Below are 72,089 nucleotides of genomic sequence, written 5' to 3' on the forward strand. Positions count from 1 at the left end.
ATTAAATGGCCAGAATATTGTGACGGCACCCCTTACGAAAGCTCAGAATAAATTACTAGACTGTTTCTTTCCCAGTACTAATCAACAGCAGATGGAAAGAAAAGATATCCCAGAACTATTACTAATACAATTTGACCCTCTTGAGGCGGGACTAATATGGTTTACAGATGGAGCTCAGAGGGATCAACGAGAGCATTTGCTGCGGTGCAAGTGACACCGGACTTAAGTATCATTTCTAAATTACAATATCATACACAAAACGGAGTCACAGCACAAGAAGCTGAACTATTGGCTGTGATAGCAGCCCTCAAAGCCGCAGGTAATGATAGAGATTGTACGATTTACACTGACAGTTCTTATGTAGTTAGTTCCTTACAATATCATTTGTTAAAATGGAAAAGAAGGGGCATGATAACTGCTGCGGGGCAACTCTTACAACACATTCATAATTGGCAACAAATACTTACTTTGTTATCACAAAGGGAAGGTGTTGGTTCTCGAACTGCTATAGTATGGACGCCAGCACATACAGGGAACACGAGTTTTGAGGTGAAGGGCAATGACTTAGCAGATAAAGCTGCTACAGAAATCCTTACCGTGCACTTAATGGCCATGCAAACACGGTTTAATCCAGAAATGAGTCATACTCCATATCCAATGCCATTGGATATATTCCATGAACAATCCAGTGGTGAGGAATTACAGAAATGGATAACAATTGGATGTTACCAAAAAGGTAAAAAATGGCTGCACCCTAATGGAAAAAAATGTTTAACTACATCAGAAGTGTTGCGGTATTTCTGTGCATGGCATGCAACCATGCATCTGTCTGCCACTGCGTTATTAGCTGGTATACAAAGTAATCACTGGAACCAAAATTTATATGCTTTAGCTGTACAGGTAATTCATAACTGTCTAGTTTGTTCTACTCATATAGCTCGTCGAGGCCCAGCTGTGAGTCCTGGAAGTTTGCCTATTCCCCAGGGACCAGGTTTGGAATGGCACATTGATTACACTGATATGCTTGAAGCAATCAAAGGAAAACGGTATGTATTGGTATGGGTAGATAGCTTTTCACATTGGATCGAAGCTTTTCCATGTACAAAAGAAACAGCTCATGTTGTCATTGATACCTTCTTGCATGGAATTTTGCCTACTCATGGTTGCCCAATCAAAATTGTATCCGATAATGGTACACACTTTAATAACCAAATTATGAGAGAGTTACAAGAAGTCTGTGATATTATCCACCGACGTGTATCTATTTATAAGCCAACATCAAATGGTTTGGTAGAACGCTATAATGGGATATTGAAAACAAAACTAAGAGTATTGCTCACAGCACTGAATAAAAATAAGACAAGAAAATTATATACCTGGTTAGATGTACTACCACTAGCCTTGATGATTATACGTAACACGCCAGGTACCATTCATAAAATTACTCCATTCCAATTACAGACAGGACGGATTATGAATCCGATGATAGTAAAACGAACTGATACCCAAGTGGAATATTGGAAAAAGGTGCAACCCCTAATGGCAATGGCAACAGACCTGGTACAGGCTGAATCATTGAAAGCCCCTAAAAAGACGTTTTGTGCTTCTTTTTCTGTAGGTGATCAAGTGCTGAGAAAGAATTATACACACAAGACTTGGAAGGATCCGATCTACGTTGGTCCATTCACTATCACAGGGTTGAGCCACACTGCTGCTCGTTTAACAGAACATTCCACCTGGGTACACTTGTCAGATATTCGCTCCTACAGACCCAGTCCATAACGTCATGCCCAACTTGACTACATTTGTTTGGACTGTTATCCTTTGTCTGGGACTATGGGGGGAATTGAACTCTTCAGCATCCAGTATTTTTGATATAGAATCTGATTCACTTCCTACACGTTTTCAACACAATCTGTGGCTGCGTTTAGCCAATATTACAAATGTCACTTCCTTTTGTTTGACGTATAGTTTAGATTTACATACAATGTTGGGATCTTGTCTTATTCCAGTGTGTAAGGTCCCGAATGATATTGCAAATGATACCCAGTTGCCGCTTATCACTACTGCTTGGCAATACACCTCTCTCCCATTCTGGGGTCGAATAACAAAACGCTTGCCTGTAGATGCCTTAGAATTCCATACCCCGTATGTAGCAAAACCCCTTAATAGTACCTGTGCTCGTGTTGTAAATTGTACTGAACGGGGTGCCGGTAAATGCCGTAATCTCCCTGAGGGAAACTGGAATTGCAGCTATTATACTAATGTCAGCTTTAATTATGCTCACATTATATTACCCATAGGGTGGTTCTTTACCTGTGGGGCTACTACATTTAACTATATTCCAGCTAATATCAGTGAGTGTATCTGTTGTCTCAGTAGACTTGTTCCTGTGTTGCCCCAGAAACCACAACTACTAGATTCCAAGCATCGGCAGACACGTGATTTGTCCTCCTTGGCACCCACGTGTGATGGAAATGTTTCATTATATAGTAAGCAAGAATCACTAGCATTAGCCTTAACTTTGATTAGTGTACCTGCTTTGGCTATGCATGCCAACATTGAAGTCACAAAACTGGCTTGTACATTAGCAAAATCTATTAATACTACTTCCAAAGCTTTAGCTTTATTGAATCAAGAGCAAGCTACCCTCCGCAATGCTATTCTAAGTAATCGTGGTGCTATTGATTTTTTATTATTGCAGCATCGATTTGGTTGTGAGATTATGCCTGACATGTGTTGTTTTAATATTACTGATAACTCATGGGCCATTGAAAATCAAATTGTCCACTTACATAAGTATGCACAAGATATTAAAATTCATTCTTGGTCCAATATGTGGGACAATATATGGTCCATATTCCCGATTGGGTGGATTAGAACAGCTTGTCAATATATTTTAACTATTCTGATCATTTTGGTTAGCGTCGGCTGTTTTGTACAATGTATACCTAGTTTGATTTTTCTGTACAGAGATGGTTTCAACCTAGATTTATCAAGAACAATTTGATAGCTTATAGCAACATTGACCTGGATTCTGTTCGCATAGTACATACCACAAATCATGTAAGAGATAGAAGGGCCATGGAACAGTGAGAATAGTTAAAAGGGAGGTGTCAGGGAAAGTTTCTCCTCGGATTGTGAAGAACGGCCCCCACCTCGTTGCTAAATCCCCTGTGTGAAGAAACGAATGCCAGTGAGAGCCAGTCCCCTGTGTGAAGAAACGAATGCCAGTGTGAGCCAGCAGCCTTTCTGGCTCACAAGGGAGGATTTGATGATTATGCCCCGGGTTCAATTCCCGGTTTTATCCACCATTGATGAATATACTGATGTTATTTCTGCTAAATACCAGAAACCTTGAATGCCAGACTTGCAAGAGGAATGCCAGGCTCTGCAGGAAGAGTCATAAACAACTAGATAACAGAAGAACTAGTGAGACACAGGATGATGGAGGTGACTTGTGGAGGGTACGCAACAGGCAATCTGTATTAAGGAATGCAAGGGAAAAGATAAGGGAGAGACTAAGCAAGAGAAGGCAATAAGATTTGTGGTATGTAAACATGCAAGCAGAAACCAGCTGGTTTGCTGTGTTTGCCTTTTAACCTATATAAAGTAGAACAGAAATGAAGTAAGTTAGATAGAGACATTTTTTTGTTCCTGCGCGAGAGCTTTGCTAGCTATAACCATTATGTAAGTATTTATACTCATTTTTGTCACTTAACTATATATCCAGTTTCATTTTTTGTTCATATGTTGTGTATGCTGTGAATGAGATAATATAATGATATAAAATAATCCTGTGAATGATATCCAATAAAGAGTAGTAGAGTAAATTAGTTTCTGAGTTGTTCTTGTAAACACCCAAAGGTCGAGCACACAATTTAAAACAATATATGTCAGGAGTGCTCAGTATCCCATCTTCTGTCAACGTGGTAATTGAAGTGCTAGCAGAAAGAGTTAGGGAATATCAGACAATATCTGGAATTTGTGCATATGGTAAAAAGCATGTTATTGTTGCATGTGCCGGCTGCGGCAGGCCCACGGCCAGGTCCTCTTACCCTCTTTTGCCTGCTGCACTGTCTGGCTCTACTTCTCTCGCAGCCATGGGCCGCCGCCTATGACCTCGGGCCAACCCCGGTGCTCCTACCTCTGCGATGAATGTCCATGCTGTGCAGCAGGCCTCCCTGCACGGTCCACGAGGAGACACCGCTGTCCCGTGTCCCTCCCTAGGCGCGTGTGCATCTCCTCTTCTTTTAAAGGGGCCGTGGCGGGAAACAAACCTGTGGCCCCAGATGATGACGTCACTGGGTCCCAGTATATAAGACTGGGCCCAGCCTCAGTTAGTTGCTTCTGCAACAGGTCTCCACGCTGATCGTGTACTTCGTTGCTTCCCCTAGTGATTCCTTTGTGTTCCTGGTTCCTGTCTTGTTTGTGTTCCTCATCCTAGTTCCAGTATTCTCCTTTGTTCCTGTGTTCCTGTGTTCCTCTACTTGTTCTACGGATTGACTCCTGGACCCGACCTCTACTTTGCCTGACCATGCTACTGACCATCTCCTGGACCCAACCTCTGCTTTGCCTGATCATGCTACTAATTATCTCCTGGACCTGACCTTTGCTTTGTCTGACCACGCTACTGATCATCTCCTGGATCCGACCTCTGCCTTGCTTGACCATGCTATTGATCTTCTCCTGGACCTGACCTCTGCTTTGTCTGACTATGCCATTGATTATCTCCTGGGCTTGACCATTGCCTTGCCTCATCGCTTTACCTTGCCAGCCGCCAGCCCTGACTCCAGCTTGTTCAACGATACCTCTGCTATACTCATTCTGGACTTGGCTTCTCAGGCTTCGACCTGTTCTTACTCAGGAGCCCCCTGTCTGCCTCTCGTTCCATTTGGCGCCCGGGCCTCTGGGAATCCTCCTCGTCCAGATCAGACCTGCTACTCTTACCACTGCTGGTCCCTGGCTGACCTCCTCCTCATCCATCAGAAGACCTCGGACGGAGGCCCACCTAACTCCAGCTGGCCCCAGTACCCAAGGGCTCAACCTGCGGGGAACAGGGGCTGGTATTGGCGAAGATACAGCTGGCCTCCATCAGTCATCCAGCTCCACCTACTGATGGTGGGGACCCATAGGGCTTGCCCTGTGGGTAGAGCCAACCCCATCTTGGCTCAAGGGTCTACCTCCTGAGCAACGGGGCGCAACAGTTATCTCACTGTATGCGGATGACATTTTGCTTTTTCTGATGAACCCACAACGGTCAGGTCCCAGGTTACTAAGCTTGCTAGAGAGTATGGTATGCACTCTGGCTATAAAATAAATATTAGTAAATTAGAAATATTCCTTATAGGGATGGCCACATTAGAGGAACTGGCGCAGAATGGAATATGTTATTTGGGGATCTTTGTGGCCAAGGATTGGGTCATTCATTATGGTGTTAATTTTGTACCAATGGTCAGCAAAATACAAAAGGATCTGATAGAATGGAATGACCATTTTGTTACATGGGCTGGATATATTAGTATCCTAAAGATGAACGCATTACCGAAGCTTATGTTCATCTTTCAGCATGTGCCTTGTTATTTGCCGGATGGCTTTTTCTCTCTTCTTAACAGCGTATTCTCTAAGTTTAGATGGCATCAGTGTAGGCCATGGATTAAAATGAGAACCCTATGGAGGCCCAGGGAGGAAGGTGGAATGGACCTCCCTAATATACAAGTCTACTTCTAGGCGACATGTTTGCAGGGAGCTTTAGTGTGGCTTCATAGAGATGGTTTGCAACCTTGGTACTCCTTACAATCATACTAAGCAGGTGACTTGGATTTGGCATCTTTGCTGTTGCCTCCACCAGAATATCCACAAATGAGGAAAGTGAATGGGATGGGTATAATGGTACAGCATACTTTAAAAATGTGGGGTATGGTACACTTAGGCTGCAGTTGGGTACTCCCTCCTCTATTTCTCCCATGAGGAATAACCCTTCCCTCTCGATGCACACTTTTAGCAGTGATGCGGTGGAATGGTGGAGGGCGGGTTTGAAATTTGTGGGACAGATATGGGAAGATGATAGCGTGGAGACGCAGCATTTTCAGTCTTGAGATTGCTGTATGAGATAGGAGAAGATTCTAGGGCCTTAATGATCATCTGGTGGAGGCCTTAGTGCATCATAGGGAAAGGGGTTGGGAACCTAACCTGCCATCACAATTCGAGAAGATATTTTAATCTGAAGCTCTCCCGTGCTGCATCATTTCGTGTTTTATAAAGCTAATTTGGGGAGAATGTTAGCGGGTGACCCATCACTCAGGTGTATTGCTCAGTGGCACAGATCTTGGCCTGAATTTGATGGAGGGAGATTGGAAATATATATGGAGAGATGCACATAGAATTTCTTATGCAGGTGTAGGGTTGAGATTTATTTATTTATTTATTTATTTATTTATTAACTTTTATTTACCGACATTCGTGCAGCACATCATGCCGGTTTACAAAGAACTCAGGTGGGCGATACAATAAAACAATAAAACAATGTACAAAGAATAAAATAAAGTAACAAAAACATAACAATATAACCTTAGAACAAAATACTATTTCTTACGAAAAAGGACACATGATGGTTAAATTGCTTCATCATACCTATCGTTACCCCCTGTTCTATACATTCTCTCCTGGAGGGTGTAGGTTATGTTGGCAGGGCTGCAGGCTCAATGGCTCCTTCCTTCATATGTGGTGGATGTGCTCAAAGGTTGAGGAGTTCTGGAAAGATCTAAGACGGGTGCTTGTTAGAATATTGAATAGCAATCTCAAGCTTACCCCTGAGCTGTGTCTTTTGGGGAGATGAGGAAGTTTAAAAAAAAAAGTACATCTATTAGAGATCCGATAATGTACTTTTTTAGTCACTGCACCAGATTTGTGGAATGGTCTGCCATATACACTGAGGTCCTTTCCCTGTTAAAAAACTTTCAAGACCCAATTAAAAATCTTGTTCTTCAAGGAAGCTTATTTTAACAAATAGATGCTTTTTAACAGTTTTAACTGCTATTTTAGTTGTTTTTATATCTTATTTTATAATGTCTCAGAGTATTATTTAGGATTTGATGCACTTATGGAACCTGTTTTGATATTATTGATTTAATATGAATGTTTTGTAGGTATCGTAATTTTATTGCGATGAAAGCTGCTTAGGTCATTTTGCATAAGCAGAATATAAATAAAGTAACCTAAACCTAACCATCACTGTTTCCAATATGAATATCTCTCCAACATCCTCCTCTATAAACAGTAAATGTTGTGATCCTGCCCGCGAGGAGCGTGGGCAGGCTCTTACCTTCTCACAGCCAGTCGGGCTGCTGACGCTGCTGCTTGCTTTCTCCCTGAATCAGCTGGGGCTGTCCCCGCAGCTGTTCCCATGCGGTCGGCTCCTCTGTTCCTGCCTTCTCCCGACGTGCTGCTGCGATCCCGGGCCCTTCAGTCAGCAGGCCATCTCTGCTGGTGCCTGCTATAGCCCGGGTCCTTGCCTGGCTGGGAAGCTGTCCCTGCCAGTGCCTGCATCCTGCTACAGCTCTCTACTCTGCCTGCAGTTTTACCTCTCCTCCTGGGGCTGTCTTCACGGCATGGAGCCGTTCCTGCAGTCAGCCCTTCTCCTGCTTCAGTCCTTGCAGCTGGGAGCTGCTCCACTGATCTGCCTTCACCTAGCTCCAGCCCAGGGCTGCTCCACTGCTTCCCTGGCTCTCCACGTGGCTGAGGACGCCACCAGCTTCCAGCACTCATCTCTCCAGCTTCCTAGGGCGCGAGCGCGCCTCTCTCGTCTGTTCTTCAAGGGCCAGCCAGGTGTGGCCCCTGCTGGCTCCTCCCTGGGCGTTGTCCACCTCAGCTCTACAAAGGGATTCTACGTTCAGTCTGTCTTTGCCTTCGCAAGGAGTTGGTCACTCCTGAGACCCTCGTTCCAGGAGCTGCCTTGAGTTCCAGCCTTCTGCAAGGTCTAAGTGTTCCATGTTTCCTGATGTTCCAGTCCTGATGTTCCAGTTGTTCCAGTCCTGATGTTTGCTTGTTCCTGTTTCTGCCTTGAGGTCTGATTCCTAATCAGGTATCCATGATCCAGTCCAGATATTACAAGCCTTGCACCTTGTTCCTGAAACTCGCCTGAAAGCTAAGTACCTAGCCCTTGAACCTCTTGAAAGCTAGCATCTTGATCCTGTGTCCTTCAATGTCCTGGTACCTTGCGGCAAGCCACGCCGTGGTCCGTGACCAGCCCTCGGGGCGGGCTGATTAGGGCCATCTGTGATGCAAGCCATGTACCTCGTTTCTAAGTCTCTGAATAGCCCTTCACCTTGATCCTGTGTCTTCCAATGTCCTGGTACCTCACGGCAAGCCACGCCGTGGTCCACGACCAACCCTCGGGGCGGGCTGGTTAGGGCCATCTGTGATGCAAGCCATGTACCTCATTTCTAAGTCTCTGAGAAGTCCTTGTTCCTGACCCTGTCTCCTGCCTTGGCTGCCGGTGTGCAGCAATCCAGCTTCTTCCCTGTTGCCTTGATGTCGGTGCCAGATCCAGTTCCTGATCCAGTCCCATATGTTCTGCCCTTCGTCTTGTCTGGCTCCTGAGCCTGCTGGCCTGTTGGGCCCTGGAGTGGCCAACAGGTGGGATTCGTCCCTGCGCTTTGGAGCTTCCCTTCCTGCCAGCCGACGGGGCTTCGGATGTCAGTATCCCAGCATCGGAGTTCGCTTCGCCTGGTTCTCTCCTGCATTTTTCCGTTCTCTGCGTGGTCCGTGACCTGCCCTCCAAGGCAGTGTTGGGGATGCGTGGGACAGGGTGGCCCGTGTCTCAGTCCCAGGAGTGGTCTGAGCAGGGTACCCTGAGGGACTGTGCTCAAGTCTCCCTTCAGTCCTTGTTCCTGAGTCTACATCTGCTCCTTCAGTACCTCGCTTCTGAACCTACCTCAGCATCTTACTGTCTCCTTCTCAAAACAAGCAGCCCTCAACCATGCTTTTGTATATAGTATTTAATCTGTATATTGTCTAATCGTTACCAATCTTTCCTTTCTCTTCTTCCTTCTCCAAGTTCTGCTGCACTTGTTAAATGTAACTGCTCTTTCGGTCACCACAGTTCCAGTTTGATGTATCTACAGCACTCCTGTTTTATGTAAACCAGCAAGATATGTTGTCATCATTGCCGGTATATAAAAACCTTAAATAAATAAATAAATAAATAAATAAATAAATAAATACATACATAAAATAAAAAAAATCTTCAATACCTCGCCTTTGAATCGACCTCTACACCTTCAGTACCTTGCTCCTAAGTCTACGTCAGCACGCCCAGAATCTTGTCTTTGAGTCTTCATCTGCACTTCCAGTATCTTGCTTCTGAGTCTACGTCAGCACGTCCAGTACCTTCTTCTGAGTCTACGTCTGCACTCCCAGTACCTTGCTTCTGAGTCTACGTCTGCACTTCCAGTACCCTGTTCCTGAGTCTCGTCAGAATCTATGTTCCAGTCTTCACTGTCCTGGCCTCTGTCCGGCCTGCCGCTTCGTGCCGTACCCTGCGGCAGGTCCGAAAGGGCTGGGAACGGTCGGAGGACTGTTCACAAGACCAACATTGCGTTGTTGGGTCTTCCGAAGCGTGCAGGTCCGGAGGAGGGCCTGTCGCCTGGTCATCTCTCCAGTCTTGCTTCCGTCCTACCCATGCTCGGGCATGCCACGCCTCCCGCGGCCCTCTTCGGAATCCTCTGGGGTCGAGCCGCGGCCCAAGGACACACCTCTCAGGAAGTGGGATTGCTCTCCGAGCACTCCACAACAGTAAAGCAAATAATTAATTTAGTCTTTCTACTATGGCCTTGTCTTCCTTAACTGCTCCTTTAATCCCTCAATCATCTAAACCAGAGGTTCCCAAATCTGTCCTGGGGATCCCCAGCCAATCAGGTTTTCAGGATATCCACAATGAATATGCATGAGATAGATTTGCATTCATTGATTTTCATGTATGTTTTAACTGTAAACCATTTTGAACAATTGGTATTGTAAAGGTGGTATGCAAACAATTGTAAATAAAATAATAAATAAATAAATAAATAATGTCAGAGTTGCGCATTATGCTCACTATTGCCAAAGTAGCCCTACTACCATTATCTCGCAAACCAAATCCTGCATTTTAGACAGTCTGGTAGGTATACTTGGATAGAAATTTGTTTACAATGGACCAGAGACAGTCAAGTAGTCCAAATTTAACTCACTTTACTACCTAGTAGAGGAAAGGGATCATCGTGGCTTGCTGTTGCTTTGAGGTCAGATAGAAGGGAGTCAACATCCTTCTTTAGGAGAGGGTAGAAGGTGATGAATTTGTGGGAGGATGCATCCTGATTCAGTTCCCATGGGCCTTCTTCAGTAATGTCAGAGTCTAGCTCTTTCTGTTAAAGCAATCTTGTTAAAGAAGTTCAATAACAACGAATCCAACTGCCTAAATACATTATTCCAAAAGCATCATCCTCAACGAAACACAAGATCAGCTAACAAAGCCCTACTAGCAATTCCACCAATCTCCACTGCAAACCTCATAACAGTCAGAGAAAGTGCGACCTCAATAGCCGGACCATACTTATGGAACTCGCTACCAGAAAACCTAAGGCTTCAAAATGACACAAAACTCTTCAAAAAGCTACTCAAAACATGGCTATTTCAACAAGCCTACAAAGATGGCATTGGTTAAGCTGCCATTACCATAAAACACTCATTGCAACATTATACATCCCATACCTCCACACCACCTACCCTCCTGTCTCTCAAGATGTAAATTAGAATAATGTTATCAATGTCATCAGTGTAATCTATGTTAGCCAATACAAAACGTTACTGCTCTATTATATTTATATTTATATGTTAACAATGTCCCGCATTCTATTATATTTATTTTGTTACCAATGTTCAAAACCACCTGTTATAGTTTACCACATCACGCTGTTTCCAACGTTCAAGATGCCTGTGATAGCTACTGTTTGTTATAGTTACTGTTTTACGTTGTTTCCAATGTTCAATATGCCTGTTATAGTTTACTGTATTATGTTGTTATAACTGTAAACCAGAGTGAAGGACTGCTCCAAACTTTGGTATATAAAAATACACAAATAAATAAATAAAATAAAAAAACTAGGTCATCAGAGTGCGATTTTGTAGTTCAAGTGAGAGATGACAAGGGCATTGTTCACAGAAGCTTGTTTAAGGTTTGGAACAGCTTTCTGAATGAATATTTAGCTTGATATATTGTTTGAGAAGTATGGCTCTTGGCTTCAGTGATAGCTCTGTAGTAGCATGTCTGGTGTGTTAACGTTCAAGGATAGTGTTAGTCAAAAGGTGGGCCGGGCTGCCAGGGGTGACAGATTGGCAGACCGGGAGGCGGAGTCAGATGCCTGGGAAGACTTCACCCGGAGCCCGGGATCCCCCCGGGAGGAGCCCATAGGGACCCAGACCCTTGGGACTTAGGCTGAGCAGGGGAAGTTCAGAAGCTGGATCAGAGGAAGTCAGTCAGGTAGCCGGAAGAGAGCAGACCCCTGGATCGGGTCAAGGCGGGGGAGGAGCAACAGAGTCCAGAGCGATCCGAGGCAGAGCCAATGCCCCATGGGCCAGGTTAGGGCAACAGAAGAATGGCAGGAGTTCTGTAGCAAGGCGGAGTCTGGGATGGCAGCAGGTAGGCAGGTGAAGTACAGAAGTAACCCGGGATTGTGGCAGGTGGCAACCAGGCAGGCAGAGTACTGAAGCAGGCCGAGGTCGAGGCAGGCGGCAGACAAGTAGGCTGAGTACTGAAGCAAACCGGGGTCGAGGCAGGCGGCAGGCAGGCAGGCAGGCAGTGTACTGAAGCAAACCCGGAGTCGAGGCGGGCGGCAGGCAGGCAGGCAGTGTACTGAAGCAAACCGGAGTCGAAGCGGGCGGCAGGCAGGCAGGCAGTGTACTGAAGCAAACCGGAGTCGAGGCGGGCAGCAGACAGGCAGACTGTGTACTGAAGCAAGCCGGAGTCAAGGATCAGGAAGCCAAACAAGAACGTCACTGAAGCAGGTACAGAAACGGATGGCAACTAGTATTCAGAGAACCTCGTTGCAAGGCGTCTAGCAGGAGACTGGGCGCCGGTTAAATGCGGTCCGGGGCGTGACGTCAGCAAAGGGGGCCGTCCAGAACTTCCGGGTGCTGGGTGCACATAAAGCACTTCCTTGCGTGCGCGCGAGGCCAAACGGGAGGGGCGGAGCTTCTGGCGGCCTGGACAGCGTTCTCCACGTGGCAAGGCAGTGGCCTGGTGGCCTACGGAACCGGGAACCCGGCGCGGTCCTCCGTGGACCGGAACGGAGGTAAGCGGACCCGACCCCGAACATGGGAGAGGCAGTCGGGGCCGCAACAGTACCCCCCCCCCCTTTACGCCCCCTATTCAATGGCCCAGGTTTCCCTGGGTGGTCAAGATGGAACTGTCGGAGGAGAGTCTTGTCCAAAATGTTGCGGACAGGTTCCCAGGTATTGTCCTCATCTCCGCAACCCTCCCAGGCCAAGAGGTACTGTTGGCTTCGTGGACCCTTGGGCCAATTGGAACCGATGGATGAGCTGCAGTGAGGGTTCGCAGCAGTGGTCCCGACCGGGAGGCGGCAGATGCAGGCTCAAGGATGGCTGGCGGAAGGTACCACGAAGAGCCCTATGCGACCAAGGGCTCAAGAGGGGAATGAAGAGGAGGTGAGACTGGTCTGGAAGTAGAAGAACTTCGCCCTGGAAGCCGGTACTCCCCCAAGAGAAGCTCGTAAGAGTCCGGCCGCTGGGACTTAGGAGATTCACCCTGGAAGCCGGTGTCCCCCCAGGAGGAGCCTGTAGGGACCCGGCCGCTGAGACTTAGGAGATTCCTCAGAGACGAAGTCTTGATGGGGTCCTAGCGAGTCGTAGTTCACCAGTCCTGGGTCGAGAGCCAGAGAGTCACTGTCAGCCAATCCGAGTCAGGAGCCAGAGAATCAACGTCAGCCAAACCGAGTCAGGAGCCAGAGGATCAAAGTCAGCCAAAGCGAGTCAGGAACCAGGGAATCAACGTCAGCCAAACCGAGTCAGGAGCCAGAGGATCAATGTCAGCCAAAGCGAGTCAGGAGCCAGAGGATCAATGTCAGCCAAAGCGAGTCAGGAACGAGGAGAAGCACACGAACAAACAGGAAACTCCGCAACAGGAACAGGGAGGACCTGGGAACCTCGTTGCAAGGACGTCAACCCCGGGGAGGATCTGGCTTTCCCGCGCTGGGCCCTTTAAATGCAGGGCAGAAACGCGCGCGCGCGTCTAGGGGGCGGAGCCAGCCATGGGAGGACGCCGACGGAGAGAAGGAAGCCGGAGCGCGGTGTCTGAGGGCCCTGCAGGCCCGAGTGAGGTCGGCACGTGCCAGGGACGCTGCGGCTGAGGTCCCTGCAGCCCCGGGAGATGGGAGCCCGAAACGGAACCGCGGTGGAGTGAGTGCCGGTCCCTGGGGCCGTCCCGGGATCGCAACAGGTACTCCCATCTCCGATTGAAAAAACGTATGTCGACGACCTCTCGAACCTGGTATGTGGGTTCCTCGGCCACGGGCATGGCAGGAGTCTCCGGGGGCTTGCAGTGGAAGCGGGAGAGGACCAGTGGCTTCAGCAGAGAGACATGGAAGACGTCGTGGATTCGTAGAGTGGATGGTAGCCACAATCGGTAGGAGACCAACCCCACTCTTTCGGCGATCCGGAAGGGTCCGCAAAATTTGGGTGCGAACCTCCTAGAAGGCATCCTCAAATGAATGTTCCGGGTGCTGAGCCAGACACGATCTCCTGGGAGATACACTGGGGCAGGCCGTCTGTGACGGTCGGCACACCGCTTAGCAGACGCGGCGGAAGCGGCTAATTTGTCCTGAGTAGTCTGCCATAAGTTCCGAAGTTGCTGAGCGGAGAGCTGTGCTGCGGGTGAGGAACTGGGCGTGGCAATGGGTAACGGAGGCTTGAGTTGCTTTCCATATACCACCTGGAAAGGTGAGGTTCCGGTGGCAGCATGGCTCTGATTATTGTAAGCAAACTCGGCCCAGGGCAGGAGCTCAGTCCAATTGTCTTGTTTTTCGTTGATGAAAGCGTGTAGGAAGGTTTTTAAAGAGCGGTTCATTCTCTCAGATTGCCCGTTACTCTGCGGATGAAAGGCTGTGGAAAAGCTGAGCTGGACCTTGAAGCATTTACAGAGAGCCCTCCAGTACCGGGCGGTAAACTGTGGTCCCCGGTCGGATACGATGTCCTGGGGAAGCCCATGGATCCGAAAAATGTGCTGCGCGAATAGGAGTGCCAGTTCCAGCACTGAGGGTAGCTTGGGTAATGGCACAAAATGGGCCATTTTAGAGAAACGATCCACGGTGACCCAAATTACCGTCTTCCCTTGAGATGGGGGCAAGTCAACCATGAAATCCGTGGCAATATGGGTCCATGGTTCGGTAGGAATCGGGAGTGGCTGTAGTAGGCCACACGGGGGCCCGAGGTTAGGCTTTTGTTGTGCACAGGTAGGGCAGGAACTTACATAGGTCCACACATCCCGACAAAGGTTGGGACCACCAGTAGAATCGGTTAATGAGCTCCAAGGTTCGTTCCCGACCCGCATGGCCTCCTGTTAGGGAGTCGTGGGCCCAGCGTAGGGCCTTTACCCGGGCGTGTTTAGGAACCACAGTCTTATCCTGTGACAGTACAGTCACAGCCGTCAGGCGAACCTTAGAAGGATCAAGGATGTATCGAGGAGGCTCCTGATCCTCCTCGGACATGGAGGTCCGTGACAGAGCGTCAGCTCATATGTTCTTTGCGGCCGGGCGGTACTGCAGGGTAAAGTTGAATCGGTTAAAAAAAAGTGACCACCGAGCCTGTCGGGGGTTCAACCGCTGTGCTTGGGACAAAAACTCCAAGTTTTTGTGGTCGGTGTAGACCGTGACCGGGTGATTTGCTCCCTCTAGCCACTGCCGCCACTCCTCGAAGGCCAGCTTGATGGCTAGAAGTTCCGTGTCTCCTATGGAATAATTTGCCTCAGCAGGTGAGAACTTCTTGGAGTAGTATGAGCAAGGTAGTAACTGTCCCGACAGGGAGTGCTGACTGAGAACAGCTCCAACTGCGACACTGGAGGCGTCCACCTCTACTATGAAAGGACGAGTTGGATCCGGATGGCATAAACAGGTGTCTGTCAAGAATGCCTCCTTCAGATCAGCGAAAGCTTTAGCTGCAGAGTCGGGCCAGGACTTGACGTCCGCTCCCTTTATGGTTAGCGTCGTGAGGGGAGCGACCTGGTGAGAGTAGTGGGGAATAAAATGCCTGTAGAAGTTGGCAAACCCCAGAAACCTCTGCAAAGCCTTTAGTCCGGATGGGCGAGGCCAATTGGTGATGGCGGATACCTTCTCGGGGTCCATCCGGAACCCGGTAGAGGAGACGATGTACCCGAGGAAGGGTAAGGATTCAGACTCGAACACACATTTCTCCAGCTTAGCGTAGAGGTGATTATCCCTTAAAGCCTGTAAGACCTGTCTTACGTGCTGTCGATGGGTCTCCAAGTCCTTAGAATATATCAATACGTCATCCAGGTACACGATGACGTGCGAGTGGAGCATTTCCCGCAGGACCTCATTCATGAGGTTTTGGAAGACTGCCGGGGCGTTACAGAGGCCAAAGGGCATTACCAGATACTCGTAATGCCCATCCCTGGTGTTGAAGGCAGTCTTCCACTCATCTCCTGGGCGTATGCGGACAAGGTTGTAGGCCCCTCTGAGGTCGAGCTTGGTGAACAGTTTGGCTCCTTGGAGCCTATCCAAGAGCTCGGGGATCAATGGGAGCGGGTAGCGATCCCTCTTGGTGATGGCATTCAAGCCGCGATAGTCTATGCAAGGGCGGAGTGAGCCGTCCTTCTTCCCTACAAAAAAGAAGCCGGCCCCGGCAGGAGATCGGGAAGGACGAATGAAGCCCTTGGCAAGGTTTTCTGTAATGTATTTGGACATGGCGGTAGTCTCTGGCAGTGATAGGGGGTACACCCGGCCCTGGAGTGGTGTGGTACCGGACAACAAGTCTATCGGACAGTCAAAGGGCCGGTGTTGGGGAAGAATCTCGGCCATTTCTTTGGAAAATACCTCTGCGAAGGCTTGATAGGCTGTCGGCAAGAGGCTAGAAGAGCAGAGCAGGATTGGACGTGGAGGCCGTGGCACCTGAAGGCAGTGCGAAAAGCAGAAAGGGCTCCACTGGGTCAACTGGAGAGTGTCCCACTGAATCACGGGTGAATGGCGACGCAGCCAGGGTAGTCCCAGCACCAGAGGGTGCACCGCCCTCTCCAGCACCAGGAAAGAGATCTCTTCAGAATGAAGCAGCCCCGCCTGGAGAATCAGAGGATCCGTGACGGAGGAGATAGCCCCTGGGGAGCAAGGTGCCCCGGATGGATGTGATGCGCAGTGATGGGTCTTTCAGCAGCGTGGGCAGACACAATTGGTGAACCACGTCCGCTACTATAAAATTCCCATCTGCCCCAGAGTCAACAAAAGCCAGGGTTTGGAACTCTCCTCCAGGGTATTTCAAAGTCACTGGAATTGAGCATTGAGGAGCAGAGCCCGCATAGCCTAGGAGTAGCTCCTCAGGATGTCCTAGGCGCGGTTGTTTTCCAGACGCTCTGGGCAGCGGGAGAGGAAGTGCCCTTTCCCGCCGCAGTACAAACATAGCCCCTGGGATCGGCGTCTTCTTCTCTCCTCCGCGGTTAACGGAGCCCGTCCTAGTTGCATAGGCTCACTTGGCGAGGAGGTAATGGGAGACGTCTTGGGAACCACGGGCCTGGCGGAACCTTGGGTAGCCAGAAGGAACCTTTGTGAGGGACGCCCTTCCTTGTCCCGTTGCTGTAATCGGCAGTCCACACGGCCTGCCACGTCGATGAGGTCGTTCAGGTTGTCCGGAAGGTCCCAGCCTGCCAGCTCATCTTTGACGCGGCTTGCCAAGCCCTCCAGATAGATGCCCCTTAGGCAGTCATCCCGCCAACCAACCTCCATGGCAAGGGTGCGGAAATCAATGGTGTAGTCTGCCACGGACCGGGCCCCTTGCTTGAGATGCAATAGTTCAGAGGTGGCAGTGGTTTGACGGGCCAGATCATCGAAGGCTTGTCGGAAATTGAGCGCAAATTCCTGGAGATTGTGCAATAGAGGGTCCTAACGCTCCCACATGGGAGAGGCCCAGTCGAGTGCCCTTCCGTCCAGTAGGGAGAAGATATATGCTACTTTTACAGAGTCTGAGGGGAATTGTGCTGGCAACAAGGTGAACCGGACGTAACATTGGTTCAGAAAACCCCGGCACGCCTTGGTATCCCCTGCGTAGCGGGTCGGTGCCGGTAATTGGGTCACTGAGGTGGGGTTGAGTACTGGAGCAGGAGGAGGTGCTGGAGGCGGGTCCGAAGGTAAGGCCTCCAGGCGAGACACTATTTGCTCCACGGTAGCTGCAAGGGTATCGATGCAGTGCTGCTGTTGTTGGAGGCGCAGCACCATTCCTGGAATGGCCTGTAGGCTGGGGACCACTGCCGGGTCCATGGCCTTGCAAGCTGTTAACGTTCAAGGATAGTGTTAGTCAAAGGTGGACCCTTGGGCCGGGCTGCCAGGGGTGACAGATTGGCAGACCGGGAGGCAGAGTCAGATGCCTGGGAAGACTTCACCCGGAGCCCGGGATCCCCCCGGGAGAAGCCCGTAGGGACCCAGGCCCTTGGAATTTAGGCTGAGCAGGGGAAGTTCAGAAGCTGGATCAGAGGAAGTCAGTCAGGTAGCCGGAAGAGAGCAGACCCTGGATCGGGTCAATGCGGGGAAGGAGCAACAGAGTCCAGAGCGATCCAAGGCAGAGCCAATGCCCCGTGGGCCAGGTTAGGGCAACAGAAGAATGGCAGGAGTTCTGTAGCAAGGCGGAGTCTGGGACGGCAGCAGGTAGGCAGGCGAAGTACAGAAGTAACCCGGGATTGTGGCAGGTGGCAACCAGGCAGGCAGAGTACTGAAGCAGGCCGAGGTCGAGGCAGGCGGCAGACAAGTAGGCTGAGTACTGAAGCAAACCGGGGTCGAGGCAGGTGGCAGGCAGGCAGGCAGTGTACTGAAGCAATCCGGAGTCGAGGCGGGCGGCAGGCAGGCAGGCAGTGTACTGAAGCAAACGGAGTCGAGGCGGGCGGCAGGCAGGCAGGCAGTGTACTGAAGCAAACCGGAGTCGAGGCAGGCGGCAGACAGGCAGACAGCATACTGAAGCAAGCCAGAGTCAAGGATCAGGAAGCCAAACAAGAACGTCACTGAAGCAGGTACAGAAACGGACGGCAACTAGTATTCAGAGAACCTTGTTGCAAGGCGTCTAGCAGGAGACTGGACGCCGGTTAAATGCGGTCCGGGGCGTGACGTCAGCAAAGGGGCCCATACAGAACTTCCGGGAGCTGGGCGCACATAAGGCACTTCCTTCTGCGCGCGCGCGAGGCCAAACGGGAGGGGCGGAGCTTCTGGCGGCCTGGACGGCGTTCTCCACGTGGCAAGGCAGTGGCCTGGCGGCCTACGGAACCTGTAACCCAGCGCGGTCCTCCGTGGACCGGAACGGAGGTAAGCGGACCCGACCCCGAACATGGGAGAGGCGGTCGGGGCCGCAACATGGTGTTGCCTGCATATTTCAGTGCTGTTTCCACTACTTATATTCTAGTATTCTACTGACTGTGTTACTTCTCTCAGTTCAGGGGTGAACCAGAGAATAGGTTCTGGATTTGGTAGACATTCAGTGGGAAATAAATTTCCTGAGCTGGTAGGTGATGCTCCCTTCCCTTGTCTTATTTAAATCTCTTCTAAAAACCCACCTTTTTGAGGTGGGTTTTAAATCATAATCTGCAATTGCCATGCATACAGCCTTATTAATTTTTAACCATTGACTTAATAAATTAAATTCCCCAAGTCTCTGTTTTGCACTGTAAGTCTTATTTCTTTATTTAAAAATATTTCTAGCCCATGCCCTCCAAATTTAGAGGCAATTTACAAAGAAACATACATAATTACAATCAAACAAATTAGAAAACAGGAAAAAATACAAAACTACAACCTAGCTGGTTAAAAAGAGCAATACTGACATGTTGGACTGGGAGGAATGCAGAAGCCGTAAAAAACTTGAATGAAGACGAATCAGTGAACTCTTGTCTTGATTAGATGTAAACTCTGCTTTGTAGGGACTGCTTATATTTTTGTACAGTACCATTTATGTCGAATAGCACTGTTAGTGTTAGTGTAGTAGCAGCAGCAGGAATAGTACTGATTAGAGATGTGAATCGTGTGATCGATCGTCTTAACGATCGATTTTGGCTGGGAGGGGGAGGGAATCGGATCGTCGCAGTTTGGGTTTTTTAAATATCATGTAAATCGTGTAAATCGTGTAAATCGAAAACCGGCACACTAAAACATCCCAAAAACCCACCCCAACCCTTTAAAATAAATCCCCCACCCTCCCGAACCCCCCCAAAATGCCTTAAATTACCTGGGGTCCAGTGGGGGGGAGGGGAAGGGGGAGGGCGGAAAAACCGGCACACTAAAATAACCCTAAAACCCACCCCGACCCTTTAAAATAAATCCCCCACCCTCCCGAACCCCCCCAAAATGCCTTAAATTACCTGGGGTCCAGAGGAAGGGTCCTGGTGTGATCTTTTACTCTCGGACCTCCGCTGCGTTGTAGAAATGGCGCCGGCGCTACCTTTGCCTTGTCATATGACAGGTCAAAGGTAGCGCCGGCGCCATTTTGTTTTCTGTCCCCTGACATCAGGAGCGTAGGAGATCGCTCCCGGACCCCCGCTGGACCCCCAGGGACCTTTGGCCAGCTTGGGGGGGCCTCCTGACCCCCACAAGACTTGCCAAAAGTCCAGCGGGGGTCCGGGAACGACTTCCTGCACGCGAATCGTTTTTCCGTACGGAAAAACGATTTGCGGTAGGAGATCGCTCCCGGACCCCCGCTGGACCCCCAGGGACTTTTGGCCAGCTTGGGGGGGCCTCCTGACCCCCACAAGACTTACCAAAAGTCCAGCGGGGGTCCCGGAATGACTTCCTGCACGCGAATCGTTTTTCCGTACGGAAAAACGATTCGCGGTAGGAGATCGCTCCTGGACCCCCACTGGACCCCCAGGGACTTTTGGCCAGCTTGGGGGGGCCTCCTGACCCCCACAAGACTTGCCAAAAGTCCAGCGGGGGTCCGGGAACGACTTCCTGCACGCAAATCGTTTTTCCGTACGGAAAAACGATTCGCGGTAGGAGATCGCTCCCGGACCCCCGCTGGACCCCCAGGGAATTGGACCCCCAGGGAATTGGGGGAATTGTTATTGTATCGCGGCTCTAATGATTTTTGACGATTTAAAATATATAGGACGATATTTTAAATCGTCAAAAAACGATTCACATCCCTAGTTACTGATGGTCAAGTTTTAAGTCTTCATTACAGGTATAATGACAGTGGCAGGGTATAAACCAGTAATGGGCTGCTTAAGGGTGTTTTACAGGGACTTTACTTTGATCCACATCATTGGTCAGACCAGTTTTATACTCTGCCTCCTCTGGATTTCTTAGGAAAGAGAAGGTGTAAGTCCAACACCACCATCTGAAGGTCTTATCAAGACAGGTAGGTGATCAGCAGATTCTCAATGGATAACTTGAGCATGTACTATAAAGAGAATTATGAGTTGAGTATGTTATCTGAGGCATGAATTGACAAGTTGGGCTAGTTTGATGGCCTCCATAAAGGCTAAGAAGTTGTGTACAAAATCCAATGTCAGGCCATCCACATGCATGTTGAAGTTGCTTAGGATTAAAGTCCTGGGAGATTTAAGCATACTTGACATGACTGACATAAGATCCTACAGAGCATTTTCTATGATGGATGGGAAGAAGGGGAAATTTACCAGGAAAATTCCCTATTTTGTGTGGGTATTGGCCTGTAGCAATACTGATTCTATTTCCTGTAGCTCTCTTGATGGGGAGTGGAGAACTGTTGCTAGCCTATGGCCAATATGGCCACAGCCATAGGCACCAGCCACCATTCAGTGTCACACACAATGTGGCTTACAAGTTGCCTTCCCTTCTCCCGATAAAACCTTTGTTCTCAAGAGCTCTGCTACAGCCAGGAGAAGATGAACTGCTCTGCCTGTTCATGGTGTCTCCCCTCCCTTCAGCGTTCTCCTTGAACAGGGAGGTGGGAAGTCGCCATTGTAACAAAAATACAAACACTGCTGCTCAGCCAAGATGACCTGCACAGGTCATGCCTCCCTCTGCAATCAGTCGCGTGCCTATCCCGGGCACTCAACAGCAGAAGGAGCAGGGTGGCCCATGGGACCACCAGAAGAATTAAGTTTTCCACTCTTCTCCTGCAGTCAGAAGCAGAAAGAGCAGGATGGTTCATCGACCAAAAAATACAGCATCAGTCAGGAGCAGGAGCAGTGCTGACTTGAGGCTAGTAGGAGGGTCTGGTGGGGCCTGGGACTGGAGGCTGCTGCTCCTTGTGCTTCCGGGGGGGGGGGGGGGGGGGGGTGTCTGTGTGCCTGTGTGATTGAGCATGGCACAAAGAGAGCATTTGTGCGTGTGATGGAATATGACAGAGAGGTAGAACCGGCAAGCAACATGCTGGGATTTAATTTTGAAATTGCTGCATGTGTTTTATGATAGCAGGTGCAATGTCTATGGGTGTGCAAGGACCCCAGATTTTCAAAGATAAACTTTGTGAGTAATTTCCCAGCCTCTTATATTAGGTACATTGGATATGTCTGATGATATTGAATCTCCTGATCTGCCCATAAGAAAAGATAGAATTATTTTCCATGCTCATTATTTCAGCATTAGAAACCTAATTTAAATATGGTGAATAATATTTGAAGCATGGATATATAAATATTTTTGTTTGTCTTGTTTGTGAATCTTCTGAAAGTTATGAGCTATAATCTGTATGTAATTTTTTATTCCAGGATCCTTATAGTGGGTTCAATTGAACTGGAAACCGAAAGCAGCAGGAGGAAACTACTAGGTCAAAATTAAAAATAGAAAGTAAAGCCCCCTACATTTAAACAGAGGCTCCCGCCTTGTAGTGGTGCATGTTGTGTTCATGGTGAGTGTGCACTTTTTCACTTGGCCATAGGTGCCAAATGACCTGGCTATGGCTCTGGGGAAGTGGATCAGACCCAGAGTTTCTTTAACAATTATTACTAGCCTACCACACTCTTCTAGGGATATGAAAGAAAGAGAAACCTTTAAGGCAGATTTAGAGCAGTTGAGGAGTGTCTGCATCCTGCATGAGCAATCAGCAGATTCCTCGATTTAATAAATTAGAGTAGATCTAGTTTGTTATGAACTGAATAGGAGTTTAAATGATTAACTTGAGGACAATATATTGAACACCATTTCTTCTCTTAAAGGATAATTGATGGATCTCGTGAGTCTTATTTTAAAGTTTTTATATTCCAACTATCTAGGCAAACTACAATAAAAACATAAAGCATAAAGAATCGTGACCAACAACAACAAAAATGATTAAAACCAGACAGATAAATCAGCATTAATAAAAACAGCAACAGGACTAAATGTTTAAGATGGCCAATGATGCAGTTAGACCAGTTTAGAGATGAATGGACAAAAGTGGTGAATTTAGTTGGGAGTTAATGCCCAGTGACAAACTAGTTACTAACTGGTCTAGTGAGTTGACCAAGATATATGACTCTTTAGCCCCAGCTCAAGAAATATGGGTCAGAGAAAAGAGGAGATGTGTGAACTGGTTTAACCCCGAGCTGATGAAGTATCATCCTCAGCTTTGTAAGGCAGAAAGTTGTTGGCGTAAAAATAGAAATGAAGCCCATAGGCAACTGTTCAAGAATCTATTGCAGGGTTTTAAGTCAGATTATTGGAGAGCAAAGCAAAAGTACCTTGCACAGAACACAGAGGCAGCCATTAACAAACCACAAGAGCTGTTCTCTGTAGGGAAGCATTTGACAAGGCAACCTGTTGCTTTGGAAGATAACTTACTTGATTATGATACATTTGCTGATGGCTTTGAGAGTAAAATTCTCAATGTGCAAAAGCTGTTGGGAGTAATTTCTGATGCTCCCATTCACACAGGCTTAGAAGTAAGAAAAGATAAATGGAATGAGTATGAATAAGTTGCACAAATTGAGATTAGAGAAGTTATTTCAAAGTTAAACGATACCTTGTCTCCTTTATATCCATGTTCATTGGCTTTCATCAAGGCAACTCCTCAACCGTCATTGGCTAGAATACATCAATTGGTGAATAAGTCCCTGACAGTAGATACTATCTCAATGCAATTAAAAAAAAAAAGCAATGGTGAGACAAGTAATGAAGAATAAGACTAAATCACTGACAGATTCTTCTAACTGTAAGCCAGTGTCAAATCTATGTACACTAGCTAAGATTCTAGAAAAGTGTGTCCTTAGTCAGCTTGAGGAGTATATAAAATCAGAAAATAATTTTTATGACAAACAGTTTGGCTTTAGAAAAGATAATAACACATAAGGATTATTGCTATCTTTTGCCTAGAATCATCAAATTACTATAAATAAAGCAGGTAATATGGCACGTTAATATCTGGGTTAAAAAGGGGCGTCTTTATGCTAATTTGAGATATACTGCATCACGTAGTAAATTTGCACAACTCGTGATAAGTTATCACATTGCATGTTAATTTGTTTATATATGCCTGCTTCCTGCAGCTGCCTCTTTGAGGGTGTGTCAGGCATGGGAGAGAGAGGAGAGGAGGTGAGTTGATGGAGTTCAGTGGTCGGAGGGAGTTTAGCTAGCGATTTCTGAGTGTGTTGTCCTGTTCTTTTCTATAGCCATCTGTTAACCTTTATCTTTGTTTCTTGTTTTTATCCTTGTATGGAAGCTTTGGTTAGTTTGTCCAGTTTTTCTGTTTGTCTTTGTGTGGAGTGGTGGATGTGGTGATGTGGAGGAGGAGGAGTGGCATGGTGATGAGGAGGAGTGAAGATCTGGAGAGGATGGAGCATGAGAGTTGTGGGGAGAGAAGAGATGAGAGGTATGAGGAGAGGAGGGGAGGAGGGAGGAGAGGTAGGAGGAGGAGGAGGAGTAGGGATAGGGACAGAAAGAGAGAGAGAGAGAGAAGGGAAGGGATAGGAGGAGGCAGGAGGGTGAAGGGGATAGGCAGGAGAGTATAGCAGGAGGAGGACAGCAGGGTAGGGATAGACAGAGAGGGTGGGGGTTAACTTGGCAGGGCAGGTGCAGGAGGCGGGGAGGAAGGGAGGGGAGTGGGGAGTGGGAGCGAGAGCAAGGAAACTGATACCCCTCTGGTAGCGGAAGTAGCACCCTGTTCATCTGGCAACCAAGCAGCAGAGCGGACTTGTCTTCAGGCTTTGAAGTTCAGTGTCAAGGATAACGACATGATCATTGCCAGGGTCTTCGAAAACTATGGCATGTTGTTCAGCAACCATGCAGCCAAGACGTCTAAGGCAGCCAAGGGCCAGATCTGGCACACTATCGCCCAGTGCAATATCCAAAAGAGCCCAGAATCCCCAAAATAACCACCGCTATTACTAGCAACGGTAACATGGAATAGACTTAGTTTTTGGGTACTTGCCAGGTTCTTATGGCCTGGATTGGCCACTGTTGGAAACAGGATGCTGGGCTTGATGGACCCTTGGTTTGACCTAGTATGGTATGTTCTTATGTTCTTATAGGGAAACTCTCAACACTAAACAAGTTATCTCTAACATTGTCTTGCATCCATAATAATCTGTAAATTAATACTGCATCAGCAAGCCAGACAGTATGCCCTGCATTGCACGGGCCACCTGGACAGATCAATCATGTGCGGATCAGCCAGAAAACATTTTTTTAAAGGAATTTTAAGTTGCAATTTAAAACTTTTCTTTCAAAAATCCATATTTTTAGTCCTGCTAGATTAACTGTGATCAAAGCCCAACAGTGGCCGTTGTTTCACGCCAAGCTTCGTCAGGAGCAAAATATGACCACTTGTAAATCCACACTTAATCAAGCGGACATTCACATAGGACGAAGGCGTCTCTTTGTAATTTTGCACTATCGCCCAGGCCATATCCCACTGCAATGGACTTAAAAGGACTGGAGAGCAGGTGACCCACCTTTATGGTAAGATAAAGGCCCAGCTTAAGACCAAGGTGGCGAGCCAGAATAAATATCTGCGCCAGACCGGAGGAGGAGTACTTTTTACTATCATGATGACCCCCCTATGGAGAATCGCCTGATTGAACGACTGGGACCGGATGTATTTGAGGAGATGGATGAGCGGCTGGACATCACGCGAGCAAAGCCGGTAGGTAAATGTCAGGGCTGCTACAGATGTCTACATATTTTGACATAAGATGCTTACATTGATTGCTGTAAATTGTGCATCTTATGCTAAACAGTACACGTGTACTTTTTAGCATTCATACTTATTATTTTTAGCATTCATACTTATTATCTTCATACAATTATCTTCATACTTATTATATTCATACAATTATCTTTGAGCACAAAAATTCACTTTATTTCTTATATATATTAGGCATTGCTTATATTTATATTTATTGCTACGTTAAATAGTTATACTTCTTATATAAAATATTATATTTCTTTATTTATTACCAGTTAAAATATTATCACTTTATTTAGCACTATGTTAAATTGTCAACCAGTTATACTGTTCCATATGTTATACAGTTCCATGTAAAGCTCCGCTATCTGTTGAGCAGTTCTTCGTTTTATGTAAACCGGAGTGATTTGTAGTCCCTACTAGAACTTCGGTATATAAAAATTAAAAATAAATAAATAAATAAATTATGTCTTCTTTCTTTCCACGGCTCTCACCTGGGAATCCACCTATCTCAGCCATGAAGCCCCCAGGGACCAGTACCATGGCCTCAGTTTTCACTGCACCCTTACTAATGGATGCTGAAACACAGTGGAGTGAAGAGTAGGAGGAGCAGCAGCAGCAGCAGCAGTCGTCACCGCTAGAATAGCCACAGATGCTGGCACCCCTAGGCTCACCAGTACCATTCAACGTAAGCCTTAACATCTCTAGTTTCATGGATGACGCAAACCTGCAATGGAAGGAAGCTGAGCTGTCCCGACCTACCTCCAGCATGCCATATCACCAGCAGGAGGCAGCAACCACTGAGCAGGATCAACCCACCAGCCTGGTCATGCCCAGTTTGGAGGCCCAGACAACAGCTCAAACTCCACTGAGCAGAGCACCAGCAGCACCAGAGGGGTATATGCATGAGCATCTGGACCGCATGGAAAGGAGGCATGGACTCCACCTCCACCACGTAGGAGCAGAGCTAGTGCACTTGAGGAGAGCTCAGATCAGCCACACCCAGGCCCTGCGAGATAAGACAGCAGCCCAGAAGCAAGCACTAACCACAATAGCAACTTCTATCAATATTCTGACCAATGTATTGACCCAAATCCTTCAAATAATGCCAGAGCCTCCACCCGTGCACTCCCCAGGACTACACACTGCGAAGCAGTCCCCGTCTAGAAGGATGAGCCAGGGGTAGGCCTCCCAAACAGATGCCACCTCCAACCAAAAAGCCACACCAAGGAAAAGGGCCATGAGGCCGCAGTAATGCACCTAAAACACAGCTAAGAAGACTTGTGCAAACAAGCCTGGCCAGTCCTCTGTACAGAGTTCCAGTGCTGGCTAGATGGAAGGAACCTGCTGGGCCTGTCCTGACTACAGAGTTCCTGTGCCAGCATGCTGATGGGGATTGTCTACTGTCTGCCTGTGTTGTTATGCTGTCTACTTATAATGCTCTCCTCTAAGCTCTGCCCGTACTCCTGCCTTCTTGATGCGGTCTCCAGTCATGGTCCTGCTGCCATCTCTTCTCATCATGCCTCATCTCCTGGCCCATCCCCAACCTCCAACCATTTATCTGTAGAACCTGAAAGTACCTAGCATGAGGGCGTCATTGGCCCTCCCCCTTTCCTACCATCCCTGCATCCCCAAAATAGGTGGACATCATCTAAATCTCCCATATCATAAACATCACAGTCTTCCTGGCAGTTGAAACTCTTCCAACAAGGCACACCCCAATACCAATATTAATAGGCCTCTCCAGATACTGGGTGGAAGATTCTCAGGTGTGGAGGAGTCAACGTGTACACAACAGGCAGATATCAACTAATCCGGCTAAGTGGAACAACATATCTAAGCTCTGAGGCAGCCTTTTTTTTTTAACAGCCCCCTCTCAACTGAATGAATACACAATGTCAGGCCAAGGTGGAATGTTTGGTTACAATGCGTGAGACCATATTTTCCCCCCTTCACATGAGCATATTTGTAGCATCCATCATTAAGAGTGGAAGCACAGGATAGCTTATGTCTAAAGCCAATATGTGCTAAATGGGTGCACAAAGAGTGCATGCTCTGGTGTATGTTTGATGTGGTAAGGAAGATAACTACGATCCTACATCACCCCCACACACAGATATAGACAGGGGCTAACAGAGCATGTCACTCACCCAGACACACCCAGACACACATATCTGTTGGGACAGTGTGGCTTACAGAATACTTCCAGCACTTTGGTTATCTACCAAGGACCTATTTTGCTGTTCCTGGCCTATTCGGCATCAACCATCACTCATTTCTGTGCCAGGCTTGTCCCTACCTGCTATTAAGGTAGTCAGAGTCATAAATCCACACAGAAGATTTGGCAGGTTGAAAGACATCTCTTGGAAGCATAAATGCTAAGTGATTGGTCCTTATTACAGACATGGGCCCCTCAAGATCTCATGTGCCCTAAACACAGAAAGTGCTGCAGACATCATGCCTACCACATGCTACCTCTGGGAGCAGTTCGCCTATACATTTTGCCCAGTGTCAGGTTTCAAAAAGAGGCTTGCTTTTGGCTCATGAGGTCATCAGCTGACAACACCTTCTTTAGCTGTAAGGCTATGCACAGAGCTAGTGAGTGAGAGCTTATCAGCACACCTGCCTTGATCTCAGGATCTACAAAGAACAAAAAAGCAAACACAATGTTAGGAATTATTAGGAAGGAATGGTGAATAAAACGGAAAATGTCATAATGCCCTGTATCGCTCCATGGTGAGACCGCACCTTGAATACTGTGTACAATTCTGGTCGCCACATCTCAAAAAAGATATAGTTGCGATGGAGAAGGTACAGAGAAGGGCAACCAAAATGATAAAGGGGATGGAACAGCTCCCCTATGAGGAAAGACTAAAGAGGTTTGGGCTGTTCAGCTTGGAGAAGAGACGGCTGAGGGGGGATATGATAGAGGTCTTTAAGATCATGAGAGGTCTAGAACAGGTAAATGTGAATCGGTTATTTACTCTTTCAGATAATAGAAGGACTAGGGGGCACTCCATGAAGTTAGCAAGTAGCACATTTAATACTAGTAGGAGAAAATTCTTTTTCACTCAACGCACAAATAAACTCTGGAATTTGTTGCTAGAGGATGTGGTTAGTGCAGTTAGTGTAGTTGTGTTTATAAAAGGTTTGGATAAGTTCTTGGAGGAGAAGTTCATTACCTGCTATTAATCAAGTTGACTTAGAAAATAGCCACTGCTATTACTAACATCAGTAGCATGGGGTATACTTAGTTTTTGAGTACTTGCCAGGTACTTGTAGCCTGGATTAGCCACTGTTGGAAACAGGATGCTGGGCTTGATGGACCCTTGATCTGACCCAGTTGGCAATTTCTTATGTTCTGATGACCTGGCCCAGACAGCGGGAAAATTAAAGTTTGGGACATCTCCCTGACAATCCCAACAATCGTTTGTAAGGAGCCAGATGCCACAAAATGCAGGGCGCACAAGAATGTTTGTGAGGCCCGGTATAGCTTGGGACCTTTCCATGACCGGATCCAGATCCCTCTGAGTTCCTGATACAAATCCATGATAGCCTGAGAGCTGCGGCAATACCTGGTAACCACATGTTCCTCTGGCATGCCCAGCAATGTGGTGCATGGATAAAAGATGTGTTCCCTGTACAAACTGTATGACCTCCTGCATGGCAGGCCCAGCTGTGGGCCAGGGCGCTTCACCAGTGGGAAAATAGGCTCTGGTTCCGGTGCGGGGATTTCCCTAAGAGGTGTTTGAACCTGCCATGCAGAAACCAAGACCAGGTAGGAGGTCTGGAGGGGGCCCTTTGAAGGGGGGTACTGTTGCGTCCATCGGTCTCAGATGGCTTCGACCCTTGTGCCTCACCTTTTTCTCAGCTCTTCCTGCTAGCCTTGGGAAGATGGCTACCACCGCATCTGCAAGCCGCGCTCTCCGATGTCCCCGGGATGGCTATGGTGTTGCCTCCCACCATGTTTCTCCCAAGGGCTTCCTAGGGTGTGCGCGCGTGTGCTACCCATGTCTTTATTCCAGCTATGACACGAACCTCGGGGGCGTTCCCCTCAAGTGACGTCACACCATCCGGGTATTTAGCTTGTACTAATTTGCTAGCTTATTGATTTAGCAAGGATTGGTCTCAGCCTGTCTAAGCTACTCTGCCGCTTCCGTGCTGCCGCTGGAAGCTCTCTCTCTGCCCTTCGAAGTATTGTCTAACCTGGGTACCCGCTCCTTGGGGGCCCTCTGCTTTATTTCAGGTGCCTTACTGGGATCAGGTACTCGCTCCTTGAGGGCCTGCTCTCCCTGCCTCAGTGCCAGTACCATCTACTTCAGCCTGGTGGAATCGCCAACCTACTGCTACCATCTAGTGAGTAATCTAACTCTCAGTCTGTCTTATCTACAGCATTGCCTTGCCTGGGAAACCTACACCGGAATCCCCTATACCAACGTGGTGAGACGGGTTCCCTCTGCCGAGGGTCCCGGGACTGCTACCTCTGGATTACCTCACTACTGCCACTTCTGGTGGTATACATCAGCTGTACAATAAAGGAGCTAATTCTGTGTTTGTGGGTCCTGAGTCTAGCCCAGTACTGTGGCTCCCCATGGGGCTCCTCCCCGTGGGCATGGTCATCTGCCACAGTACTCAAAAACCCACCCAAACACCGCTAAACCATAATATCAAGTTGACTTAGGGAATGGCCTCTGCTAGTACTGGCATCAGTAGCATGGGATCTTCTTGGTTTTGGGTACTTGCCAAGTTCTTGTGGCCTGGTTTGGCCTCTGTTGGAAACAGGATGCTGGGCTTGATGGACCCTTGGTCTGACCCAGCATGTCAATTTCTTATGTTCTTATAAAGAATAAAATAAAATCACAAAACATTTAGATAGACATGGTTTGATGGGACACAGCCAACATGGATTTATCCAAGGGAAGTCTTGCCTCACAAATCTACATATTTTTGAATGGGTGAATAAACATGTGGTCAAAGGTGAACCTGTAGTTTGGTGTATTTGTATTTTGAGAAGACATTCAACAGTCCCACATGAGAGGCTTCTAAGAAAACTAAAAATACATTGGAATGGAGGTGATGTCCTTTTGTGGATTGCAAGCTGTTTAAAAGACAGGAAACAGATAGTAGGATTACATGGTCTGTTTTCACAATGGAAAAAGGTAAACAGTGGAGTGCCTCAGGGATCTATATTTGGACTGGTGCTTTTTAATATATTTATAAATGATCTTGAAAGGGGTTCAACCATGAGGTGATCAAATTTGTGGATGACACAAAATTATGTGTTACATACACATAATTTAGTGTGCCCTTGGGCCTCAGCCCGACCCCAGACGGATCCAGGATCGAACCGAGGGTTGACGGCATGTTCCACCATGGCTGACGGTCTACCCTCTGCCAGGCCGGCAAGCTCCCATGGCCAACAACAGATGATTGTTGGCCATTCCGAGCCCTTTCAGACCTGCTGCATGGAACAGCATGGAGCAGCAGGCCTGGCCTGAGGTCGAGGGCAGATGGGCCTTGACACGTAGACATGACAGCAGATTCGTTGCAACGACATCGCGGACGAAGACTTGACAACAGGATCGATGCAACTGCATTGCGGACGAAGACATGACAGCAGGGTCGATGCAAAGACATCGCAGACGAAGATTTGACACCACAGCTGATGCGAAGACATCACGGACCAATGGTCGATGCGACGGCATCCCAGACCAGGGTCGATGCGACGACATCAGGAACAAGATGTTGACATGATACCAAGAGTGATGCAACGGCATCCATGACAAGACGAGGAACTTGACGAAGTCCAGACGAGACGAGAAGCTGGGTGGAAGGACATTGGCACTGTCTCTCAGGGCGCCCTACTCAGCCCACCCGCGGCACTGAGTCGTGGTCCACCCTGTCCCACTGTGCGCCCTACACAGCCCGAGGAGGCTGGTCATGGACCACGCTGGGAGCGGGACAAGCGCAGGGAAGGATCCAGTCAAAGCAGAACTCCAATGATGGAGCCGATGTCGCCCGAAGCTCCACCAACGGCTGGCAGAACATGACGGCTCAGGAGCACAGGACACCAGTCCACCTGTAGGCTAGTCCACGCTCGGGCACACATCATCTGAGGGACCCCCGGCCTAACAGGTACCAGAAGGCTCAAGAGCGCTGAAGACGAAGACACAGGAGCAGGACATTAAGGAACCTGGAATATCAGGAAACAGAAGACCAAGACGAGACACCAGGACACCTGGACAGGGACCTCAGGCACGAACATGACTTGGCATGACGAGATGAAGCAACAAGAACTCCTTGGAGAAGACAAAGAAGACCTGACGGAGCTCTGGCAGGCCGGAGCCTAAAGAGTGAAGCAACTCCAATGCAAGGCGAAAACTGAATGACGGAGCAGCCCTTTTATAGGGCTGTGCAGGAAGTCCACTCCCTAGATGGGGTCAGCCACACTTCCTGTGGCTGGCCCTTTAAATCCTGAAGAGAGGCGCGCGCCGGCACCTAAGAGAAGGCAGGAGAGCTCTGCAGGACCGCGGACAGTGGCCTGCACCGACGTCAGATGCCAGGGACGCAGGGCTGGGCCTGAGGAGCAGGGATGCAGGGCTGGGCCTGAGGAGCAGGCCCGAAGACGGCAGCGGCTCCAGCCACTGCAGGAGACCCCAGGGGCGGCTCCAGCCGCTACTCCAGCCTGGGGGTGCGGCCTCCAGGCCGCAAAGATGACGCTGGCGTTGGTGGTGGCTCCAGCCGCGCTGATGGCAGGAAAGTCCGCAGCTCCGGCTGCAGTGAAGAGGAGCAGCACGGGCAGCTTCCGGGCCACAAAGAGAGATTTCAGTCCACGGCTCCGGCCTCGTGGAGAGGCCGACGACGGCGTCCTGCCACGTCGGCTGAAGAAACAGCGAGGGTGAGTGAGCCTGCTCGCAGGGGAACCCACGGGCAGCGAGTTCATAACATTATATGGAAAAGTTAAATCTCAAGTGGATTGTGATCAATTGCAGGAGGACCTTGGGAGACTTTAAGATTTGGCATCCAAATTGCAGTTGAAATTTAACATGGCAAGTGTGAAGTGATGCATATAAGGAAAAATAACCCTTGCTCTAGTTATACAATGTTAGGTTCTATCTTAGGAGTTACCACCCAGGAAAGAGATCTAGGTGTCATAGTGGATAATACATTGAAATCATTGGCTCAGTGTTCTGTGGCGATCAAAATAGCAAACAGAATGTTAGGAATTATTAAGAAGGGAATGGAAAATAAAATGGAGGATGTCATAATGCCTCTGAATTGCTCCATGGTAAGACCGCACCTTGTATACTATGTAAAATTCTGGTCACCGCATCTCAAAAAGGATATATCTGCACTGAAGAAAGTACAGAGAAGGTCAACCAAAATGATATGGGGCATGGAACAACTGCCCTATGAGGAAAGACTAAAGAAGTTAGGGCTGTTCAGTTTGGAGAAGAGAAGACTGAGGGGGGATATGATAGAAGTCTACAAAATCATGAAAGGACTTGAACAAGTTAATGTAAATCAGTTATTTACTCTCTCAGATAACAGAAGGACAAGGGGGTACTCCATGAAGTTAGCAAGTAGCTCTTTTAAAACAAATCAAAGAAAATTCTTTTTCACTCAGCGCATAGGTTATTTACACTTTCGAATAATAGAAGGACTAGGGGGCATTCCATGAAATTAGCAAGTAACACATTTAAGACTAATTGGAGAAAATTCTTTTTCACTCAACGCACAATAAAGCTCTGGAATTTGTTGCCAGAGGATGTGGTTAGTGCAGTTAGGGTAGCTGGGTTCAAAAAAAGGTTTGGATAAGTTCTTGGAGGAGAAGTCCATTAACGGCTATTAATCAAGTTTACTTAGGGAATAGCCACTGCTATTAATTGCATCAGTAGCATGGGATCTTCTTAGAGTTTGGGTAATTGCCAGGTTCTTGTGGCCTGGTTTGGCCTCTGTTGGAAACAGGATGCTGGGCTTGATGGACCCTTGGCCTGACCTAGTATGGCATGTTCTTATAGGTAAACTCTGGAATTCATTGCCAGAGAATGTGGTTACAACAATTAGTGTAACTGGGTTTAAAAAAGATTTGAATAAGTTCCTAGAGAAAAACATCCATAAACTGCTATTATGGTAATTAATATGCAATAGTAGCTTTAGCTTATGATTTATCTAATGTTTGGGTACTTGCCAGGTACTTGTGACTTGAATTAGCCACTGTTGGAAACAGGATGCTGGGCTTGATGGACCCTTGGTCTGACCCAGTATGGCATATCTTACATTCTTATGTTCTTATGTTCAGGGATGGTATGTTGTATTAGAGCCTCAAAATGGCTCTGAGAAATGCAGGTTCATACTCCTGATATCCTGGTGCATGGCCATGCCCCAGAGGATCCAGATTGGTCCTCAAGGGATGCAAAAGGTGTGCGGGGATAACTGAAAGGTGTTCCCAGCATTTAGACCACTAGGTCAAGTGACAGTGTGGGATTCCAGTGGAAGACCTGTGAGCTCTTTTTAATCCTGTGTATACTCATGTTGTGTAATGTGAAAGTATTGAAACTGTGTGTTAAGTCTGTAAGTAGGGGTTGTGTCAAATATTGACTATGTTTGTCCCTAAAAAGGAACTATGGTGGAAAATGACATGAACTGGATAAATGGGTTGGATTTAAGCTATGCCTGTGTTTGCAATCTTGATTGAGGATACCTGTTTTATACCTGCAATGCATCACAAGTCAGGGAATGTTTATGTTATTGCACCATGACACTATTCCCAGCATGGTTTGTAATGTAGGAGCTTCCAACCTGACAGCTGATTGCTCCCTAGACAACAGCAACACTCTAACTGAGTACTTGCTTCCGAGTCAGGGATTTATTTATTGTAAAATTTATATTCCACTAATCCAAGAACCAAGCACTCAGTGGATAACAATTGTAGAAACAACTAATATAAAATGTGTGTATAGCATCTTAACCAAAGACAAAATACCACAAACACAAATGAAGACCTGGATGGTGGAGGCCTTATTTCCAAAGAATCTCTTTTTCCCCACTGTTAATATTAACAAATGCCAGCCACAAACAGCAGACCCCAGACTCTTAAGGTATGCTGACATAGACAGGCTTTGGCCTTCTTTTGGAAGACCAGATAAATTGTTTTCCATACAGAGTTCTACATGGAGAACCAACAAGTCTCTATGCCAGGAGTGACCAACTCCTTACCTCGAGAGCCACAGAGAGGCCAGGTTTTCAGGATATCCACAATGAATATGCAGGAGAAATTTGCATGCACTGCCTCCATTGTATGCAAATCTATCTTGTGCATATTCATTGTGGATATCCTAAAAACCTGGCCTATTTGTGGCTCTTGAGGACTGGAGTTGGTTACCCCTGCTCTATTCTATGGCTCCTCTACATGTGTCCATTTATAGGACAGAAGGATAAGGGTGCCTTTCCACATAATGATATAGGAACATGGTCTTCTAGGATGGCTTTCATGTAAAAAGGATTGCCCTCTTGGATGGTCTTGAAAATACATATACGATGGTTTTGAATTTCACTCCAGGCTATGTAGAGCCAATGCAGGTTTCTCAGTAGAGTTGTAAGTCTGTCCTGGTACCCACATCCCATTTTACTGCAGGCTACCATGTTTAGAATAAGCTGAAGGTTTGGGCTCTATAACGAGGTGTCTGCACCCTTGTTCAAAGCAATACGTTTGAAAATGTCTCACTATTTCTACACTCTGAAGAAGAGAATATGAGATCCTGGAACACAGCCCTTACTTCCCAAATCATCACCACTCACTGCTACACTAACAGCTGTAGCTACATATTCAGCAACATTCAGCTTTCTTGCTGAACTAAGGCAGCTGCCTCCTTCTGAGCAGTGCCACTAACTCCCTCAGAGGTTGCTGTGCTGGCAGCATTGCTAAACTTGATGAATTCAGAGATATGCAGCAATCCCGAGTCAGAGGACTTGAAAAGGTTACTCTTCCAGCCCTGAAAGCGTTGGGAGAGTTAGATTAAATTTTATATTTCAATAACAGACCACGATATTCCAAAAGCAGAGTGCTAGTTGAGCCATTTAAGCAGACTAAACTAATAACCTTCTGTTTAGAAGCTAGCGCTATTCATAATTTAATGTATTGCTGCTTAAACATTAACCTTTTGACAGCTGGCATAGTGCCCACAGCTACCTTAGTGTTGACTATCTTTCAGTATTTTTTTTTTTAATATATGTATATATTTTTTATATTCCACTTTTCGCACTTTTTTTTTTCAGCACTTCAAAGTGGATTACATTCAGGTACTGTAAGTACCGTAGGTACTGTAGGTATTTCCTACCAGTAAAATGAATAGTATTGTTAAACCAGAAATAAATCATTTACCGCTACAACTTTTTGTTATATTGCATTGGCAAATCAACAAGAAACTGAGTAACTTATTTACTTTTTGGTGATTATTTTTTTTCTAATTTTCTGATTCTGTTAAATGATTGATACACCTTGGCCCTATACCAAACCTTTATCAGTTTCACCTTTTCAGTACATATGCACTTTTGCTTCTTTTAAATTACAGGATTGATAAAGAACATCATCCTCCAGAGAGAAAAACAAAAATATGCACATCATACACAAGGACATTTCAGACAGAGCTTCCTTTTCTTCACTGTTGTGGATCCTCCACCCTAATTATGGGGCTTTATGATGAGACCTTAGCCATCTTTACTCCCTACCTGGACTCAGGCCATCACTAGGGAACTTTGGGATGGTACCCTAGTTCTAGATTGTAAGCCTTCTGGGGACAGGAAATACCTTCTGTACCTGAATGTAACTCATCTTAAGCTAACAATGAAGAGATATGAGCTAAATCTAAAAAAAAATATATATATATGCAGGAATATATATGAGTCACTATGTTTTTTACTTACTTGGTCTGGGATTATTTTATAGGTTTTTTGCATTTTATCTCATTTTGTTTATGTTGCTATGGCAATGTTTTCTATGCTATTGTAACTATTTTAGGATGTGGTTAGATAAATGGTGGCTAGGAGTTTGATTATGACTGTAGAATGTGAGATGAAGATTTTTGATTGATTGTAATTAGGCTGGAAGTGGGCTGAGGTGGTTGTAATTGTACACAGGTCTATTTATCATTTCTTTCATATAAAAAAATGTATATAATGCTTAGGCCAAGCTCAAAGTGGTTAACAAAGTTACAAACATAAAATTCTTAATACAAAAAAATTAATTAACAAGCCCACCTGCAAGATCTGTTCAGATAAATCTTAATTTCTCTACAGGCATAAGTTTCAAATACATCTCACTGTACTGTGCATACAAACAGAATAATCAAATATAGACACCTGGCTAGCCCTGTAAAAACAACTCAGTAATTCATAGATGTTACTAACTTTCGGCATTAAACATCAAGTTAAATAGGTTTTTAATAGTTTCTAAAACTCTTGGCACATGTTGTTAACCTCAGTTGTTCCAGTAAACCAGATTTATAGTAGAAAAAAACTCTTTACTGAGTTACAGCCATATACGCAATCTTTAAAGAGGGAACCATAAGCAACTTGGATTGGGATTCAGAGCAAGGTGCTAATCCATGGTAAATCCTTATTTTCCAGCAATTAATGTATTAACATAGCTGTTTTATAATTAATTCATCATAAAAACGGAAGCCAGTAAAGATTATATAGAATTGGAGTAATATGCTGTCTAATGCTCAATCCTGTCAACGTACAAGTGGCAGCATTTTGAATAATTTCCAAAGCCTGCAATGTGGATGTCAGAACTGCAAGGCAAAGGGAGTTACAGTAATCAAGGCCTGTAAGCAACAAAGCCTGAAGCACAGCATAAAATTCCTATCCTCCTAACAACAGTTTCAACTGATGCAAGATTCTAAGTTTAAAGAAAGTCGCTTTTATTTATGGGTCTATAGACAGCCTCAAGTCTAAAATGACTCCAAGACTTTATACTTGCAACGCAATGGGAATCTGATGACACTGGAAACTAAAAACAGTGGGCCCAAAATTGAAAGATTGCTGTTTAAGTAGCTTAGCCAGAAATGACTTATCTGGCTAAGTTACAAGGGCTCTTCAAGCATGGAGGAGTAGCCTAGTGGTTAGAGCAGTGGACTTATGAACCTGTGACACCATGGTTCAAGTCCTGCTGTTGCTTCCTGTGACCTTGGGCAAGTCACTTTACCCTCCATTGCCTCAGGTACAAACCTAGGCCTGGATTCTCTAATATTGCAGGGCTCTTTAAATCACGCGGTACAGGGAGGTGGGGGTTGGGCCTGCAAAAGCAGGCAGTGAAAAAGGTTCTGACTCCATCCCCATTTAGTGATCGCACGCGACAAAGACCCTTTTCGCATGTGATCCCTTTGGAAAATGATCCCCTTAGATTGTAAGCCCTCTGGGGATAGGTAAATACCTACAGTACCTGAATGTAATCCACTTTGAAGTGCTGAAAAAAAGTGTGAAAATCTGCTTATTGGCAGATATAACTTACCCATATAACTTATCTGGCTGACTAAATATTGCTACTTAGCCGGATAAATTATCCAGGTGTCTGCCCTCTTTCAAGCCGGCTATGAGATTGCTGGATAAATGACTTATCCAGCTATCTAGTGGCCGCGGATATTGAGCCGCATAAGTCGCATAAGCCGGATAAGCCGCATAAGTCGCATAAGCCGGATAAGTCTGACTATCGAGCGCTGAACGTGCTTTTGATATTGAGCCCAGTAGGTTTCTCTTTGGCAGGAGTCCTTTCTAATATCATGACCATCTTTTTACTGTCGAGAGACAGACAGCAGCTGAAATGTGGTTGACCAGGATGATATCACAGGGAAGGAAAATTGAATGTCATTGGCATACAATCTGTAGCTTGCACCAAGACTGGATATTAATCTAGAGATTGGGGCAATATAGGTATTGGAAAGCATGACCAATAAGGCTGATCCTTCTGGAACTCTCTAGTATTAATAGAGTACCAGGCAGATGCACATGATGTGATACAAATCTATCATTGATTCAAAAGATAGTTTAGTTTACGTCCTAACACTTTCACAGCAATTCTGCATTCTTTTAAACAGCGGATCAATATATCATGATTAAAATGTATCGCATGCAGCAGGGATGTCTAGCAAGAGAAGAACCTAATGTTGGCCATAATCAAATCCCAGTGAATGGTGTCCAAACCAGATACTAACAGGGTTTCACTGCTCAAACATTTACAAACTGGTATAGATCAAGAACTGAATGCTCCTTCATAAAATCGTTGAACTGTTTTAGGACCATTGCCTCAATCAGTTTTGCCAAGAATGACAATATAGGCCGATAGCTGGCAAAACAAGCAGACTCCAAACACGGATTTTTTAAGAGGGCGCACAAAAGCTTATTTCAACACATCTGACAAACAACCCTTAGTTAATGATAAATAGCATTTGCTAATAAAGGAGAAATTTTCTCTCAACATTTTCAGCAAAATGGTCCCTGGTTCAATGGACATGAAGAGAATTCAGGCTTGCAATAATCTACAAAAGTCCTGTGAGGAGACAGGGTAAACTCAGCCCATCTAACCTATAGATGCTTCAATTTAATTATTAGAATGAAATCTAGCACAGATATCTGAAATTTTGTTTTCAAAATACTGTGCAAAATCATCACAATGAGAGGGAGTAAATAATAGGGATGTGAATCGTGTCCTCGATCGTCTTAACGATCGATTTCGGCTGGGAGGGGGAGGGAATCGTATTGTTGCCGTTTGGGGGGGTAAAATATCGTGAAAAATCGTGAAAAATCTAAAAATCTAAAAATCGCAAAACCGGCACATTAAAACCCCCTAAAACCCACCCCCGACCCTTTAAATTAAATCCCCCACCCTCCCGAACCCCCCCCAAATGAGTTAAATAACCTGCGGGTCCAGCGGCGGTCCGGAACGGCAGCGGTCCGGGACGGGCTCCTGCTCCTGAATCTTGTTGTCTTCAGCCGGCGCCATTTTCCAAAATGGCGCCGAAAAATGGCGGCGGCCATAGACGAACACGATTGGACGGCAGGAGGTCCTTCCGGACCCCCGCTGGACTTTTGGCAAGTCTCGTGGGGGTCAGGAGGCCCCCCACAAGCTGGCCAAAAGTTCCTGGAGGTCCAGCGGGGGTCAGGGAGCGATTTCCCGCCGCGAATCGTTTTCGTACGGAGATCGACTGCAGGAGGTCGTTCAGCGAGGGTTCCGGCGCCTCGCTGAACAACCTCCTGCAGTCGATCTCCTGCCGGCGCCATTTTCCGTACGAAAACGATTCGCGGTGGGAAATCGCTCCCTGACCCCCGCTGGACCTCCAGGAACTTTTGGCCAGCTTGTGGGGGGCCTCCTGACCCCCACGAGACTTGCCAAAAGTCCAGCGGGGGTCCGGAAGGACCTCCTGCCGTCCAATCGTGTTCGTCTATGGCCGCCGCCATTTTTCGGCGCCATTTTGGAAAATGGCGCCGGCTGAAGACAACAATATTCAGGAGCAGGAGCCCGTTCCGGACCGCTGCCGTTCTGGACCGCCGCTGGACCCGCAGGTTATTTAACTCATTTGGGGGGGGTTCGGGAGGGTGGGGGATTTAATTTAAAGGGTCGGGGGTGGGTTTTAGGGGGTTTTAGTGTGCCGGCTCACGATTCTAACGATTTATAACGATAAATCGTTAGAATCTCTATTGTATTGTGTTCCATAACGGTTTAAGACGATATTAAAATTATCGGACGATAATTTTAATCGTCCTAAAACGATTCACATCCCTAGTAAATAATTACTTTGAATATCCTGCTTTAATAGCATTTGCAAGTGTCAGATAGTCAACTGTCTGAAAAGGCTAATGTGCATTGTTACCTGTCTGATTTATTCTATCTATATAGCAGTTTCCCAAGTCTCTCCTGGAAGCACACCTAACCAGTCAGGCTTTCAGGATTACCACAATGGAAATGCATGAGAGAGATTTGCATATATTAGGTCTCCAATGAATGCATGTTTATTTCATGAATATTCATTACAGATATCATGAAAACCAGACTGGTTAGGTGTGCCTCCAAGAGAGGTTTAGGAAACACAGCTATATCAGACACTTTCTTTATGTTGTTCGTGGCTACTCTATACTGATGTAATCTGCATGCTTCTAAATCGGTTAAGATTTCTGCTGATGCTCAGCTTTCCAAAGCGGATGTTTAACTTCCTGCAAAGAAGAAGCATGCCACATAGTACTGATATTCTGACATTGAATAACTAACTTGATAGGCACAAATCTTCAGAGTGATAACCATGTTAGTCTGGTGTAGCAAAATGACATAAGGCAGGTGGCATTTTATAGAGTAACAAATTTATCGAGGCACGAGCTTTCGAGAACAGAATTCACTTTGTTGGATGCATGAAGTGTAGTACGGAGGAGAGTTAAATATATGGGGATGGAGGTGGGAGATATAGAACAAAGAAAAGGCATTAAATTAGGCAGGCAGGGTGTGGAAACAGAATGTTAATTGCATTATGGACAGGACTGCTGACAAATGAGGTAAGAATAAAAAGACAGAATGATCTGAGAACAATTAAGTTCATAGTGTGCCATGAAGCCATTGTCTCTGTTCAGACCCAGGGTGATGGTGTTAATTTTTTTGATGATCCCCAGTTCATGCTGGAGTGTTCTTTTGAAGTTCCTTTTGAGTATGGCAACTTTAAGGTTGAAATGTTCTGCTACTGATTTCTGAATGTTTCCATTTCTAATGTTAGATTTATGTCCATTTATTCTTTTCCTTAGGGATTGACCTGTTTGTCTTATGGATGTTGTAGTTGATATTGTTGGGTCCTGTGATGGTGTTGCCTGGGTTAATATGTGTATCTAGTTAGCATCTGGATTTCTGGCAGGTCTGGTTCTTCAGTTGGTGTCATTGTAAAATTTGTGGTTGCTGTTGACTATCTGTTTGAGGTTGGGGAGTTATCGGTAGGTCAGGATAGGCTTGCCACCCATGGCCTGTGAGAGGGTGGTATCATTGTCCAGGATGAGTTGTAAATCCTTGATATGTTTCAATGATTTCAACTGAGAGCTATAGTTAACAATCAGGGGTGTTCTTTTATTTTGTTTTTTGAGATGATCTTGTAGCAGAATGTTCCTGGCTCTGCTGATCTGTTTTCTTATCTCATTGGATGGGTATTGAAACATAGAAACATAGAAATGACGGCAGAAGAAGACCAAACGGCCCATCAAGTCTGCCCAGCAAGCTACGCACTTTATCCATTTTTTTCCCTTTTTCTCTCTCCCACATGTTACTATTGGATTCCAGTACCCTCCAGCCCTAATTCCCCTCCACCCTACCACCAATTTAGAGAGCAGCTCCGTATCTGCATCCACGTGACATCCAGCTCAATTAGGGGTAGCAACCGCTGTAACAAACAGGCCACCCCCTTGCCCCATACTCTTACCCACCCGTTTTTATTTTTTTGTTTGTTTTATTTATTTATTTATTTTTTGGAGATAGCAGCCCTCCATCCTTCCGCTCCGTGAAGGTGGAACACCAACTACTGGCCACTGGCATCCCGCTCCGTGAATGCCTCTGTGGCTACTGCCGCTCCGTGCAGTGTTCGAATGCCGCTGTGGCTACTGCCGCTCGATATTCCTCTCTCTATGCATCCCAGCATTCTTCTGGCTTTTGCTATTGCCTTGTTGCATTGTTTCGCAGACTTCATATCATTAGACACTATCACCCCAAGGTCTCTCTCCTGCTCCGTGCACATCAGCCTTTCCCCCCCCCCCCCCCATCGAATACAGTTCATTCAGATTTCCACTCCCCATATGCATAACTTTGCACTTCTTGGCATTGAATCTCAGCTGCCATATCTTCGACAACTCTTCCAGTTTCCTTAAATCCCGTCTCATTCTCTCCACTCCTTCCGGCGTGTCCACTCTGTTGCAGATCTTAGTGTCATCCGCAAAAAGACAAACTTTACCTTCTATCCCGTCCGCAATGTCGCTCACAAAGATATTGAACAGGACCGGTCCCAACACCGATCCTTGCGGTACACCACTTAAAACCGCTCTCTCTTCAGAGAAAGTTCCATTTACCATCACGCATTGTCTTCTGTCCATCAACCAGTTTTCAATCCAGGTCACCACCTCAGCACTCACTCCTAAGCTTCTCGCTTTATTCACCAGTCTCCTGTGCGGAACCGTATCAAAAGCTTTGCTGAAATCCAAGTAGATGACATCGAGTGCTCTTCCTCGATCCAATTCCTTTGTTACCCAGTCAAAAAAGTCAATCAGATTTGTCTGACAGGATCTTCCTCTGGTGAATCCATGCTGCCTCTGGTCCATCAATTCTCCGGACTGTAGATAGTTCACTATTCTCTCTTTCAACAGTGACTCCATTACTTTTCCCACCACCGAAGTGAGGCTAACCGGTCTGTAGTTACCAGCCTCCTCTCTGTTCCCACTCTTGTGAAGCGGGACCACCACCGCTCTTCTCCAATCACTCGGCACCACTCCCGTTTCTAGGGATCTATTGAACAGGTCGCACAGCGGTCCCGCCAGCACATCTCTGAGCTCCCTCAGTATCCTTGGATGAATCCCATCAGGCCCCATGGCTTTGTCCACTTTCAGATTCTTTAGCTCTTCCCATACATTATCTACTGTAAAAGGATTTTCATCTGTTCCATTTCCCTCCAGTTTCTTGTTGTGTAGAGATGGTCCTTCTCCAGGGTCTTCTCTAGTGAACACAGAGCTGAAGTATTCGTTTAATATTTCTGCCATTTCTTCGTCTCTCTCCACACATTGATCATTTCTACCTTTCAATTTCACTATACCACTTTGGACATTTCTCTTTTCGCTGATGTATCTGAAAAATGTTTTGTCACCATATTTTATCTCCTTGGCAATCCTCTCTTCCGCTTGACTTTTTGCCAACTTAATTTCTTCGTCTCCCTCAGTTGAATCAAATAAAATATTCTTCTTTGTGCGCCTCCCTTTGGGATCTTTTATATTTCTTGAATGCTGTTCTTTTAGCTTTAATTTTGTCAGCCACCTCCTTTGTGAACCAGATAGGTTTCATTTTTCTTTTGCTTTTCTTTACATTTCTAACATATAGAGCAGTTGCCTTAGCGATTGCTCCTTTTAGATTGGTCCACTGCTGATCCACATCTCTCTCATTTTCCCATCCATTTAGTTCTTCCTCTAGGTACTTCCCCATTTCCTCAAAGTCTGTGTTTTTGAACTGTAAAACTCTGGTATTTGTGCTTCTTTTCCATATTCTTTTAGTGATATTAAACCATACCGTTTAATTCCAAAAATGTCTATTGTAATTTTTCCAGATGGGAGTCCTTCTCTGACAGGTCAGAACAAATGTGATTGCACTGTAGGGCTTGGCTGTAGACAATGGACCTGTTGGTAGGGGGTATATGGAAGCTGGAGGCATGTAGGTATGTGTGGCAGTTGATGGGTTACCGGTATAAAGTGGTTCTTATGTGTCCCTCATTTAGTGGACAGTGGTGTCCAGAAAGTGGACTTGTTGTGTGGATTGTTCTAGGTTCAGATTGATGGTGGGGTGGACTTTGTTGAATTCTTGGTGGAATTCTATATGTGCTTCAAGTCTGTGGGTCCAGATGATGAAGATGTCATCAATGTACCTTAGGTAGAGCAGTGGCTTCTGGATGTAGGAGTTGAGGAAACATTGTTCTAAATCAGCCATGAAAATGTAAGCATGTTGTGAAGCCATACAGATACACATGACTGTGCATTGACTTGTAGATGCAAGTCTTTTACAAATCTGAAGTAGCTGTGTGTGAGGACATAATAGTAAATTTTATTGGCCAGATCAGCTGGGATGGCCTCTGGGATGATATTCCTAATAGTTTGCAATCCGTCTTTGTGAGGGATGTTGGTTTAAAGGGATTCAACATCCATAGTTGCCAGAATAGTGTTATCTGGGAAGTGGCCAATAGAATGGGGTTTATTCAGAAAATCTGTGATGTGGTGAAGATAGCTAGGAGTGCTGGTGGGTGACATAGGGTCTGAGGATGGAGTTCATGTAGCCAGACACTCATACTGTGAAGGTGTTGATGCTAGAAAAAATGGGGTGTCCAGGGTTCCCTTGGTTGTGTATTTTGGGTAAAAGGTAGAAAATACCCGGTTGAGGTTCCTGGGATGTGTCCTTGTCATTCTGTCTTTTCACATTTACCCCAGTTGTCAGTACCCTGGACTATAATGCAATTAACACTTTCTATCCGCACCCTGTCTGCCTAATTCAATGCCTTCTCTTTATTCTGTATCTAACCCCCCTCCCCCATCCCCATATATTTTACCAATCTCTGTACCACAATTCATGCACCTGATAAAGTGGACTCTTGTCCTTGAAAGTTCATGGTTAGTCTATAAGGTGCCACCCGCCTCCTGTCATTTTTGATAGGCGCAAGTTCCTTAACAGTACTTGGCAATCCCAGTCAGGATTAGTACTGCAAACAGCTTTGTGACTGTTTTGGAAGAAGTGGAATATCAAGACAAATAAAGATGGCACCATGTATAGCCCTCCTCTTTCCCCCATTGTAGGAACTTGGCCCAGCACTAGGGGGCTTTAGGACGGCACTATGAACTCCTTTCCCCATTTTCCTCTCCCCATTCCCCTCCTCCCATTGGAGGCATTCAGCACAGCATTAGGGGGATTTAGGATGGCACTGTGTGCCCTCTTCCCATCGTCCACCCTCTTCATTATAGGTACCCAGCCCAGCACTTAGGGAGCTCTAGGATGGCACTGGATATATATATCCCATTTTTACTTCCCTTCGATGTAGGTATTCAGCCCAGCACTATGAGACTTTGGGAGGGCTCTGTGTATCCCTTTTCCCAATTTCTTTCACCCATCCCACTCTTTGAGGATTTCAACACAGTGCTCTGAACTGACATTCTTTGCATTTATTTATTTAAACTTTTATATACCGATGTTTCTGTATAGGATACATATCACACCGGTTTACATGAAACTGAACTGTCGCCGAGGGGCGGATACAGCGAAACTTTACCCTGCTGCTGAAATTCTAATACAAGAGGTAAACAGTGATAAAAGGCCCTTTAAAAGGGAGATCATGGAGCAGAATAAGAGGGAAGGATAAACTCTGCTGTACCCAGCAGGTCACCGAGGGCCTCATCTCAATCATATCTCTTTAAAACTCTTCATATACTAATTACTCCAAAAAATGGTGGCTACAAGAGCTTCTTATTAGTTAAAATGGTGTCAAACTGACGTATGCCATAACACCATCAATTTCAGCATTCTCCGCCCTGATGATATCTTTCCTAAAAGCTTCAGCACTTAGCATTAGAGATTTTGGTTCCCTTTCTTCTGGCCATGGCTTTGGCCCCACTACTTCTGCATTTGCCCATGGGTGAGGAAGGGGCAGACCGGCAAGGCCCTCTTCCGTCAGCTTTCTTCCTTAAGAATTCTGTCTGCATCACTGAGGGTCCAAACAGAGGCGCAACCTGTCAGCTGTGCAGGATTCCTCAAATCCGTGGTCCTGGAGTTAAAGAACTAATCCCAGCAGTCTGATGCCCTGCTCATTGCCACCTTTATAGGCAAAGGCGGCGTGCGGGAGGCAGGCAAATCATCAGACATACGCTGTTTAAGAACAAGCAGAGACCGTCACCTTCATTTCATATGATAGCCTGGCCTGCGATTCCAGAGTTCCTCTCCATCTGAGAGGCAATAGGTTTCTACTACAAAGCTTTGGAGGACATCAATATCTGTTATTTCACTAGAAACTTGTGCTATTTAATAACTAAGCCACAGCTGGAATGGGGCAGCTGTGAGGATGAGAGAAACAGGTGGAGTACTACGTTTACTCCTGGGGGAATTCCGTGCAAAAACATTTAAAATTCTGCGCACACAAACTTAAAATTCTGCAAAATTCTGCAAACTTTATATTGGTCAAAATAACACAATTTACATGACAGTTTTTAAGTAATTACATTTTAAATTAATACAGAAAAAAAGCTATTACTTAAAGATGCAGAATTTTAAATATTTTGAGCAGAATTTCCCTAGAAATTCATTGTAAAAGTGTCCCTTCCACTTGTTCTCCCTACTCTCCTGGCCACTTTGCCCTCTCACGCCCCAACTCCTCCACCTGCAGTATCTCTCCCCTCCACCTCTAGGCTCAACCCCTTCCACTCTATTGCCAGTCCCAGAGTTTGACCCTATTCTCAGTACTGCCCCTCACACAGGCTCCCTCTGCCCCTCCCTCTCTCACACACATGCTCCCTCTCTCTATGTTGAAATGTTTTTATTAAATTTTCATAAATCACAACAAAACAACAATACTGTGAGGTGGGTACTCTGAACACCTCACAGAGCTAACCATATAACATTATGTAAAGCAGGAATATCTCCCCCCTCCCCAACCCTCCCAACCCCCCCCGAGTGAGTGTTCTCAACCATTATCCATTCAGTGTCAGCCAAGCTTCAAATAACAGATCTCAATGAACATCTGCTGGTGTGTCGGTGCTACCCCCTCTCGGTTACGCATTTAGGACCAAACTGCGGGCTTTGTGTGACAGTGACTGTATATACAACTCCCACTTAGCAAGAAATCTACGGCTTTCCTTTGGGGATGTTTAGGACGCCAACTTCTCCATAAGCATCATCTGATGCAACCCGTTCCTCCACGCCCAAAAAGAGGGGGGCTCCAAGGACCTCCACTGTAGGAGAATCATTTTTATCCCCACCAAGCAGGCCTTGCGTAGGAGCATGCGAGCGCCAGAATCATGGATGTGTATTGGGGAGATGCATCCAAAGAGTAACCACAGTGGGGAAATTGGGAATTCCATATCTATCAAATCCGCCATATAGTCTGCAATCCGTCGCCAATAGCGAAGAATCGACGGGCATGTCCAAAATGCATGGGACAACGTTCCCAGTCCCCGGCCACATCGGGGACACTGATGCGCGGACCCCGGTATAAAATGTGAAGCCACATGTGGAGATATGTAGGCTCGATTAAAAAACTTAAACTGCATCTCCCGATAATACATGCTATCCGTTGTTTTAGCTATTCGCTTAAAACATCTATGCAAAATGGAGGCCGTCACCTTGAAGTCCCCATCCCCATTCCAGCGGGTCTCCAACACTGTACAGTGATCGAACTCCAGACTTCTTCGCAATGATTTATAATACCAGGATAAGGACGGAGCCCCTTTGTCATTAAAACGAAACAAATTATCTAAGGTAAGAAATACCGCATCTCAAAAAAGATATAATTGTGATGGAGAAGGTACAGAGAAGGGCTACCAAAATGATAAGGGGAATGGAACAACTCCCCTATGAGGAAAGACTAAAGAGGTTAGGACTTTTCAGCTTGGAGAAGAGACGACTGAGGGGGGATATGATAGAGGTGTTTAAAATCATGAGAGGTCTAGAACGGGTAGATGTGAATCGGTTATTTACTCTTTCGGATAGTAGAAAGACTAGGGGACACTCCATGAAGTTAGCATGGGGCACATTTAAAACTAATCGGAGAAAGTTCTTTTTTACTCAACGCACAATTAAACTCTGGAATTTGTTGCCAGAGAATGTGGTTCGTGCAGTTAGTATAGCTGTGTTTAAAAAAGGATTGGATACGTTCTTGGAGGAGAAGTCCATTACCTGCTATTAAGTTCACTTAGAGAACAGCCACTGCCATTAGCAATGGTTACATGGAATAGACTTAGTTTTTGGGTACTTGCCAGGTTCTTATGGCCTGGATTGGCCACTGTTGGAGACAGGATGCTGGGCTTGGTGGACCTTTGGTCTGACCCAGTATGGTATTTTCTTATGTTCTTATGTTCTTATGACTTCGACTGTCTGCTGGCAAGGACTGTATATAATGGCGTATCTGGCGATAAGGAAAGGTGTGCGTGTGTCCAAACCCGTAAATTGTCATAAACTCTCGAAAGGGGAGTGGGGTCCCCTCCTCTGTCATCAAGTGACCCAAATATAGGACCCCCCGTTCCGTCCATTTACGAAAATAGGTGGAGGAGCTGCCCGGGCTAAAGTCAGCGTTCCCGACCACTGGAAGGAGATATGCGCACTGTGTTCGTATCTGCACTAATTTTATCACTCTTCGCCACGTCTGTCTCAAAGGCCGGATCAACACTGTTTGAGTAAGAAAAGGCGTTAACGGTGCCGAACTAGACTGCATCACATAAGGTGGTGCCATCGGGTACGTCACTGCTCCATCCGCCCTGAGTGGGGTATAGTCCGTCCTATGTAACAGCCAATCCCTAATAATTCTGAGATTACTGGCCAGATTATATGTCCCCAAATCTGGAAATCCCAGGCCCCCTTGACTCCAACAGGCGTACAACCAAGCCAGTGGCACCCTAGATCTTCCTCCCCTCCAGAGAAAGCACCTGACGACCCTTTCCAATTTCCGCACATCAGCCCTCTTCAATACTAAAGGCAGATTTTGGAGTACATAAAGCCATCTTGGTAAGATTGTCATCTTAAATAGGTTTACCCTATCGCTAAGAGAAAGTGGTAGCCCCCTCCAGCCCGCCAAGCTGTCAATCGTGCTTCGCATGAGATGTGGAATGTTGGCGCGATAGAGAAGTTCCAGATCTGCTGGGATGTGCACCCCCAAATAGCCCAATTCCTCTGAGGCCCATTGCAATGGGAAATCCTCCGGCCAAGTCTCCCTAAGTGTGGCCGGATAAGCTAATACCTGGGATTTGGACTCGTTCAATTTGAAACTCGAAAATACACCGAATGCCCAGATCACCTGCATTAAGGCTGGCAAGGAAGCCTGGGGAGACGTAATAAAGACCACCAAGTCGTCAGCAAACGCCACACTTTTAAAAATCTCCAAACCCATACGCACTCCTCTAATCTCCTGGGTCTGTTGGATGGCTAAAAGCAAGGGCTCCAATTGTAAAATAAATAATAGCGGTGATAAAGGGCACCCCTGCCTCGTACTGCGAGTCATCCCAAAAGGTTCAGACTGCGCTCCGTTGACCCAGATCACCATCTTAGGGTCTGTGTAAAGGAGTTGCAAAGCCCGCAAGTAGAACCCCTCAAACCCCATGCGGTTTAACAGGGCGAAAAGGTAGCTCCATTCGACCCTGTCGAACGCTTTCTCAGCGTCAAAACTTATGGTTAAATAAGGCTTATTCATTTGACAACACATAATCATGGCTGCTAGAACTTTACGTATATTGGCTAAGGCATATCGCCTACGAACGAACCCTACCTGATTCCCCCCTACTAGAGATGGTATAATTAAAGCCAATCTGTCTGCCAGCAATTTAGCTAGGAGTTTGACATCGGCGTTCAGCAGGGATATCAGGCGATAGGACCCCGGCAGTTGGGAATCCTTACCTCCCTTCGGGATGAGGGTAATCTGGGCCAGATTTCCATGGTCAGGAAACGCTCCCTGTTCAATCATAGCCGTATACCCAGCTGTGAGAGGACCCACTATTTGATCCACTAGTATCTTAAAAAATTCTGAGGTATACCCATCTGGACCCGGCGCCTTGAGTGGCTTAGCCTGTTGGATAGATTTCCTGACCTCCACCTCCGTGATAGGGCGATTCAGCCACTCTCTCTGCCCCTGCATCAGACTCAGAATCTGCAGCTTATCACAAAACTCCTTATAAGCCCCTGCGTTCTCCCCTCCCGAGGTATATAACGTAGTATAAAACTCCCTAAAGGTTCGTAATATGGAAGGGGTGTCCTTAAGGATTGAGTTATTGGTGCTTCTCAACACCGGGATATATCGATTGGGGCAATGCGAACGAATCAAATTGGACATCAGGCGCCCTGTTTTATTAGCGCATTGGTATAGCCTAAATTGGTAATAGAGGAAACTTTTCTTACCCCGTTCATGGAGTAGGGAGTTCAGGGCTGCTTGGGTGGAACGATATTCCTCTCTGGACTGGTCATTAGGACAAGAGCTTAACCGTACTCGAGCCTGGCGAAGCCTAACTGTTAAAGCTAAGATTCGTTTATTGATCATCTTATTCCTATAGGCTATGTAAGAGTTGATGGCACCTCTCAGTACCGCCTTAGCTGTATACCAATAAAGAACTGGCTGAGTACTATGCTCCTGATTGGAAAGAGCATAAGCCTGCCATTGTTCCCGTAGGAAACCCTGGAACCGGGCATCATGTGCCAAATAATATGGATATCGCCATAGTCTTGCACCAGGTTCGCCAGTCGTCAGCTGATATTCCACCCAAATCGGGGCATGATCGGAAATGACGATATTCCCGATGCCCGCATCCCGAAGCCTCAAAAAACTATGGCATTGGCTACTCACTAAAAAATAATCCAATCGTGAGTGGGATGAGTGTGCCCTAGAGATGTGGATGAAATCCCGCTCCTGTGGATGCAAGACTCTCCAGGTGTCCATCAAGTGTAGCTTATCTTCCAGAAACTGAGGGCCTTTGCCCAACCCTGGCTCTCGCCGCCGCGCAGGGGCTGCGTTCAGCTCCACATCGCGGACCGTATTAAAATCTCCCCCTATTATCAAGGTTTCAGAGATATACGGAAGAAGGTGAGCATAGATACCCCGATAAAAACTGGGCTGATAAACATTGTGAGCATAGATATTACAGAACACTATCTTGTGACCTAACAGGTTCGCTACTAGGATCAGATACCGTCCCTGGGGGTCCCCAATCTCATCCTCAATTTTTAGAGGCAGATTCTTATGGATAAGAATCGCCACCCCCGCAGACCGCTTAGTAGCTGCAGCCGAGCGGACCTCCCCAACCCAGTCACGTCTTAGCTTAGCGTGTTCGTGGTCCGTAAGATGCGTCTCCTGTAAAAATGCTATTTGAGCCTTCTGCTTCTTCAACCAGGAGAGAACTGTAGAGCGTTTAATAGGAGAGTGCAACCCACACACATTCCAGGAAACTACCTTTGTGGCGCTACTCATCTGCCAACCCTAAGGGGAATGATTGTCCGCACCACCACACCCAACCAATTCAATCAGGGAGCCCCCCCCCCAGCTAGGAATCTCCCGACATCTCCCTCAGCTCCACCACCGGAACACTCACACCAGCACCGTCGCGTTTCTCGGCTGACCCACTGCCCGAACCACTGACTCCCAACCCCCCTTTGGCCCACCATAATCCCCTACCCCCCCACCCCTCCCCCCCCACGGTCAAGAGCCCTCGACCCGTCTACCCCCCCAATACCCCACCTCTAGCTGCCTCCAGCTCCACCAGATCACGCTTTTAATGCCTCCAGAACTACCCCCCCCCCCCCCCCCCGGTTAAACAGATAGCAACCTATAAACAACCCCCTGTTACCTTCCAAATCCCACCTACTTCTACCAGGAGCCCCTAATTTCCCAACACCCCATCTCGGGCGCTAACCGCCGCCTTATATGCTTGAGTGGGTAGAGACAACAAAAAGAAAGGGAGGAATGACAACGAAAGCAGCAAAACACTGCAAACCCCAGCGCTCCCCCGCCATTACCCAAAGTCCATTTAAGTCCTTTGGTTGGGAATGTCCAGTTTCGTTCTGCAGCATCCATCAGGCAACCGGTTTCCTTAGACGAGCCTGGTGTTGTGGCATTGCGTCGCGCTCGCCGAGCCATTCCCCTGCTATATACCAGTCCTCCGGCTCCAAACCTAAACTAGGCCCCAAACTTAAAACGTACGAGTGGGGTCTACTCCCCGTCATCCAGGTGACCCCACTTGTTGTAACACTGTCAGATCCCAACACGTCAGGTGTCCCGAATCCAACTTACGGCACCAGCCAGAACTCAATTATAAACTCTGAGGTGATAAGCAAGTACTTAAAGGAAAGTTCACCAATGTCACAGCCCGCCGACTCCCCTGCTGTGATCAGTGAAACCGCAGTTGGTGGCTCTGAATATTCCTGCGAGGTTTATTATCCAGGACTGACCTGCCGGATCTACCGTGGATTCTCAAGTGCCCAGGGTGTTAAGAAAATCCTTCGCCTTGTCTGCTGATTCGAAGGTAAATACCTTCGCTGCGTGCCATACTCGCAGGCGGCCGGGTATAGCAATGCAAACTTCAGCCCTCTGGAGTGAAGAGTCGAGCAAACAGTTGAAAACCCTCTTCGCGCTGCTGACACAGAGGCTGAAAAGTCCTGAAATATGCGAATGGCATGCGTTTGGTAGGTCAAATCCGCTTTCGCCCGAGAGGCTCTCCATAATTCCGCTTTATGCGCGGAGTTCAAGATTTTGGCTATGACCAAGCGTGGCCGACCTGAGGCCTGCATCTTTGTGCCGAGACGATGGGCCCGCTCCACAACCAGACGGCCCTGGAGGTGGGGAAGCGCCAGCGCCTCAGGTAGCCAGGATTCCAAAAGAGACCGCAACTCCCCTTCTTCTATGGACTCGGGGAAACCTAGAAAGCGGAGATTGTCCCGGCGGGCCCTATTTTCTAGGTCTTCTATCTTATTATGCAACTCACGAAGCTCCTTCTCCTGTGCCGCCATTTTAGATGCACTCACCGCCCCTGCATCCTCGAGATCAGAAATCCGTGTTTCAGCCGCCTCTAGCCTCGGGGGAAGCGCCGCCAGGGAGTCGCGAACCTCACCTAGTTGTTCTGTCAGCACTGTCCATTTTTCATCCAAGGCCTCGAGGGGGAGGGGGGCCCGCTGTTCGTTGCGGTGGCCATTTTCGCTGCAGGCATCTTAACTTTGTCACGCTCCTTTCTTCCCGGTTTCGCCGTCATCCGCCCCGCTTAAGGCTCCTCAGGGGTCACCGGCGATTCTCCCCAACCTCCATGTGCCTCCATTTAGGGGTATTGTTTCAGGTCTGCGCTGGTTATGCTCGCGCTGGGGGAGGGAGCCCGGAGCCGAGAAGAAACACGTCCTTCCCCGCTACTGCATCACGTGACCCCCTGCTCCCTCTCTCTAATACACATACACACACCCTCATACAGGCTCCCTCACTCTCTCGCGCATACACACATACCCTTTTTCTTACACACGAGCTCCCAATCTCTCACACACATACACACTCCTTCACAATCTCCTCATATAGGCTCCCTCTCTCTGAAACCCACACTCAAGCATCCCCCCCCCGCTCTCTTACCTCCCATACTCTCTCTCACATCCTCCTGCTCTCTCTCACCTTCCCCTCCCCCCTCACACACACACACACACACACACACACACACACACACATTCTCTCTCACTGGGGCCTTACATCTTCGCCACGAGCGGAGCACACTCCATTTGCGGGACACAGGGGCCTTCTTTCTTTGCCGCGAGTGGAGCACACTCCATTCGCTGGGCGCCGGGGCATTCATCTTCGCCGCGAATGGAGCGCATCCCGCGGCAGACGCGGGATGTGCTCCATTCTCGGCATGCCGGGGTCTCCTGTGCTATTTCTTGCGCAGGAGGGGGGGAATTCTGTGCAAATTCTGCGCTCCACAGTGGCTCAGAATTTCCCCAGTACTACAAGTTGGAAGAGAGAGACACTAGGAGAAAAGGTGTCCTGGAGCAGAGCAGGGACTCGGGGGTGGGGGTTGGGGCATGGGGGGGGGGGGGGGTTTGAGGGCATGGCTGGGTGTCAAGCCCAAGGGGGCATCATCAAGGTTCATTTTACTCATGGGCATAAGCACACAAGGCTCTGCCCCAATGACTCTACTGGCTAGTGCCCCAATTCTCAGGCAACAGAGATCAGCCCTCTGCTTCCCCCCTCCCCTCCCACCCTCCCACTCCCCTCCCAAGCAGCATGCAAGGAACTGGATGGGGTGAATGTGAGTTTGGAGTAGACAGAACGCAGTGCAAAGCAAAGAAGAACCCTCATTAATCCAGCCCCTTCTTCTTTTGTGTTCCCCCCCCCCTCCTCCTAGCTGCAGGGAACAGAAAGGGTAGAGGAGGGGGCTGGAGAGAAGAGCAGAACAAAGAAGAATTCAGTTTTTATCTGCATTTTTCTTTTTCTATTTTGTGATCCCTTATTCTGTATTTGGTGAGGGTCTGTCTGTGTTGTATATGTGGGATGGAGGTGAAGTATTCTGCTAGTGTGTAGGTTCTGTGTAGGGATCTGCAGGTCCAGTGCAAGGGTAGTAGGCACCCTAGACACCTTCTGTCTTGTGCCCGTCCACCCCCGGGGTCGAGACTCACCACCCCACCCTGCCCCACGCCACCCTCCTGGGTTGTGCCGCCCCCACCATGCCCTGACTCCTACCTCATTTGTGTGCTTCTCAGGGCCACGAGCAGCATGTGCTGCTTGCGGCCTGATGAATCTCTACTCCTCTTTGCCACGAGACATGGCTGCTCTTCAGCACCCCCTAAGTGTCAGGCGCCATAGGTGACTGCCTATTTCGCCTAATGGACACGCCGGCCCTGGGGATCTGCAGTAGTTTAGCTTGTTCTGTTTTCCCACCAGAAGGTGTATTGGGGTTTTAGGCCCAGGTGGAATATTTGCAGTATTGCCTTTTCATGCAGGGTTGTTGCTATTTGAGTATGACAGACTTGCTATGTTGATTTAGAGTGACTTTTTGCAGGTTTTGCATGTTACTTCACATAGTGTCTGATAGGGCTGACAACGTTTCCATGGAGCAGAACCAGACATGTTTGGGGGGGGGGGGGGGCAGGGGACCGGCTGGCTGCAGCCCCCCCCCCTTTTCCCTATCAAATCAAGCATTGATTTTTTTCCTAGGCAGATTCTGCCTGCTGTCATTGGGGCTCAGTTCCATTCTCCTCATCCTCTGCGACTCCCAGAAGGACAGCACGAAGCTGCAACAAGTGCAGCACAGCTGTGGGAGAAGCAGAGGAGGGGGAGGGTCAAACCGAGCCCCGAAAACAGGCAGGTGATTGGAGCACTGCCAGGCTGCCACCACTGATTGGCCTTTGGTCTTGCCTTGCCTGGTTCTACGGGGTCTGGGGTCTGGTTCTACGGGGTCTGGTTACCCTTGTACCTGGACACTGTACCAACAGGCTGGAAAACTGGGCTATCCGGTCCAAAACCGGGCAGCTGGTCACCCTAGTGCCTGGTAATGGAGGGACCTTGTGTCACTGTAACTGAAGTGACAACATAATTTGAATGTTTTTCCTGTGGTGAGTAGTTGCAGTAGAGGAGGACTGGAAGGCTCATCTGCATACTGCTCCTAGCATCCCCTGGGAGAGGTGTTCAGAGGTCACCGCAAGCGATCTAGGAATTGAATTCCACAGCCCCAGCTTCTAGAGGCCCCGCACCCTTTGCAGTTGAGGAAGAACGGAAGCACGCGCCTAACCTCAAACCCTTCAATTAACTGAGTGTAGATTAATTTAATGGTGGTTAGAGAGAATTGGTTAAGTATAGTTTTTGGAAATCTTTGGACTTATAAAAGTTTGGTGAAAGGTGAAATAGAGGGATATATTCTTTAGAGTTTGTGTGTGTCTGAAGTAATAAGCAAGCCAGAGATAGATAATTCTAGGGTCTGTCTTTCCCACCCACTCAACTCTTGATTTTTAGGCACTTTCTCATTAAAAATCAATCAAGGTCATCTAAATCATACTATTGTACCAGCTCTTATTGAAAGTTTAATCATCCCCTTGTAGGACACTAGCTGATTAATTAGTAAATTCACCTGTAAATTTAAACTACTCTCATTCCAACTCCCTTAGTATCCTAAAATTAAATAGCAGATTCATTAGTAAATATTCCTGTAAATTTAAAGTACTCTAATTGCAATTCCCATAGTATCCTAAACTTAACTAGGAACTCAATAAAACGAAGATGAAGGCAGCAGTCCAGCAGCAAGAGTGTCACATGTATGATTTTTTACCCACCAGTTAGAGATTGTATGTGTGCGCTTGGTGCAAAGAGCTCCTGGCTCTCAGGGAACGAGTTTGATCTCTGGAGGCTAGAGTAGCAGACTTGGAGGAGCTGAGGCAGACAGAGAGGTACATTGATGAGACCTTCAGGGACATAGTAGCCATAGTATGCCAAGTCCCAGTAGCAGATCATCACCCTGGTGTAGCAGGAAGTGATCATGTAGCAAGGATCTGCTCTCCAGGTGATGTATGTCTTCTCGCACTGAGGACAAGTCTCCCAGGGTTACTGCCCAGGAGGGAAGGGTTAGGCAGTCCATTATAGTTGGTGATTCAATTATTAGAAATGTAATAGCAGGGTGGCTGGTGGACGTGAGGACCGCCTGGTAACTTGCCTGCCTGGTGTGAAGGTGGCAGACCTCACAAGTCACCTAGATAGGATTATAGACAGTGCTGGGGACATAGGAAATGTGGGAGAGAGATTCTGGAAGCCAAATTTAGGATTTTAGGTAGAAAGCTGAAATCCAGAACGTCCAGGGTGGCATTCTCTGAAATGCTTCCTGTTCCATGTGCAGGTTCCCAGAGGCAGGCAGAGCTCCAGAGTTTCAATGCGTGGATGAGATGCTGGGGCAGGGAAGAGGGATTCAGTAAGGAACTGGGGAAACATTTGGGGAAGGGGGAGACTTTTCTGAAAGGATGGGCTCCACCTTAACCAGAGTGGAACCAAGCTGCTGGCACTAACTTTTAAAAAGGAGAAAGAGCAGCTTTTAAACTAGAACAAGGGGGAAAGCCGACATTCACTCAGCAGTGCATGGTTCAGAGAAATGTATCCTTGAAGGATACTAATGAAACAGGAGAGTTAGGGCATCCCAACAGAGAGATTCCAATAAAAGCAAATGTAGTCTATGTGCCTATATGTAAAAAATCACAGAAGCTAATGATTTCCAAATTATCCCTAACAACTGAAAAGCAGGTTGATAATACAAAAAAAACCAAACCCCACACTTTGAAATGTCTGTATGCCAATGCCAGAAGTCTAAGAAGCAAGATGGGAGAGTTAGAGTGTATAACAGAAAATGATGAGATTGACATAATTGGCATCACAGAGACTTGGTGGAAGGAGGATAACCAATAGGACAGTGCTATATCAGGGTACAAAATATATATCGCAATGATAGGGAGGATCAATTTGGTGGGGGTATGGCACTTTATGTTCAGGAGGGTATAGAGTCCAACAGGATAAAGATCATACAAGAGACTAAATGCTCAGTAGAATCTATATAGGAACTGGGGAACCTTTTGGGGAAGGAGGAGTCTATTCCGAAGGGATGGGCTCCACCTTAACCAGGGTGGAACCAGACTGCTGGTGCTATCCTTTAAAAAGGTGATAGATCAGCTTTTAAACTAGAACAAAGTGGAAAGCCGACAGTGCATGGTTCGGAGAGAGGTATCTTCAAAGGATACTAATGATGCATTAGAATTAGGCATCCTGACAGTGAGGTTCCAATAATAAGAAAAGTAGTCCAAGTGCCTGTAACTAAAAACTCACCTGAGCTAAAAAAAATTCTAACTTATCCCTATCAATTAAAAAGCAGAATGAAAATACAAACAAAAAACAAACTTTGAAATGTCTGTATGCTAATACCAGAAGTCTAAGAAGTAAGATGGGAGAATTAGAATGTATAGCAGTGATTGTGAATGATGACATAGACATAATTGGCATCTCAGAGACATGGTGGAAGGAGGACAACCAATGGGACAGTGCTATACCGGGTACAAATTATATCTCAATGACAGAGAGGAGCACCCGGGAGGCGGTGTGGCGCTTTATGTCCGGGATGGCATAGGGTCCAACAGGATAAACATCCTGCATGAGACTAAATGCACAATTGAATCTTTATGGGCAGAAATCCCTTGTGTGTCGGGGAAGATTATAGTGATAGGAGTATACTACCGTCCACCTGGCCAAGATGGTGAGACTGACAGTGAAATGCTAAGAGAAATTAGGGAAGCTAACCAAATTGGTAGTGCAGTAATAATGGGAGACTCCAATTACTCCAATATTGACTGGGTAAATGTATCATTGGTACATGATAGAGATATAAAGTTCCTGGATGGAATAAATTACATTTTTATGGAGCAATTGGTTCAGGAACCGACAAGAGAGGGAGCAATTTAGATCTAATTCTCAGTGGAGCACAGGATTTAGTGAGAGAGCTAATGGTGGAGAGGCCGCTTGGCAATAGTGATCATAATATGATCAAATTTGATTTAATGACTGGAAGGGGGGCAGTAAGCAAATCCACGGCTCTCGTGCTAAACTTTCAAAAGGGAAACTTTGATAAAATGAGAAAAATTGTTAGAAAAAAAACTGAAAGGAGCAGCTACAAATGAAAATGTGTGCAAGAGACATGGTCATTGTTAAAAAATACCATCCAAGAAGCACAGTCCAGATGTATTCCACACATTAAAAAAGGTGGAAAGAAGGCAAAACGATTACCAGCATGGTTAAAAGGGGAGGTGAAAGAAGCTATTTTAGCCAAAAGATCTTCATTCAAAAATTGGAAGAAGGATCCAACAGAAGAAAATAGGATAATGCATAAGCGTTGGCAAGTTAAATGTAAGACATTAATAAAACAGACTAAGAGAGAATTTGAAAAGAAGTTGGCCGTAGAGGCAAAAACTCACAGTAAAAACTTTTAAAAATATATCCGAAGCAGAAAACCTGTGAGAGAGTCAGTTGGACCGTTAGATGATCGAGGGGTTAAAGGGGCACTTAGAAAAGATAATGCCATCACGGAAAGATTAAATTATATCTTTGCTTCGGTGTTTACTGAAGAGGTTGTTGGAGAGGTACCCGTACTGGAGAAGGTTTCATGGGGAATGATTCAGATGGACTGAACCAAATCACGGTGAATCTAGATGTGGTAGGCCTGATTGACAAACTGAAGAGTAGTAAATCACCTGGACTGGATGGTATACACCCCAGAGTTCTAAAGGAACTAAAAAAATGAAATTTCAGACGTATTAGTAAAAATTTGTAACCTATCTTTAAAATCATCCATTGCACCTGAAGACTAGAGGATAGCTAATGTAACCCCAATATTTAAAAAGGGCTCCAGGGGCGATCCGGAAAACTACAGACCGGTTAGCCTGACTTCAGTGCCAGGAAAAATAGTGGAAAGTGTTCTAAACATCAGAATCACAGAACATATAGAAAGACATGGTTTAATGGAACAAAGTCAGCATGGCTTTACCCAAGGCTAGTCTTGCTCACAAATCTGCTTCACTTTATTGAAGCAGTTAATAAACATGTGGATAAAGGTGAACCGGTAGATGTAGTGTACTTGGATTTTCTAGGTTTACCGTGATTTGATTCAGTCCATCTGAATCATTGCCCATGAAAACCTTCTCCGGTACGGGTACCTCCCCAACATCCTCGTCAGTAAACACTGAAGCAAAGAAATCATTTAATCTTTCCGCAATGGCCTTATCTTCTCTAAGTGCCCCTTTAACCCCTCGATCATCTAACGGTCCAACTGACTCCTTCACAGGCTTTCTGCTTCGGATATATTTTAAAAAGGTTTTACTGTGAATTTTTGCCTCTACGGCCAACTTCTTTTCAAATGCTCTCTTAGCCTGCCTTATCAATGTCTTACATTTAACTTGCCAATGTTTATGCATTATCCTATTTTCTTCTGTTGGATCCTTCTTCCAATTTTTGAATGAAGATCTTTTGGCTAAAATAGCTTCTTTCACCTCCCCTTTTAACCATGCCGGTAATCGTTTTGCCTTCTTTCCACCTTTCTTAATGTGTGGAATACATCTGGACTGTGCTTCTAGAATGGTCATGGCTAAAAGGTGAGGTAAAAGAGGCTATTTTAGCCAAAAAGAGGCTATTTTAGCCAAAAAAAAAATCATTCAAAAATTGGAAGAAGGATCTATCTGAAGAGAATAGACTAAAACATAAGCATTGTCAAATTAAGTGTAAACATTGATAAAACATTGATAAGAGAGAATTTGAAATGAAGTTGGTCATAGAGACAAAAACTCATTAAAAAAAACTTTAAAAAATATATCCGAAGCAAGAAACTTGTGAGGGAGTCGGTTGGACCATTAGATGACTGAGGGGTTAAAGGGGCTCTTAGGGAAGATAAGGCCATTGCAGATAGACTAAATTAATTCTTTGCTTCCGTGTTTACTAATGAGGATGTTGGGGAGATACCAGCTCCGGAGATGGTTTTTGAGGGGGTGATGAGTCAGACGAACTGAACGAAATCACTGTGAACCTGGAAGCTGTAGTAGGCCAGATTGACAAACTAAAGAATAGCAAATCATCTGGACTGGATGGTATGCATCCTAGGGTACTGAAGGAACTCAAAAATGAAATTTCTGACCTATTAGTTAAAATTTGTAACCTATCATTAAAATCATCCATTGTACCTGAAGACTGGAGGGTGACCAATGTAACCCTAATATTTAAAAATGGCTCCAGGCGTGGTCGAGGCATGTGCTGACTGGGACAGCGCCATTAGGCAAAAAAAGGAAAGGTAGTCAGCAGGGCTTTAGGGGTCGGGGCGTATAGGTAAAAGGGAGGCAGTTTAGGTAGGAGGTTAAGGAAGTTTCATGGGGGAAAGGCCTATTGCATTGCTGAGTGCATCTACTAAATTACCCCCTACTTACGTGTGCGATATGGCATTCGGGCGCACATGCTCGTGCTGATATAAAATTGTGCGCACACGTGCACGAGCAGCAGCTTTTATAACGTCTGCACGTCAACGCGCGCATGTTATAAAATCGGCGTGCTCATGTTCGCGCCGACAACCGTGTACACATGGATGCCGCATGAAGTTTGAAAGTTACCGTCTTACGGGTAGATTTTCAAAGGGGAACGTGCGTAGGATACGCGCATACCCCCAAAAAACCTACCCCAAACCCCCCCTGCGCATGCCGAGCCTATTTTGCATAGGCTCGGTGGCGCGCGCAAGCCCCGGGACGCGCGTAAATCCCGGGGCTTGCATGGAGGGTGTGTCGGGGGCGTGCCGGCAGTGACGCGGCGTTTTGGGGGCGGCGCCGCGGGCGTGGTTTTGGCCCAGGGGCGTTCCGGGGGAGTGGCCGCGGCCTCCGGACCAGCCCCCGGGACCGGAACTCGGAGCGGGGCAGCCGGCCGGCGCGCGCAAAGTTACGCCTGCTTCCAGCAGACGTAACTTTGCCGACAAAGGTAGGGGGGGTTTAGATAGGGCCGGGGGGGGGGGGGGGGGTTAGGTAGGGGAAGGGAAGGGAAGGGAATGTGCGGGGGTGGAAGGAAAGTTCCCTCCGAGGCCGCTCCGATTTCAAAGCGGTCTCGGAGGGAACGGAGGCAGGCTGCGCAGCTCGGCGCGCGCAGGCTGCTGATTTTGGGCAGCTTTGCCTGCGCCGACCCTGGATTTTAATGGATACGCGCAACTATGCGCGTATCTATTAAAATCCCGCGTACTCTTGTTCGCACCTGGTGAGCGAACAAAAGTACGCGATCACGCTAATTTATAAAATCCGGCCCTTAGTGTTTAAATCTGTGCGCGTGATTTAAAATACACCTACTATGCATATGAGTACCCCTAATTTGAAGCAGTTGCTTGAGCAAACGATTTGTGCGTATCTTCCTTAGGACTTTGTTGGCTTTATTGTGCAGGTAAACAAATTTTAGAACATGCTCGCATGAGGGTCATTCCCAGTTTTACCGATTAGTCTGTTAGTTTGCCCAGTCCATCTTGAGGTCATCTAGAGCCCTAACCCAGTCAATTTAGGCCTAAATAAGAGATTCATACAGACTTATACCGCATGAAGAGCAGAAGCAAACATGCATGGCTAACAGCCCGCTGCCCGCTGTAGCCACCAGATTTAAAATACAGATTTATTCTATAGAGAAATATACACACTTAAGGGAAAGCACACCATCATCTGAGCCATGAAGGACTGCCTTCACCCCCATGGAAAGAATCCACCGCTTGTGACCTGCAGGATCTGCCTGAGAAAACAGCCCTAGATAATAAATATTTATATAGTCCCAGAAAAAAAGGGTTACACTAGATTAAATAGTTCTTAGTTGAAACCATCAGCAAAGCTGTCAGCTAATCCTGCTTTAAAAGAATTTCTAAATTTCTGGGCTTTGCTGTCTTTCATTTTGTACTGACAGAAGAACATGTGCACATATATTGGAGATACAGTAACACAGGCCAATACAGGCATAATAAGTTTCAGTGTGTGACCTGGAGTGAATTCCTGGGGCTGGAGTCATTTGTTTTATGAACACTTCTCTTCATTTACCTGTCCTGTAAGGCATGGACGAAAAGCTGCTTTGACCTTGATTGCCTTCCCCCCTACAGGGAGGGTGAGTCAGGGAGCAAAACAAATGTAAAAATTAAGACTAACAGCTGTTTTAGGTTAGAACATTCCAAGTTTTCCTTTTCAGTCACTAAATGTTTAATATTCAAAGCGCATTCAGCACTATTTAGCCGGAGAAGCAGGATTTAGGTGGCTAAGTAGTGGCCACTGAGTATGCGTGCATGTTCAGCGGCTGCCACTTAGCTTTTCAAGTCTCTTATATGGCTAAAACGGGCATCCAAAAAAAAGTGGGTGTGTATACTGTGCGGATTGGGGGCAGAGCGAGTTAGATATATAACATACACCTAATTACCGACATTCGGAGTTAGGCATATCAGTGTCGTGCTGCTGAATAGACATCACAACTTAATTGCATAAGTTCTATCCGGCTAAGTTACTGAAACGGCCAGCTCGGCATATTGACCTCTAAATGTTTACAGCATGAATACCTGAAGAAGGTAGGGAAGGAGATCAGAGAAAGAAAAAGGAGAGGGGGGGGCTGGAAGTGTACTAAATTTGACCTAAACAACTTCTTTAACACTTTTATGCATGGTCTCCAGGTACTTCATTCATAAATCCATATAAAACATAAAACGCAATAGTTAATGGAACCTGACCAGCAGAGCTCTTGGCTGAGGATATATTACAAACACATTTACAGGCAAACAAACGACGTGGATTTCACTCCAAAACTGATTAATGTGGAAGTGTCTTTGGGTTACATTTATGTTTCAAAGGGAAGAGAAAGACATATTGTGAAAATGCTGCATTTCTACTCATGGAAGCGCACATGATTTGTCCAAGGATTTCATTTCCTGCAATTTCTGGAAGGGAAAACATCCAAGGCTCTTTATTTTCAGTTTTTAGCCTATTTTGCAAAGGGACAAAGGCTTATGAGTCACCTATCCTTGTGTGTTAGTTCTGTAAGGGATTCATAATTTTCTGGAAATTCATTAGTGTTTATTACAACACAAACAGGAGGAAATCAGTGTAAAGAACGACTCCTCGTTTCTCTGGATAAAGGGGCTTTACTGTGCTGGGGAAAGGCGTGATGAGACGATGCTCAGTCTCTTCTCCCGCAGCAGGGGCCCAGCATCCTCTCCGGTTTGAGGTGGAAGAGCCTGGTTCAGTTACAAATTCTGTGGAACCAAAAGGGTCAAATCAGTACAAACTGAATAGTTTTTTCTTTAAATTCTGGTATTTCAAGATAGCCAGCCAGGTGAAGTGAGGCGGCTGGTGATGAGCACTGCCTTTGTTTCAGGAGCCATTCTGAGCGGACATTTTGGCTTTCTGCAGGCCTTTCTCTGTTACAATCCATACTAACAACAAGATTCACCTAGTTATTAGTGTGTGGGCACCCATAAAGTTACCTACTTCTAGGAGTTGCTATCTCAAACAAAAGTGATTATTTAAAATTTATAAATTTTTTACATTACTTAAACAGTGGCTTCCGCAAAGAAAATGGAAGCCGTTATAGCAGCTTCAATTTGAGGAGTTGGAGCGGCTTTCGGCCGAGAAGACCATCGGCAAAAATTTTCAAGATAAGTTTCTATCAGCCAATAAGACATTTGGTTTAAGTCATTAGAAATTGTTGGAACGTGGAAGTCGGGATACGAGAGGCTAATTTGCCCCTTTTGAACAGGTTACTGTCTGTACTCTGTCGGGCGGCACCATTGAATACTGCAGTTGTTTTTGAGCAGAAGAACAGAAGCCGGCAGGCTCTAAATTCAAGCTAAATACAAAAAATTCATTTCAACTACTGCAGTTGTTTGGTTACAACATTAGAAGCCCGTCAGGCTCTGATTGATTTATAACATTGGAAATCAAGAGTTGTTCATCTGGAAAACTATCATTAGGCTCTGATGGAGTCACAATATTAGAAATTAAGAGTTATAAAGACAAAAATTTTAAAATAAATTCAGAATAAAATTGAGGTAGCAGACCAGTGATTGTACCAACTCGGCTTTGCAATCATTTAATCACTGTTTTGTTAACAGAATGATTGAGCCGGTGCTGAGGTCTACTCCTTTTCATTAAAAATTTCACTAAATTACATGGCTGTTTAAGTAATGTAAAAAATTTATAAATTTTAAATAATCACTTTTGTTTGAGATAGCAACTCCTAGAAGTAGGTAACTTTATGGGTGCCCACACACTAATAACTAGGTGAATCTTGTTGTTTTGATATTATACTAGTTATATTCCCTTAATTTCATTTGACAATCCATACTAAGCCTGGAGGTAGGGGTACTTTAGGGTTTCCAGAAAAAGACGGGATTTGGGGACCCCTATGGCGCCACCCATAGTAATTTAGACTATTTTCGGGTTCCTATCTGCACAGTCTCAACATTTAATTGTTGCCCCAAGAGTCGCGTGCCTGTGCGTTCGGAGGCCCTGCAGTGGTCTTGTCTCTCTTTTGTTAGGGCTGGGGCCTGACAAGGGCGTGCACTCTTGGGCCCCGCAGCTGGCGCGAGGAGGGGGCAGGGCCAGTGAACGTGCACCTGTGCCAGGCCCCGCCCTCAGCGCAGGGCCTTTAAATGCGCAAGCACGCTGCTTTTCTTGCCTGTTGATGGAGGCAGGTCCAGGTTGCTTCACCGTCAGTTCTGCATTCTGTGACGAGAGTTATGCCACACCCTCGGCCGGGGGGAGGGAGGCCACGAACCATGGCTCCCTTTGGGACATAGGGCATGCAGTCAAAATCCCAGCTATAGTGCCGCTGCAATGGCTGGGACTCCCCGCCCGAGGACTGTGAGTGTTACCCGTGCCCACAGAATCCCCAGCTCCAGTCGGCTCTGGAGCCCAGAGGCAAAGTCTCCCATTGCACAGCCCCAGGGTAAGTATTTGGATGTCCTGCCACCTGAGGAATGAATTTTAAGAAGCGTTACTCACATTAAAAGGCCCAGATACGAGCGTAGCATGCATTTAGAAAGCTGCAAATTACACGTGTATATGTGCGTGTGTAAACTGAAAAAAAAAAAGGTGGAGTTGAGGAATATTGGGGCTTTTTTAAGGCGGGGCCAAGAGTTGGCCCCGCCTTAAAAAAGCCCCAATATACCTCAGTGACTGAAAAGGAAAACTTGGAATGTTCTAACCTAAAACAGCTGTTAGTCTTAATTTTTACATTTGTTTTGCTCCCTGACTCACCCTCCCTGTAGGGGGGAAGGCAATCAAGGTCAAAGCAGCTTTTCGTCCATGCCTTACAGGACAGGTAAATGAAGAAAAGTGTTCATAAAACAAATGACTCCAGCCCCAGGAATTCACTCCAGGTCACACACTGAAACTTATTATGCCTGTATTGGCCTGTGTTACTGTATCTCCAATATATGTGCACATGTTCTTCTGTCAGTACAAAATGAAAGACAGCAAAGCCCAGAAATTTAGAAATTCTTTTAAAGCAGGATTAGCTGACAGCTTTGCTGATGGTTTCAACTAAGAACTATTTAATCTAGTGTAACCCTTTTTTTCTGGGACTATATAAATATTTATTATCTAGGGCTGTTTTCTCAGGCAGATCCTGCAGGTCACAAGCGGTGGATTCTTTCCATGGGGGTGAAGGCAGTCCTTCATGGCTCAGATGATGGTGTGCTTTCCCTTAAGTGTGTATATTTCTCTATAGATGACTGTACTGCTGGGACAAACAGGCTGGGCACAGACTGCGTGTTCAAATAAAATTTACTGATTATCTCAAAAACTTCCATCAATGTCCATTAAAGTCTCCACAAATGAAACTGTACAATGGGAATACAGTAAGGGGCGGATTTTAAAAGCCCTGCTCGCGTAAATCCAGGCGGATTTACGCGAGCAGGGCCTTGTGCGCCGGCGCGCCTATTTTCCATAGGCCGCCGGCGCGCGCAGAGCCCCGGGACGAAGGGGGCATGTCGGGCGCATGTCGGGGGGGCGGGACCAGATGACGCGGCGTTTCGGGGGCGGGGCGTGGCGTTTCGGGGGCGGGGAGTGGCGTTTCGGGGGCGGGGCTGGGGGCGTGGTTTCGGCCCGGGGCGTTTCGGGGGCGTGGCCGCGCCCTCCGGAACCGCCCCCGGGTCGAGTCTCGGCGAGCAGCCCGCTGGCGCGCGTGGATTTACGTCTCCCTCTGGGAGGCGTAAATCCGTGGATAAAGGTAGGGGGGGGTTAGATAGGGCCGGGGGGGTGGGTTAGGTAGGGGAAGGCAGGGGAAGATGAGGAGAGGGCGAAAGAAAGTTCCCTCCGAGGCCGCTCCGATTTCGGAGCGGCCTCGGAGGGAACGGTGACAGGCTGCGCGGCTTGGCGCGTGCCAGCTGCCCAAAATCGGCAGCCTTGCGCATGCCGATCCAGGATTTTAGAAGATACGCGCGGCTACGCGCGTTTCTTATAAAATCCAGCGTACTTTTGTTTGCGCCTGGTGCGCAAACAAAAGTACGCGAACGCACTTTTTTAAAAAATCTACCCCTAAGCGTTCAGCGTTTCATACCAGTCACCAACTATTCCAATCTTTATTTCAAAAAATGAGGCAGACCCTCTCAGGCAAGGAGTACACTGCTAAGGAATCTCCTCTGAACAGAAAAACACTAATAGTTGAGCTAGTAGGCCCAACCCAGTAGGGAAAGCACCAAAAATCAGCTTCTCATGCTCCAAAGGCTAACTCAATTAACTTTTTACTTTAACCAGTTCCTTCACTGTGGTGAAATGTGATTATTCTCCTAAATATGTGCTGTTGAGCCTGCCCAATGCCACAGGCTTTGCAAGTGATGCAGCTTCTCATCCAACCAATATTCCTTGTGGCTTGATGTGAAGTAGTCTTCTGTTGGAAGCAGAGTGTCACCCCAATGATGGAGACCGTTCAGCAATGCTTGGAACGAGTGTTCCATTTGAACCATCTCACAGTCATTAAACATAAGACTACAGACACATTTGAAAAGATTTGGTCTCCATACGTTGTCTGGCTAATTTCCCAAGGTTGCCAGAGAGTTCGAGCTGAGATCACAAACGGGCCGATACAGTAAAAATCACAGGAAAGCGGGCGAGCACCTGCTCTCCCGGCATGCGCACAGACCCCTCTCCTGTGCACGTGATTCAGTAAGTTAATTTATTTAAATTAGGGCCTGCGGTAAAAAGAGGTGCTAGGGACACTAGCGTGTCCCTAGCGCCTCTTTTTGGACAGGAGCGGCGGCTGTCAGCAAGTTTGACAGCCGACGCTCAACTTTGCCAGCGTCGGTTCTCAAACCCGCTGACAGCCAAGTGTTCGGAAACCGGACACCGGCAAAATTGAGTGTCCGTTTTTCAACCCGCGAGCCACGGGCCCATTTAAAATTTTATTTTTTTATTTTTAACTTTTTTAAACTTTTGGGACCTCCGACTTAATATCGCCATGATATTAAGTCGGAGGGTGCACAGAAAAGCAGTTTTTACTGCATTTCTGTGCACGTCCCTGGAGCCGACAGAAATTAATGCCTACCTTTGGGTAGGTGCTAATTTCTTAAAGTAAAATGTGCGGCTTGGCTGCACATTTTACTTACTGTATTGTGCGGGAATGACTAATAGGGCCATCAACATGCATTTGCATGTTGCGGGCGCTATTAGTCTCAGGGGGGTTGGACACGCGTTTTCAACACACTATTACCCCTTACTGAATAAGGGGTAAAGCTAGCACGTCGAAAACGTGCGTCCAAATGCCGGTTAACAGTGCGCTCCACTGGAGCACACTCTACTGTATTGGCCTGATAGTAAGAAGCAGTAGGCAAAGAAAGCAAAAAGGAAGAAAAAAGCTTAGTGGGTTCTGAGCTGGTAGTGGATGAGATGAGGATGCTGCTCCCGCTTACCATCAGCCTGATATCTGCTGGATACACTGCACAGGCTCCAGTTTTGTGTGCCAAAAAGATGTTTTGTGCACACAAAACAATTTCCAAATTATAATTCACGATTATAAATGATAATTTGCTCCATCTCCATCCCATCCTGGTTCGGCGATGGAATGAATTAAATTTACTCCACCTCTGACCAGGAGTTACATTTCCAGCATAAAAAAAAAACCGTTAAGTTATAACAGGGCTTTCACTCTTCTCTCTGCATTGGGGAGTAATAGCTAATGCTTTCATTAGCCTGGGATTTGCATGCATGGTCACTTGTAGGGATGTGAATCGTTTTTTGACGATTTAAAATATCGTCCGATATATTTTAAATCGTCAAAAATCGTTAGGGCCACGATACAATACCAATTCCCCCGATTTATCGTTAAAAAATCGTAAATCGGGGGAAGGGGGAGGGCAGGAAAACCGGCACACTAAAACCCCCTAAAACCCACCCCGACCCTTTAAATTAAATCCCCCACCCTCCCGAACCCCCCCCCAAATGCTTTAAATTACCTGGGGATCCAGCGGTGGTCCAGAATGGCGGCGGTCCGGAACGGCCCCCTCAATTGAATCCTTTTGTCTTCAGCCGGCGCCATTTTGCAAAATGGCCGCCGCAAAATGGCGGCGGCCATAGACAAAAACAATTCGACGCAGGAGGTCGTTCCGGACCCCCGCTGGACTTTTGGCAAGTCTTGTGGGGGTCAGGAGGCCCCCCCCAGCTGGCCAAAAGTTTCTGGGAGTCCAGCGGGGTTCAGGAAGCGATTTCTTGCCGCGAATCGTTTTCCGTACGGAAAATGGCGCCGGCAGGAGATCGACTGCAGGAGGTCGTTCAGTGGGGGTTCCGGACCGCCGCTGAATGACCTCCTGCAGTCGATCTCCTGCCGGCGCCATTTTCCGTACGGAAAACGATTCGCGGCAAGAAATCGCTTCCTGAACCCCGCTGGACTCCCAGAAACTTTTGGCCAGCTTGGGGGGGCCTCCTGACCCCCACAAGACTTGCCAAAAGTCCAGCGGGGGTCCGGAACGACCTCCTGCGTCGAATTGTTTTTGTCTATGGCCGCCGCCATTTTGCGGCGGCCATTTTGCAAAATGGTGCCGGCTGAAGACAAAAGGATTCAATTGAGGGGGCCGTTCCGGACCGCCGCCGTTCTGGACCACCGCTGGATCCCCAGGTAATTTAAAGCATTTGGGGGGGGTTCGGGAGGGTGGGGGATTTAATTTAAAGGGTCAGGGGTGGGTTTTAGGGGGTTGGCTCACGATTTTAACGATTTTTCACGATATTTTTAAAACCCAAACGGCAACAATACGATTCCCTCCCCCTCCCAGCCGAAATCGATCGTTAAGATGATCGAGGACACGATTCACATCTCTAGTCACTTGTGATATGGTTAGTAAAGTCTGCACATCAGAGCGGCCTCCTTGAGTTTACAGCCTGATTCCTGACAAGTCCCTTTCTCAGCCTGGGACCTGGGTTACTGAAGAGACGTAACCTTGGATTCTGCCCTTTTCCAGCTGCATGTTCTGCATCTTTGTGAGGGCCATGCCTGAGTTTTGCCTGCGTACATATTTGAGGCTCTCAAATGCTGTAGCCCCATGGGTCCCACACTCACTGTCCCCAAGCTGAGCCCTGCTCACTACTTCAGCCCCATGGGTCCCGCACATTTTGTGAACAAGCTGAACTCTCTCCAGCTTTACAATTTTATTTGCAGATATTTTCTAGTCTGTTTAACTATATAATTGTGAAATCCTATTTTAATTTGAAGTATCATAAAAGTTAAAAACGCGGTATCACAAAAGAACAGACTGCCACATTGTAGTCTGGTTTGAATCTATGATGTATTGAAGAGAAGAAGCACCAACCAAAAGAAGTCTCTCAACTCAGGCAAAAAGCACTAAAGGGTGAGAGTGTGGTAGAGAGCGTGCCAAAGGGGTAACTAAAACAGCTGATCTTGGTAAAGGGATGCAACTACGAGGATCAAAACAGTGGCACTGTGAAGACTAGTGAAGGAGCTCTGATAAAGCCAGATAGTGATAGCAGTGATGTTACAGCAGAGGTACAGTATCTGATCTGTTCCTTGTAATCCTGTGTTTCTATGGAAGGTAAGGAAAACCAAGAACAGGCTTTTTTGAGCAGGAAATTAGAAAAACAGTGGCAATGGAGTTACAGTAGCAACTCGTTTCCTGATTCACTAAGGATTTTTCCCATAGACATAGAATGGGAGAAAAGTCTTAATAAATCTGGCCCCATGTTAGTTGCTAGAAGGATTTGGTGTAGTTTGGTGATTTTCTGTCACAGGTGCTAGTATCAGTGTTTACACATTTGAATCCATGAAGCTCTCATAGACTTTGTAACTCTAGTCACTTTCACAATCAGAAACAGGAACTGACATTTTAACAGACATAGAAATGATACTCTGATTTCTGATACTTTGTGACAAAATGGAGAAACCTCCCTAAAACCTCTAATAGGATATACTTATCTGTTATCTGGTGGAAGATGGGTGTGAACAATGTATGGTGATGCAGCTAAACTGAACTTGTTCCGCAGTATTATGCATGGTTCAGGTCTATGAACTGCAGTTAGGAAGGTAGAGCCAAGTAACACGAGCAGAAAAGAGAAGGAATAAAATAGCATTTTATATTAGAAGCCAAGAAAAAGTACAGTTGACTAAGTATTCTGTGTATTTAATCAGTGCCATTTGATAAATGAATCATCACTGTTCTGAGATATCCAGCAGAAAAGGGGGATCCACAGGTGAGACAGGGAAGCAACTGCTTTTATCCTGGGTGTTACTGTACATTCTTTTAATTGGATCTCCTTCAGTCCTAGTTGACAACAGAAAGGAGGCAGATGTTGGGCAGATACTACAGAGAGAGGCAGGACTTTTCCCATCGATGTTCTGAGACTACAGATATTGTAATCTGCCAGTAGGAAACAGTGGCAAGAATTGAACCATCATTCCTGGGTAGTAAATTGTCCAACAAAATGAAAAATTAGATGTTTCTAGAAATGCCTCTTACTGGGTTATCTCTGTGCCATGCTTTATATTTTCTTTGAAAAGCAGAGGAAGGCCCAGTAGAAGGAATGTTGTAAAGTTTTGTGGGAAATTATTTTAAGCAGTTATTTAGTTTACGTGAAGAATTTTGTACTGCGATAGAAATTAGTGCAGCAGAGAATCACTAATATTACTAATGTAATTATTTGATATAAGGCCTATAAGTTCTGAGAATAAATATGCCATTTTTCTGAGCTTGCTTGTAACAAGAAACAAGTCATGAGATCAGATATATTAAAGAGCAATTACTCTGGAACTAACAGTGCAGATATCAGAGGAAAACAGGACAGTAGCCACTTGGTCACACCTAACTGTTTGCTGATATGATAGGGACAGACAGTTGGGGCTTCAAGAACACATGGGAATAGCCCAGAGAAGAAACTAGAGCAAAGGTCAGAAGAATTAACTTAAAAAGAGCAAAATGAGACAAACCATTTGAAATAATAGAAAAAAACAGATCAGAAGAAAAGCTTGTTGGACATTACAGTGGTTAATGAAGTGCCTGATGAACTGTTCCTGGTTTTCTAGTTCTGTGTTTCTATCTTTTCAAAGACATAGACTCACATTGGAAATTGAGGGGAAGTATTTTTGTATATATTCCTTAATACAAAACTCTAATCTTGTATACTTTTATTACTTATTCTCAGACTTAAGTAAACTTCTATACTTCTAAATAAGTATGTTGTGTATTCTGTGACATATAACTTACCAGTCAGCCACCTTTTACAAGTCTGGGCTTTGTAACAAACAGAGAACAGAAAAAAAATATTGCTGTATAGGTAT

Source organism: Rhinatrema bivittatum, chromosome 7 (genome assembly GCF_901001135.1).
Source record: "Rhinatrema bivittatum chromosome 7, aRhiBiv1.1, whole genome shotgun sequence".
Lineage (NCBI taxonomy): Eukaryota > Metazoa > Chordata > Amphibia > Gymnophiona > Rhinatrematidae > Rhinatrema > Rhinatrema bivittatum.